This window comes from Calypte anna, chromosome 4A, assembly GCF_003957555.1.
Source record: "Calypte anna isolate BGI_N300 chromosome 4A, bCalAnn1_v1.p, whole genome shotgun sequence".
Classification (NCBI taxonomy): domain Eukaryota; kingdom Metazoa; phylum Chordata; class Aves; order Apodiformes; family Trochilidae; genus Calypte; species Calypte anna.
The window spans coordinates 9,441,704-9,513,792 of NC_044248.1; the positions used below are offsets into that span (position 1 = coordinate 9,441,704).

Consider the following 72,089-nt stretch of genomic DNA (forward strand, 5'->3'; position numbering starts at 1 on the left):
GAGCAATTCCATAGCATTATCATGTCACAAGTGTGGATTTCCTCAGCTCAGAGACTGCCAGTGAATGAACTTGGGGAAGGGCTGCAAAGCAGGTAGCATTAGGGCTGAGGGGTTGGGCAATCCTGACCCTGTCTTAAATGTTCAGCTTCCACTGGAAGGTTCCCACAGGCAAAGTAAGCTGAGCACCTCACAAATACCCTGAAGAAAAGCAATACTAATTGCTCTAATTCACAGATTAGGAGCTGCAGCACAGGGATAAAGTCACAGGTTCAATATCCCAATATCCCCAGCAGAAGTTAACTCTGTATTTACAGTCCTTGGCTCATGATGCAAGCAGTGGACACCCCTGTAGCTCTACTCTCCTTGATGCAGAAAGAAAAATCAGGTCCCAGGTAACTGAGTATCTCAGATCTGATGTAGAATATCTTAACTGTAGGATTAACACACACAGTTTTGCCACTCCAGAAGCTGCCAGTCACATTCCTCACCCAGCTGGCAGTAGACATGAATTGGGGAAAAAAGATTTTCTTAGCAATATTTTTGTGTTGAGAATTGTTCTGGAGTAATAAAAGCCCCTTATTTCTCCCTACAGAAATCTCAGGCTGTTAAATTGCTCTTGTGAGGGCTGAATCCACATTTCAAGCTACAACAGTGGAAGTGTTGCAGGCAGGGCAATGCCCCCAGGAGCAGAGCATTTCTCAGTTCACACAATGATGAAACACACGTGAACTCTCCATGCTCCAGACACCTTCTGGGGAACAACTTCTCTGTGCTTCAGTCTGATGTTGCACTGCCTCAGTACCGCTCACTTCTCTTTGGAAAGAAATCACCGCTGTCTCAAAAGAAGACAAAAAAATTACTTCAGTGAAGCAGGTAAATTGGCAACTGAAGTAGCAGACAGCAGCCCAAATACAGAGAAGCATCGCTGCAATGTAACTCAGTATCTGCCAGTTTGGATTGTGCCCTCAGGTTTTAAAACCACAGAAACTCTGATAGACGTCCATGTGAAACAGTTTGTGTTGCTCAAGCACCAGTTTCAATTTGGGCTAATAAAGAAATAAAAATGTAAAACAACTCCATGACAATCAGCACAGGAGTGAGTGAACTGCCCATCTGTGCCTCGATAAAGCTCCTTCCTCTCCCCTCACTGCACGCTGAAGGTCACTTGTTTTAGATAAGCACATGAAGTCATCAAAAGGAAGATGAATTTAAGAGCCTGATGGCTTTTTTTCCTTTCCTTTGGAATGTCAGCGAGGACTCAGAGCCAAACAAACTAACCGAAAAAGGACAAAGTGTTCACCCTGCCCAAAATTAAAATGCCTGAAACTTTTCCCTCCCCCCCCTCTTTCCTTCCCCTCCCACGGTTCTCCCGGCGACGCCTCCCCTGAGCAGTTACCTAACTTTAACACAAACACACAGTTCCTGTAAGCACCAACTTCAAACAGCCCTGGCTTTCTGGCTTACCACATCTCACTTTAGGGGAGCAGAGGCAAAGAGCTACTCCTGAGGGGTTCTGCAGCAACTCTGCAAGGTAATCAACTTGCTGGATTTTTGCTTTTCCTTTGCAATGCCTAACTAGTGGTTATGTAGATGGGCCAAAACTGGCCTGCTGGTGAACTGTCTTGCTGGAATTTCTAGTTAGGAAAAAAGTCTCAATACAAACTCCAAAAAGAGATTAAACAAGACTCTGGCTTTCTTGCTTCCTGCAGGGAAAAAGAGGTAGTTTATAAGATGAAGATCTAGTATAAAATATAGAATCACTAGGATTTCTTTTAGTCATGGGGGTCAGTTGTACGTGTTTCCAGATGCTTATGCATTCTGATTTACTTTCATTTCATCATGTTACACAGATTTAGAAAGCAGCAATCCCACAATACTGTGCTCCAGCTGTTTTGCTCAGCCATGTCACAGCCTGCATGCCTTTCTCTCCAGCCATGCCGCTGCCAAACACCCTTAATTCCTTGTAGCTTCTTGTACCTTTGCAGGCTCTGAACTACCAAGATGCTGCTTCTTTCCCTGGTCACTGGGGTTGCCCTGTTTGCCTCTGGTGTCATGACAGACAAAGAACCTGATGCAAGCCAAGAGTCATTTCATGACGTACAGAAGAAAGTGAACGATCTCTGGCAGAGTTTGCTCTATCCAGTACTGCCTGGTAATGAGACTGATGGGATGATTTATGCTACTTGTGAAATGAAGCCCAGCTCCAAAATAGATGCTGACAAGCCACAAGTGACTGGACAAGTCTTATTCAGACAGTATTACTCATATGGAAGATTAGAAGCCATTTTTTACTTGGATGGGTTTCCATTGGATAACAATCAATCTGGTAGAGCTATACACATCCATGAGCTTGGGGATCTCAGCAATGGCTGTGATTCTACAGGAGGACACTATAACCCTTTCAGAGTGAATCACCCCCGTCACCCAGGAGATTTTGGCAACTTTTCTCCTAAGGAAGGCAAAATCAGAAAATACAAAACAAATCTCTCTGCCACTATGTTTGGTCCGTATTCCATCATGGGCAGATCAGTTGTGATCCATGAGCAGGAGGATGACATGGGCAAGGGCAACAATAAAGCCAGTTTGGAAAATGGAAATGCTGGGAAACGTCTGGCTTGCTGTGTCATTGGGATGTGCAACAAGAACCTGTGGGAGGAAAAAGTAACTGAGGTTACAGACAAGAAGAAGAGAGGGCTCAACAAACGAATGCAGAACCAGGCTTAAGTGAAGACCAACAAGGTGGCCATGGCCTTGGCAGCACAGAGTACCTTAAGCTGTGCCACAGGCCACGAAGATACACACCTGAAGAATTGTAATTTCCATTTGCTTTCTCTTCTAATAAATGCATATCACAATGTAGAGCCTTCTTTCTGTAAGCCCATCAATAAAAAGCAGCATCAACTCAACACTGTGATCTATTTTCTTGAAGATAAAGGATTCCCTTTTATGCAGTTTGGGAGTTGAATACATTTCAATATGAGTGCCAATGGATATGGCTGATGGCCTGTAAAGGGTCTGTGTACTGTAGAGGGCTCTTAAAAATTTACAAGTTAGATACCTAAGGAAAATAAAGTTAATATGAATAGGTAATAAACTGTTTCCCCTTAGATGCTATCTTGCATTTAGCTGCAAAACTGAAAGGTGAAAGGATCTCTGTGCTTTCAACAGTGTTGGGTGTTGTGCTGAAAGCTCTGGATAATGGACTTCCCCTAAGGATAAGGGAAAGTACAGACATTTCTGTTCTTAACTTTAGATCCATTACATTATTCTGCTTGTATTTTCAGGTTTTACTCTCAAAAATGCATAAGCTTCTTAACGATGTTAAATTGACCACATGGCTGTAGCTGACTCACACTGTTTACACATCAAAGAAGATTTGAAAGAAATATTCCAGTTTACCATTACTCCCCAGCAAAAGTTCCCTGAAGTCTCTAGATAGTGCCTGTTAGTAATGAGGTTGTATACAAAAGTTTTAATGCTGCTTAGACCATGGTGATAAAGTAAGCAGATCAGAGATAAATATTCTTTTCAAAGCCAAAAAACCCCTAAGTGTTTCTTCATATAAAAACATAGGAAGTAAATCAGTCAATTTAGACTGAGAGAAGTGACAGGGAAAAGATATAAATCAGATCATTTCCAAACCTATAACTCTGGCTCAATAAAGCTTTACCTTTTTAATTCAACACAACTCACTGAAAATACTACAATACTGCCTTCATGACTATCATTCATCTGATACTGAGAAAAGGAAACAAACAGAACAAGCGTATCAGGAAATGTTTTTATTAAAGATGTGTATTAATATAGTTGAACCATGTTGTGCAGTTAATCCAGGTGGCAATAAAAGAGAGGTTTGCAAATAAACTAAACTGCATAATTTATGAAGTGAAACTACAAAACAGAAGCTGATAAACAAAATCCTATCTTTTAGAAATGTAGCAGACTTTCAACTTAATCTCCGTTAAGATTTTGAAATACATTCCTGAGCTCATATGGATTTAAGAAATTCCACTGTCTTGATTAAATAAATTTCCATATCCTTAAAAATAGTCTCGCTTAGAAAAGAAGCAGCATTCTAAAAGATGAATCTTAATGTCATTTTCACACACACTTATTTTACAAAGTCATTGAACATTGTTTTTTCAACTAATCACTGCATTGTATTTTCAAATGAAACCCTTCCCAAAAACAACACGTTTTAGGTGAGACATCCTCCCTAAAAATCAGCTGTGAAATGCATCTTCTCCACACCTCTGCCAAAAATCCCCTTCCCAGTTTGCTTCCCCAGAGCCCACTACCAAAAAGGTTCACATGTCTGGATGTGGTATCTGCATTTCTAAAGTCCTAGAAAGAGGGAACACAAGTCTAAAGAAAAAAAAAAGAAACATCCAAATTATCCCTAGCCCCTCTAAAAAAAAAATCCCCACAGTAGTTTTGACTCCACAACAAAACACTAATTTACTGGGGGGAGAGGGGGAAATGATCATTCTAATAGCACAATGTCAACTAAAGCAATATCCAAGGAAGATACTGACAAGCATATTCAATTAGCTATCACATAGTGCAGCAAAGATGTCTTACTTTTGCAAGTCTCAAGCCTTGTGTGCCTGGGAGAAGACTGAAAACATAGCTAGAACACACATTCACGAGGGCAGAAGGAAGAGGGGCAGTGCTGCAGCAGTGATAGAGCACTAAAAATTAGCCTCCCAGAGATCTAGGTACCTCACTGCAATTTAATAATTACAAATATATAAAAATGACATCTAAAAAGCAGAATAGTCTGAGAATAATTAGCAACATTTCCTTGTTGGGTCGTACATCACTATGTTCTCACAGAAAAACAAATATTAAAAATAATAACCAATGAGGCACTAAAAAGCTGTTGGTACTGGTCCTACAGCACATCTTCTACTTGCCTGATTTTTTCACCAAGCTCTTCATTAATTAATAGCATTAGGTGACTATTTAGGGATGAAGAGCAATATGCTAACTCATACAACTGTGGGTCAGGAAAGATACAGGGCAGGGAAAGAATATAAACACCCTCAATATTTCAGAGCTCAGCTATGTGAAATCCTGACCTTATTCACTTGCCTCAGTTCTGACTGCATTGATATTTAGCTCTGTGCAGGATTAGCCTGTGAAAGATGGAAAAGAATACATCTTGAATAAAATGCAACTTCATGTGACATTCAAGCATTAAAGGAAAAAATCCTGCCACAATCTTCCAGAGATATCAGTTTCTGTAGCTATTTCTCTTCTGACTTGTCAGTACTTTCATATAAACTAGTCAATAATGCAGTCAGTTACAATTAATGGGAACAGCATAACAATCATTCAAATACTTAAAACTCTTCCTGGTTTTTCAGGTGATGGGGAACTTCACTGTGGATCAGCATCATCAAAGAGAACTTTTTACTGCTTCATGTCCTGATATGCTTAAATTTACAGATGGCTTTTGTTTCTAAGGGCTGCTGCTTAATATCAGTAAAATGCTGCAATGTCAAATTACCTTTAGAGAGCAAGGAAATCTGTTTGAGGAGCAGTGCATGGCTTTCTTGCCTTCAGGCAGACACTGAAAGGGTTACATGAATGCACCTGCTAGGGAAAACACATGAGGACAGAGACAGGCCTTATTTTTCACCTTCCCTCTATCACTCCTTGTATTTATATGTAATAATTTATATCCAGGCTTTCTTCTGCTGAATGCAAACTGTTCATGGACTCTGACACCTTGATTACGGCAGCACCTGCTAGCTCATCTTCCATATACAGAAGAGTTTGTCAGTATTGCTAATATAAACTCTGTTTATTCAGTAGCTGACAAGTGGGCTGTAAAAATTTGCAGCTGGCAGTTATTTGTCAAAGAAGGACTCAATCTGGGAGGGATTTTCCTTTTTATTAGTAGTATTTTATTAAATTTGGTTTAATTCTCTCTGATTGGTTTCAAGTTCTAGGAGTGAGAAATGAACATTTACAGACAATTAGGTCCCAGGCCAGCAGAAAAATTGCCTTGATGGCTGCTAGCCCATAGAAGCTCCACAGCTGCAGAGACTATTCCTTATGCCACAAACAGGAGAGGAAGGACGTGCATTCCTTTCTCCAACAGCTGCTAACTTAACATTGAAGTATTCCCTTGTTGCTGCCTTCCTAGGAGCAGAGTGGCACAGCTCCAGCATCAGGAGCGAGCTAGGGAATGACACAGCAGCCTTCCTTTCCCCCAGATACTGTAGGAATGTTTTCCTATGACTAAACATAAACGAGGGCAGAAGTTTAAGAAAGAAGCAGCAATGCAAATAAACCTACAGATGGGTGACATGAGGAGGAAAGGAAGTGTTACCCTTAGTGCCAAAACATAAGAAAATAAAAGACAGATTCCTTTAAAAATGAGGTCACAGATGGATTAGGCTGCAATCTACCACCAGTTATTCAGCCTGAGGGCTGTTCCAGCTCCTGCAGGTTGAGGAATGCAATTCCAGTAACTGAGAGTGCCAAGAGGGTGGACAGGGCATCACTGGTTCTCCTCTTGCTCTTCTCCTTGCTTTGGAGCAGCATTGCCACTTCTGGTTTCTTTGAGGATGTTTCCTTCATTAAGCTTCATTAAATTTTGTTCTCAGTATCTGGTGAAATAACTCCCTTCATTTTAATGAGATGAGCTGGAAGAAGAAAGGAAAAATTCCATACAGGTGAAAAGATACAAAGGTTTGTAAGAAGGAGAACTATATACAGGCAGGCATGTTTTTCAGGAAGTTCTTACAAGGAAATAGGGGTTTTCTTCTAAGGATGTACTTGCAGTCACTATATGTAAAAAGAAATAAAATGCAGTCTGAGAAACAATAAAAAGCTTGCAGATGCTTCTCAATTTATCACTCCAAATTTTTCATCCTTGGAAGACATGTCTACCCATTTAAATACAGTCTGGCACTGGGACCAGACATGTTACAAAGCCTAGTGATAATCATTATCACTGGTCTCTTTGCTACACTAATGTAAGTTACAGCAATCTATGTAGAAACTTCAAATCAATGTGATTAAACCTCATCACTAATACCTCTCCTTAGGTAATTTACATTTGGTATACTGTAGCCAAAACAGAGAAACCCCTTTCCTAGACAAATGCTAGCAGATCAACATAAAAATCAACCCTATAGCATACTGTTTTATCACTCATATTTGTAGCAGAAATATTGCTGCAAAATTAGACACTGCAATGAGATTAGAATGAGATGCTTGAGGGCCTGGATTTCATACCTCAAGCCAAACTGTTATCCAAATATTCACAGCTTTCAGCAGGATCAGATGGTTTCTTGGTTTCAGATACAGGGAGCTCCTCAAAGCTGTTACTTTTGTGTGCAGTTGTAACACAAAGCCCTCTGTGCCTTCCAGAGTCCTCAGTATGCACCACATCTACAATGCTGCTGTTTTGATCCTCTCTTTTGCTTGTAATTTCACAGTCACTCTCTGAGGTTTGGTCATTGTCTTTCAGGGCCTCAGTTTCAGCTGTTTGTTCATTCTCTGAGTTTGAGGGATCTGTGGGGTCAGACGGGTCAGGGCTGGAAAGTGGGAACTCTCCCTCAGATGAACCATTAAGGTCTGCTGCAGCCACTGTGTTCTGCTCCTCTGTGGAAGTGCCTGTTCTTTTCCCTTCCAGTTCTGCAACTGCTTGCTCTGTCAGTTTAATTATCTGACTTCCAAGCTTGTTTATTTCCTCTTTCTCGGAAGGCAACGGGGGTAATGAAGAATAAAAATGTTTATTTTGGTTTTGGTTTTTTAAGTTTGTTCCCTCTGGAGCCAGGAATTCACTTGCAACAGCACAAGTTTCATCACATTCTCCCTTCTGTTCAGCTGGAAGAGAAATGGAACAGCAAGATGCTCTGGTCAGTCACAAGTGTTTATTATGCATCTGATCTGAAGGACATCACTACCAGTGCTAAACCAGAGATGTTTACCTCAGTAAGGAATTTCTAAGAGTGATTCCCTGTCCCATCCCAGGTCCATTTCTTAGAGGATAAGCAATCAACACTAAGTTTCTTGCTGGATCTGGCCCTGGCTGTGAGTCTGTCTTTCCCTAATATGGACAACTCTGAAAGAGTCACAGTTGATTCCATGCTGTAGAACAGCAGGGTCAGGCAAACTTTCAAAGGAGTAACAACTCTAAGCCAGGCACTCAGCTACAGTTTAGCATTAATCCCCACATCACTACACTTTCAGGGGCTAACACGAACTCCAATTTTTTTGAGCTTTTCTCAGGCCTTCATCCAACAATGAAGTTTCATTATTGGTCCTGCAACATTTCTCCTAACATAAAAGATTATTCTAATTTGTGTAACAGCATAAAACAAAGCGGTGGAAAAATTTTAAATATACCATTATACCAAATGCAAACACTGAACAAAGTGTCAGAAGAGAGAAAACAGCAATGTGTAAACAAACAGCTTTATGAAAGAGAGAATTTGTCCTCATTTCAGCTAAGGACAAAAAGCCCCATTGAAAATAAGCTTGCAAAGACAAGAAAAAATAGGAAACGCCAGATGTATGGCTGCACTGACAGCTTAAAATTACTCTTGTTGTGCATATGCATCACCTCTTAGTGGATGGGCATTTCCTCAACTTCTCCCACAGGAATCCTGCCTCACTCACTCCCAGGACAGCCTGGCTGCAGGGAGCAGAGCTGCACAATACAGGAGGCTACTGTTTCTATCAGACCTGTCTCATTTATCATTTGGGAGCTGCCGAGTGAGTGAGAGAAGGGCTGGCAAGAAGGGAACACTCAATGCCATTATGGGTACAAGGAATGCTGCTCTGAAGAGCTGGAATTCAAGTCTGTGGAAAAGGCAGGGATAATTTAATTTTCAAGAGGTAATCACCCACTGGATGTTATCCTCATTATCTGAGCACTCAGCTGGAATCCCAGGAGCTTGACTCACAGTGCTGTGTATCTGAACATACACACTCCAAGTGCTCCAAAAAGAGCCAAAACCTATGAACCTCAAACTGGCACTTAAAATGAGGGGCTCTACCCTCATTCACTGTGTGCCTCAGTTTCCTCCCTCTACAGTGGGCTAACACCATCCCATCACCTTGCTGCAGTTTTCTGAAGATTAAATGTTTCTCAGCACTAGACTACCAGAGGAAAGCTCACAAAAAACAGTGCTTTTGTCTTTTTTTTTGTAAAATAGTGCACAGGCCAAACAGCAGGAACAATGCATTCAACAATGAAGAGGGAAAAACCTGAATAGTTGTTCCTTATGCTCAAGTACAAACTCTCCCATGACACTATCCATCCTGTGGACTGGATAAAGAGAGATCTGGTGGCACAAGACAGTCTTTAATTCATAAGACTGTTCTGTCTCACGTATTTTCACACAGGAACTGCACAGTGTATCCTACAGACTTCTAGCATGCAGCTTAGCTGAAACAATGATAAAAAGTGCAAACTAAATCAGGACTTGATGAGATCAGCGTGAGCAGATAGATCAGATTTAATAAGCCAAAAAAAGCCCTTTGATTATCTGTAGATCTGGCTACACCAACATTCAATGTATTACAGAAAGTTCTGATAAAGAATGTATGATAGTGAAAAGCTAAAAATGTTTCCCTGGCCAAACAGGCACTAAATATTAGTGGTATTATTTAAAGAACCATAGCTGACAGACATGACACCAGGCCTAGTATTTAAAAACATGTAAGAATTTCATTGCTATTCTGTTTATGAACTGTTTTCATTCAACTAATCATTCAACTATGATGAAAATAGAAGTGTTTTTGCATTTATTTCTAGAAATCTTTTAAACTTGGTTGGTAAATGAAAGCAGATGAATAAGTTCCTACGTCCCCCTGAATTTGGAGGCACATTGTATAGATGGAACACTGCAATATGTTCCAAGCTCCTAAAACTCACCAGCAGAAAGTCATTCTCTATGCAGAGGTGACTCCATGTATCACTCCCATAGAGCTGCTGACTGCAGAGGAGCTGTGTGACCCCAAGCACAGGGACAGCCCTGCAGCTGAAATCACTCTGCTTCCTCCTTTCCAGGCTTCAAAAGGAAGATGGCAGCCTCAAACTGCCCATCACTTGAGAGTCCTGATCTCTGCCTTCCTTTCCTCCCTTGTCCAGTTTTTTTTCTATCTGGTTTTACATCATTTTGAAGGAGTGGGACATGCAGAGTTTTACCAGTGTTGGTGGCATGGTTTGTTTATTTGTTGTTTTTAGCTCATGAGATCTAAAAGTGAATGGGGTGGAAACTCCAGCATGTTTTCTCGGGGTGGAAATCTTTTCCTTAAGTTTCAAATTCCTTTCAATTATAGATATAGTAAATGTTTGTATGTTAAAAAAACAAAAAACAACTACCAAAAAAAAAAAGCAACCCCAAACCACAACAAACTAGACAAAGAAAAAACCCACCAAAACCAGTGGTCATCAGAATTTAACATAAAAGAGTGATTTGGCTGACATTTTAAAAATCAGCTGAACTAGAAAACAGCATGGAAAACTTCAGCCCAGAGCTCAAGTTTGGCAGTGTGACAAAGTAACAGAAACAGGGTCTGATGAGCTGTGACAGGCAGCTTTAATCAAAACTGTAATACCAACCTCACCTAGGACAAATATGTAAAGGAAAGTGCATAATGCCACCAAGTAAATACTTTTAGTAGCTGCAGATTTAATTAAAAGTCAATGATTAAGCAGGCACAAAATGAATATTTATGAGTTGTTATTACTCACTGGAGAACTATTCACTATAGTTTAACTTCTTATTTTTAGCAAAAATACCAGCTGATCAAGATTATAAAAATGATCAGTCTGGCTGTCAGGTTTTATCAGATGATGACATGATGACATGGATAATAAAGTCAAAATTAAGCCACAATCTATTTAGTTTCAAGACTAACAAATAAACTCTTTATGATGCTTCATGGTTAGCTGAGTAAGATCAGGGCATACCAAAATGTTACACCCTTAAAGAGCTTATCCAAATGCAGATAGGCAAGCATAATAATCCATCTCCCATCCATTATGAAAAACTAACAAAAAAAAAAAAAAAAAAAAAGAAAAAAAATCAAGGTTATCAGCAAAACACTATCTTCTGCTACTGTCAAATAAAGTTAAACTTGACTTTGGAGAGATGTTAAAGCTCGCTGTTGGGGATTTCTAACAAAACACATGCAAGACAGTCACTTTCGAGTCAGGTATTTCAATTCACTGAGTGCAATCAGGAACCCTTTCATCTAGATATCAGCTATAATGCAGGAATCTGCTAAGCCAGATCCACAGACTGCTTTCCTACTGTGCATTTTAACCCAGGAAGAAAGAGCAGGAGGCAGTTAAGGGTAACATAGCCTGAATAACTTCTTACAGTATCAAGTTACCTGGCAGGAAAATTCTCTGAGGTGTAAGGCCTGATCCCCAGCCCTCTTCAACACCCATTTCTCAGTTGTTTCTTTGCTAGGTGGGACCATCTACCCATTTTACTTGCAGATGATTTATTACATCTCTGCGATCAAAGAAACTTTTGCCTTCTGCTATTCCAGCATGGAAATTCATTACTTTTTATTTGGAAAGAAATGAGTGCTCAGCTCTCACCATGTTCCTTACGTTCCAGGTACTCACCTTGTACTTCAGTTTTCTGTGCCTTATCACTGAGTGGTGACAGCGGTGACCTGGACTGCTGTGTAACAGGCAAGGTTGGGTCACTGAAAGTTATGGTATCCTTTCCACCTGAAACAATCAAAGTGTTAGAACTGTTAATTCACTAATTACATCTACTGCATACTAATGATATTTAAACACTTTTTTTTTTTTTTTTTAAATGCAATTTTATAGAATAGAACAGGAAAAGCATCTCAAATGATCATTCTCCAGCATGGAAAAAATACTCTGTACTGCAGCTGGAAGTTATAAGTAAAATAAAGGTGTATGCTTTTACCTGCAGTATTGAGTGAAGGACAAATTTTGATGGAAGACCATGTGCTGTATACAGCAAACTCTATTAGCAATTAGCTTTCAATTAAGAGTTTTAGTAATCAGATCATACCAAAAGATTTCCAAAGAGTAATGGATCCTTTGGATGCTATTTCCAGCAAGTGTTCAGCAATGACTCTTTATGCTCTATTACTCTGCTTCGGTGATGTACCTGCTCATATCACATGTGTAGTTTCACACTACAGACACACACATACTATCCTACAATGCTACCTTTAAAAATAGGAAAAGCATAGCATAACTAAGAACTGTGGGAGGAAACAAGCACACAACCCCTTCTGGGAAACAGGAAAGATTTTAATCAGAAAATTCCCAAAACATTTCTGAGCATTTACATTTTAAACCAAATGAGAAAGTGCAATTTTCTAGCTCTTCTGCAGACATAATGGTGCAAGAAACTCTCCAATTGAGGACTCTGCTGTAGATGGCCTCGTCTTTACAAATTTTAGTAATGCAGAAAGCAACACCTGCAGGTCGTTTAGGAAGTCCTCCACTATTCAGGATGCTCATGTTTTTAGTGACCGACCTACCTTAAACCTAGAGGGGAAGTGGCAGGAAATGTGCAGGATCAGCTAAGTGTGGTGTTTCTGTGGCCTCCAGAACAACTGCCAGCTCTAAGTAATGGCTGGGGAGGCAGCTCACTGCTGCTCTATTTATCTCCATAAGAAGGGACATTTATGTAACAACCACTTCTCCCCTCTAAATCTGTTTGTACGTTTCACCTTAAGGCAACATCCTAAATCTAATCACCCATCCAAGACAAAGACTTTCAAAAGAGCACCAGGTCAGAAGATACCCAGAATAAATCCAGCTCTGAGAAAGTTCTGGTACCTACTAAGAAATAATAAAAGGCAAGCTGTTCCCACGTAATCTAACTGGACTATCCCAATCCCTAATTCCTTTTGAAAAGTACTGTCTGGAAGCAACTTGATCCTGAAAGTATTAGTGACAGTTTTAAATCCTTTGCATGTTGGGGTATTTACTGCAGCAACACAAATGCAATTAATGCTTGTGATACATGGATGTTGTCAAGCTTTGCTCTCCCTGCCAGAATTCTGTCTTTGCCATGGCAAGTAATAATATATTATTAACTAACAGGAAAGTGGAGGACTCCCTCATTGTAAGGCAAAATTAATTAAAATGGAAAAAAAAAAAAAAGGAAAAAAAAAAACCCAAAAAACCAAAACAAACCAAATCCAAGGGCTGTTTCAAATGCAAAAGCCCCCTTTCCTGTAGCAATGAAGGATTTCTTTTGCTGGTAGAAGAACCACATCATAGAGGGAACTAGTGGTATGAAAACATCCAATAGATATTCATACAGTCAAAAGTAGTCACATATCAAAAAAAATACAAAAGAACCCAACAGAGGAAGTAAAACTCAAATAGATTATGAATAAAGAAGGGGGGGGGAGAGGTTTTAACAGTAAAAAGCAGTCTTTTCTTTTTTTTTTTTTTTTTTTTTTTTAATAGAAAAAGTAAACCCTGAGCTGAAGTCCCTGAAGATTGCAAGACAAGCTTCAAAAAAGAAACTTCTTGACTTCCTCACAGCATTTACACAGTAAACACATTCACTTTGACATTTTTCTCTGAAAACCAACTCGGTTACAGAAAATAGAGCTAAGCTCAGTATCCACACGTCTGAGCAACAGATGTGGCCCAAAGAGTCTGATGCATATTTATTATACAGTGACTCACATTCACTCATGAAGGAGGGACTTGGGGTACTGCTGCACTATATTCTATGAATCATGATCTGAAGTTGGATTACACAGAGGGAATTTCAATTAGTTGCTGTGTAAGTTCAGTTTCATTACTCAAATAGCTTTGCATTCCTCTATTCAATGATTTTTTTCAAGGACACCAGGGACAAGTAGGCAGATCTCAAAATAAGCAGAGAAATAAGTTTTCAATAGGAGTAAACTTCATTTTCTTCTCCAGGGTTGGGCATTGTCTTACAACCCTGTATCCCCCCCCCCCAAGCTGTTGCTGGCTACACCCCCAGCAGCTGCTGAGCCCATTAATTCTGCCTCTGCTCCACACTGATTACTGCAGAGCAAGAAGCAGCCCAGAAACTTTCTCACCATCCCAGAGAGAAAAAAGCTGAGTCATGGTTAGCTCACGTTGTTTTTTTCACTGGAAATTTTCAGGAATTTGCAGATTTAAAACCCCACAAAATTACTTAATCTGAATGTTTAGTGACATCAGATTGTGAGAGGAATAAGGTGGTGTTTAGTGTGGACTATTACTGAATACACTTAACATATTATGCATGCATATTTGAACAACAATGTGCCTAAAACAAACGAAAGAACTAAATGCTTCTGTGAATATCACATTCTCTGCTGCCTTCTCAAGGCAAACAGGCTCACAGAAAGAAAATCAAGAGCCAAGTCTATGGCCAGGCTTGCTTTTTTTTTTTTCTAGCAGTGAACCTTGCAAGAGATTAGTTTCATTAAAGCACATTACTAATAGGGGAAGCTAAAGTTTGTGGTAGACAAACTTCTACAGAAAATGAACTATTTTCCCCTTTTCAAAAACTAAATATACATTTCCTCTTGATTTAGCTTCCCCCCACTTCATTCAAGCATTGCTCAAAAAGCACGTGACAAATATGACACCTAACTAAAAATGAGAAACTCTTTTTTTCAATAGAGTAAAGTTTATTAACATAATTTATTAACACCACTTGGAAGATATTAATATCATGGTCACAGTGGATGTTATAAACATTACATGGACAATGATGCCTAAGTAGGAACATTAACTTCAGATTAAAACCCTGCAATTTATAATGTGTGTTTCTTTCAGTGCTACAGTGAACATCAGCTTTCATCTGTGTATTTTTTCCAAATAATAATTTTTCTCTCTGCATTTAAGACTGACTAGATGAGATACTCTCCATATTCTGCCCTTTCATCCAAGCCAACATTCAGCTGCAGAGGCCACTGTGGTAGCTCCCACAATATTTGTTACACTCTGATCTTTTATGGAGTAGAAGCTTTCTACACTCTGAAAAGAAAATTGGAGACCCACCAGGTGTTGCAAGGCTCCTTCTGACCACCTTGGGAGTAGAGTGCACTTAAAACCAGAAGTGTACTCTTGATTTAAAAAGCAAGCAGCAAATCAACAAACCTTGTGGCTCAAGACTTCAAAATCCTGTAAATTCCTTGAATTCCTTTACAACTATTTAAGACCATCCTCTCCTACTATTTTCCTCAATTTAAAGGAATTGTCCTGTAGAGCAACCTCTATTTCTCTTGTGGTCATCTAGCTCACTTGACTGAACACCTCAATCTGTTGGATATAAAAAAGGTTAAATAACAATTCCATTTATTTTCATGCAGTGACAATATTTAACATACTGCTAAAATCGGTTACTAAAAATATAGGTCAAGCAGAACCTACTCCCAAATCCCACTGAGACATTGTAGCTCAGGCCTTCAGGCAGCAAAAGAAAGGAAGGAAAGAGACAGTTGTTATTGTATAAACATTAATTTGATGTCTTACCTACATAGACCAACCATGGTGCAAGAAGTACCCACTGTTCCATTTTTTTAAAATACATTTTGCAACGATGAGAAATGCTGCATTTATTAATGTATGAGTTTCACAGAACACTCTTTTTGGGAAAAAACCAAAACCCATGCCTTTAAACTGGCCAGTTTATGATATGCACTTGACAAAAAGGCAATGGTGTCTTCCACAAATATTTCCTCAGCATCTTTTGGAGAATGTGGGGAGGAACAAATGCACTAAGTATACTGTGTCTGTTAGGTGACCAGCTGAAGAGTAATACATGGAAAAAAAAATCGGGACCTTCAGTTCTCAGTGAGAGAGCCAGTTCCAAAAAGCTGACTGAGAATGCCTCAAACAGGAGAGCTGAAGTGGAAATACACCACGTCAGGCCCAAGGGTTGAACAGCATCTGTTTGTCAGGTGGTCCCATCACCTTTGACACATTTTCTTCTAGGAAGAAAGGTTAGGTAGGAAAAAAACCACCCAAAAACTAGAAGCCCGAAGCACACTATCTCCCACCCCCAGCAGCACTGATAGGAAGCTGTAAACAACAAAGCCTAATGATGCAAATACCAGCAGTGGAGCAGCATAATTTACAGTGGTTAAAGAAGGCACAATTAGGTGTAATGGGAAGAAAAGAAGCAAAAAGCAAATGTAAATTAAATATTGCATATTTTCCTAACAGTGAGGTCTATTAGGAAGCAGATTAGTTCTCCCATTACTTGAGTAATTCAAACCCAAATACAATACTTAAGATGCTACAGGGAATAAACCTGTTTTGGAGAGATGGACTAGAAAATTTAAGATAATTTATATTTCCAATTTCTAGGAGTTTATGGTTCTACAGAAAAACATTAAAAATACAGCTATAAAATCAATGGAAGTTACAAGTACAAAACTAATAAATAAAATTTCTTGAAAAACAGAATGGCCAATATTTTCTACAACAGTTTAAATAAAATATTTCCCTTTTTTGCCTCCAGACTATGGAGACAATTTGATTATTTCCAGTACTTAAAACTTTTTTTTAATATACATATCTGACTTAAGAGTTTAAAGACTCCACTGATTTTTGTTTTCAACTTACATTTATCAGAAGTTTTTAATTTTGTAAATGTGCTAAACAGCAGTTGTGAAATTACTGTCATTAGAAAAATTATACCCATATAAACTTATATATATTTTTCTAAAATGCAAATACGCCCTTGAAAACTAAAAAATGCAAACTGTTCTCTTGAATTTTTACTAACCTGGAAGACTCCACAAGCCAGCAATTTCCAAAGTTCTTAATTTCTTTTCTAGTTCTGCTACTCGGTTTCCTAGAATTCTTGGGAAAAAGAAAAGAAAAATAAAAGCCTAGGGCGGTCAGCTGAGCTGAGATTCCTTGTTACAGTAAGGTTACCAAAGCCCACTACAGCTTGATTTTTAACTTGTTACTTAACTAGTGCAGTAAACATGTATACAATTAGATCTTCTCACTAATGGCAATGGACAACATCCCCCAGAGTTAAAAGAAAATTAAACAGATCTGTCCAATCTATCCTATGGTTTAAAAAAGAAAAAAAATGGTCTGTGATATATTGGATATTCAACCTTTGCCCTTTGGAATAGAAGAAGAGTAGCAACTCACTATATTTTTATTTCTTTCTATGCAAATATCTCTTCCTTACTTTCTGTACAACTAAAACCACAAGGCAGACAAAAAATGGAAAACTCAAGACAAGATCTAGGTTGATTTTGAAGTTCTAAGAGACAATTTTGGCCTAGTCCTTTATTCACAGAGGTTTCTCTATCACCAATATTGCTTAAAATGGCAAGGAATATCTTTTTCACTACTTCTTTTCTTCTAGTGCTGAGCTCTGTTTTCTACTTTGCTAAAATGCTTCAAGCTCTTTAGTGCCTTTATCACCTACCCTTAGTTTTCATTGAATTTCTTGGGTCATCTCTTCTGTTGTATCTGATTTCTACACAAATACAGTTTGCAGTGAGCTTTCCTGCAGGATTAAGCTTTTAGTCTTAATTCTCTCCCCAGATCAAATGAGAGATTTCTGTCTTGCAAAGAAAGCTCTATTTTCCAATGAATTTTTGAGTGTGTTTGTCTCACAGGCACAGCAAGGCTCCTAGAGTCAGACGTCTTTAAATAAATCCCAAACAATACCCAAGAGACTGAGAAACCCAGAGGAGGCAGCAATTCTAAACATGACAGCAGAGATAACAGACAGCAAATTTTACTCATCAAATTACAGCAACAGGCTAAATCAGTTAAATTTGAACTGAATGCTGAGAAGCAGTGTACTCCAACCCAGCAAGGCAATAGGATCTTCCCATGCTCCTGTGTAATACTGCTCTGCATGCTCTGTAGTGAGGGTTTTATGCTGCAGACATTTGAGGTTACTGGGAATGTCATTACTGACAAGATGGCAGAATCTGGGTAGCACATGAAGAATTGTAAATGCCCCAGCAAATAGCAAAAGGGCTAAAAAAACCTGATTAACAAGGACTGTATTTTTTCATCATCATCTTCATCATCATCACCCCACTGCGAGGGTTCTGCACTGACACAAGAAAAGCCTCTAAGTATTTTAAAGATTACAAAAATATCAAGATGTGAAAGAGAGAGAGAAATCTTACAGTAAATAAGAGAAAGCACTGAGTGGAGCAGGGGTGTGTACCAGCTAGGAAAGCAGTCATTTTGGGAACAGTTATGTTTAGATGCCCATTGAAACTCAGTAACCAAATAGGTTATCAAGTTTATGATGGATCCATTAGTGTCTTCTCCAGTTACAATAAGATTGAGCCTATATTTTGGTTTCAGAATGCTTCTTTCTGGTAGATGATACTCAGCCTTAACTCTTGTCTTCATTTCCCAGTGTACAGCCTGACATCCAGCAATTGTTCTCTGCAGTACAAAGCAAGAGATGACAGAGAAAAGCACAGAGCAAGTTTCAAGAAGCTCTGCCTTGCACACAGGAACCCCACTCCTGTCTCCCTGTCTAAGGCCTCACCAAAGGTTATCTGAAGGACCTGGAATTCCCCTAGAGGGGCAGGGAACAGACAGATGATGCAAGACTTCTTCCAGGTCATGTTAGCTCAATCAGGGAGCCAAACACTGCTGATGTAGCTAATGGTTGTCACCACAAATGAGTCACAAGTTAAGCACTTGTGCCAGGAAAAAAAAAAAAAAAAGTCCTTATTATTTTCAGAAATAGTTCACCAGTAGTTCCAGGGCAGAAAAGGGGGGAAGGATACTGCCCTGCCTCTTGGCCAGCCTTAACACAGAAAGAAAATGCTCTGCATCAAATTCAGTTATTGCTACTGCTCTTGCTACTCAGTCAACAATAGCAGAGTCATTTTCTCTTGCTTCTCTTAAAATGTATAGTTCACTATTTCTAAAGGGTTTGCAGTAAGTATAGCCTGATAATTCCAACTCAATCCTCAGAAGAGGCACTGAGCTATTTTTTAACCTTTGTTGCAGATTCTTAAATGGAAGGATCATTCTACAGCTCAGAACAATGGTTGGCAAAAAGAAAGGACAGTCCCTGAACTCTGCTCCTTTCATTCAGGAAGAGTGCAAAATACATTCAGTAAGGAGTCTCATTCTAGTTTGCTCCAAACCACATTATCTGAAGACAGGTGTGGAAGAAATGAACCCTACATAAAGCTGCAAATTCTTATATAAACATTTTTTTAAAAAATAAATGTACAAGCAATTATGAACACAATTATTATCCCATTCCTTCCTTCTCCCTGTGGCCTCCAGATATTTTCCAACCTCTGTATGTACTGTGGGAAGACTGAGCTTTGGTGACCTGGAACAGTAAGTATTATTAAAGGGGATGCATAGGTTCATGGCATCAAATTCCCTAATCTATTTTTTTTTTATCTCTAGCCATAATGGGTCAGATTTTTTGACTAAAAAAGAAGGATCATGGACAAAGGTGCTGAGAGCTGTTTCTGTTCTCCTCTGGTCATGTGCCTAATGCAACAAAAGCATCACTTTAAACCTCCCCCCAGGATAAGTCCTTACAGAAATCTGTTGTTCAGGTAACAGCATCAATGCTCCCATCTGAATTTAGAAGCTCCTTTTTAGCTCTCCCATGCTCCCCAACAGACATGGCCACAAACTCAAGGGTGCTGGACTGATTTACAGCACCTGAGCTCCATTCATCTCATTTTCAATTTAGGGCAAACACCCTCATAGAGATGCAATCACCCAAATGTCTGGAGACAAGGTCTGCCAGGGTCACATATCTAGTTCTATACATCACATGAACACATTTGCTCAGGTACAGACTGACACAATCATTTCTGTGATTTTGGTCATGACTGAGCTTGCCCAAGTTAGAAAAATTAAAATTAGTGCAACAAGTCTAAGCAGCAGAGCAGCTTCTACACTGATGTGGCTTGCATGGATGCTTTCAATTTCAGAACAAATTGCACTAAAAAGAACATCTAATATACAGTTTATTGCTGGTAGAAAAAAAAAAAAAGACTTGTATCCAGTTGCTAGGCAGGGTTAGGACTGTTTATTTTAGTATTTATGTAACTAATCTTGCAACACATTACTGTATACAGAATTAATTTACAACTGCCTTTTCAAATTAAGCTAGAATGCTTGTGAGGAAAAATACAGGATGTTACTTAAACTTAGCAGTAGTAGCTATCAATCACCTGGGGAAAATTACCTGTTTTCTTCTCAAGCAACTTTTTTTTCTTAAAAGTGGGACTAAAAATACTAAAGGCTGAATTTAGCCCACTCGTTCCTAGGCACATACTCCCACAGGTAATTTTATCATGCCACAGCTAGAAAAGTGGCAATAATAATAGTGTGTCTGTTCCAAGAGCAAGTGGCAATGGATGTTTTTAACAACACTGTAACAGCAGAGTTGACTTCAACAGCACATCCGAATTCTCTTCTATGTAAAAAAATCTACTGCCAACCATTCTGCTATTGTAAACTTTTATAGCCATATCTCACCTTGCAAGCAACAAAAGAGATTTTGACTTTAGAGTATTTTAACCATTTGAAGGTAACTAAGTTCATATGTTCTGAAAAGTCTAACTTACCTATAATAGAATCACTAATAGGTCAAGCACCTATCAAAACCAAAAGCAGAACTTCTTCCCCGAATGAAACATCAACCCCAAAAATCTCATGTTCTTTACCTCACAGAATCTCACCTTCTGCATGAAACAATCTGAAAGAGTAACTGTGTCCTCCAAACATGCTCTTTGCACAGGGAAAGCCAGGTGAACAGGATGGAGGGCTGAAGGAGAAGACTTCTACCTTCTGGTTTATGTAAAACCTTTTCTTTACAATTTTCTCTAGTCCCACATACTTTTCAGTTTATGTACCTGTCCATTTTACTTGTGCACTGACCTCACTCTCACCTCTAACATTCTCCAGCAGATAGGCAGTTTCTTCCCTGTTTTCTGAAGTAAGCAGTCCTGTAACTTTTTGATGGCACGTGTCCTCAATGACCACCTAATGCATCTCAAATAAAGGTTTTTTCCTGATGTCCTACCTGCAGCTCCCTTTTTCACTTTAACCCTTTGTCTCTTAGGTGATTCTATCTGAAGTAGTTCCCATTCTTCCTAGATCCCTAAGAGCTTCTTTAATTCAACTAAAGGCAAAGGTGACAAAAAGAATGGGCATACCACACGAGTGTTGCTGAGGCTCTTCACTTAACTTGCCCATGATTTTGGTTTTTGGTTTTTTTTCCACCCTGAAACATTCTGAACTGAACACCACATTACAGCTCTGTGACCTGGGAAAGATGTGGACTGTCACCTCCCTTTCAGATCTGATCTTCTATGGGGCACAGAATATTAGTTTTTGCACAGAGCCCATCTCTACTCCCATGGCCATGTAAAACAAGTTGGGCATGCAGCTAAAAGAATCCTATCTCCTTGTGAAGGCAGCAGTTGAAAGCAGAGACAGTGGTATCACAGAATAAATACATCATTACAATGAGACATTTGAGAGATGCAAGAGACTGCATCTGATCAAAGAGAAATACACAACTAAGAAAGATGTTTGCTGTGGTTATAGACAAGAGTATGCATATTAGAACAGGAGGTAATGACAAAAGTACCAGGATGTAAAGAGCAAAAATTGATTATACCTGAAATAACAGAAGTTATTCTATTTTCCTTCTGATGTTACCTTAGCAGTAAGAAGGGAATAAGCAAGGAGTTAGTCCTTCATTAGCACTGCTCAGTGCAGGAACTCATCTTGCATGGCATGACACACTTGAAGGCAGGAATTGACTCAGCTGCCATCAGTTAGAGTTAGGCTACATTTTCCCTGCTTCAGTCTTCCTTTAGCTGACGAGGCATTTGCTTTCTCAAGAGTATTAAACATGGCTATAAACTGCTCCTCCAGTTCTGTGGCGACATCACTAAGAATTATGCAATGGAGTCTGCCTGGTGCCAGAGTTATCCATTTCCAAAATGAAACATTTATTCTAGTGCAATACAGTTTACTTCAGTACTACTCCTTCCTTTCATGAAAGATGTCTGCATGTTTCTGGCATCTGCTCCTGATGTGCTTTTGAGAAGCCTGAATAACCTCTGATTACCAGTAGTGACTCACTGTTAGGAAAAAAATAAAAGGCAAAAAAAATCCGAGCACAGAATTAAGGAACAGTTCCTAGCTTTGATTTTCAGATGCTGTATAAGGACAATAATACCAGAATGTCAGAAAATGTGTCAAAAATTATTATATTCTGCAGTAACAGGAGCTGTGCAAGACACAAAGAATTCTACTGATGAGCAGAACAGCTAAGAGTAAACAAATTTGCCTTGAAAGTTCAGTTCAGATTTTTTTAAAAAAATCATGTAGTAGCAATCCAACTGTGTTTTATCTCCTACAACTTTTGGGAAAGTAACTACAGGAGCAACAGCTATCATTTGTATGACACACAAGCTCCTAGCCTGTGACAAATGTTAGATAGGATCTGAAAAGATTTATTCTTAGGTGCCACATTTACTATTCCCACCCATGCTGATTACCAAACTTCTACACTAACAACCAATTATCATGTATCTTCTCCACCAGTTCCTTTCTCATGGCAGCTTTTCTTTACCCTCCCTACAGACTACCTGCAAGAAGTCCCCTCTGTGTTACTATGGTTTGTCTTAAACCTGAGCAGCAAACCAACCCTTGCCTAGCAGAGGCAGACAGGTGTCTGTCAACCCAAATTTACTATGAAAATGTAATTTTTATCTAAACACATATCAGATCTTAAAAACTAATGAACCCACCAAAACTAAAGAACCCAAATGACTCCAGATTTGCTGTGAAAATGGACCTTCCTTGCCATTTTCCCAAAGTCCCCCCAAAATATGACTTTTTCCATAGCTCAGTTCTGTTTTACTCAGAAGTCATGCTACCTACTTGTTGGTTTGCCGTTGGTGCTGTATGATCATGTTTTTTTCATGGATAGTCTCCAACAATGCAGTGGCCAGTGATTTGAGGTCTGAAATGGACTTTGGTGTGGCTGGCAGGCTACATCCATGATCCTCTGACAACAACTCTTGAACTATAATGTTAAAAATACAACAGTTTTGATTTCTCATGCACAAAGATATGAAACAAACATTTATTTAGCCTTAAAGAACTATTCTCATTACTTAAAAGAATACAAATCTTTTTTCTTCAATTAACAAATACAGCCAGAAGACCAGAAATATAATTGGTAGTGGGCATAAAGATGGTGGCTGTCTAAGCTGATCGTTATTTTACAGCAATTGTCAGAAGGCAGAAACATCTGCTAACTTAATTCTTATTTTGGAAAATTATTCCTTTTCTCAGAAGGAGAAAACCCCATTCTTCTCCCTGGTTACAGATAAATCTATAACTATACACAAGTACATGGAGAAGAAGGCAAAAGACAAGTTATAAACAGAAGAGTTTCAGCCTACCATGACAAATGATCTTGTTTGTGTGTATGAATGTAACAACACCTAACAGTAGGGTTACAAGTATCCTGTTTGGGTCAAAGAATTTTATTTTCTCCTTTCTTTCCTCATCTTGTTATTTTCCTTGAAGAGGGAAAAAGGTTACTCCATTTTGCAATCCCATGAAGAAGCATGGAAGAGGAGCAGAAAACCTGACTTAGGGACCACTTTTCTACCACCCAGTATATTTTTCATTGGAATATGAATTGTGATTGTCATCATCAGAAGAGCAAAGGGATGAATAAAGAAGTGATTCATCTGGGTCAAAGTTGCAGAGACATTTAGAGATTAAAAAAATAAATTTGATAAAAACTGACAGGGACGAGAATGAATGGTAAAAGAGTAACAGAAGGAAAAGCAGTACTCAAGAGGCACAAGTCAACTAAGAAAAGGCCAAACGTAGCACATAATAAAAGGAAAGATTTTGGTTTGGTTGGTGAGGGAAAGGTTACTGAAATTAAAAGGTAAGATGGAAGGAATTCAATGAAATATGCAACAGCACATTACATTTATGTAATACCTTGCTTTGCAGACAGGACTCCAGTCAGAGCACTGCTGCTGGATCTACCATGAGGCTTGGAATTTTTTCGTCTTTCCAGTGCATTCTATAGAAACAACAAATCTCACTTAGAAAAATGGCAGCAAACAGATCCTTTCAATAGGAGTAAAGAATTTGGAGATCTGGATTTTGACCTCACCACATTTCTTCAGTGCTTGGAGCTTATACCCATAGTAACTTATGGATCTGTGACTCTTCTGACTTTTTCTCCAACCCAGTCTTTCCAATGTTACAGACTCATTTTGTCCCATTGCAGTCACTTCACTGGAGTCTCTCCCACCCACTCACTCCAATGAATTTTTAATAATATGCTGAGTGCCACTGAAGATACTGCAGTATCCTGTAAAGAATACCAGCTGGGAACAAAATCAGACTTTCTCCAGCATGTACTTGGATAGGCTTCAAAGCAAAAGCTCAAACTCCTCTGTCAGAGTTTCCAGAAGCCCTTTTAGTAGCAAATAATGACTTCCAGGAATTAGCAGTAGAATAAGCCTGATACAGAAGTCCAGATTTTCCAAAACAACTACAGCTCTGCAAAACCCCCCAGATCACCAAGATTCTCAGTTCTCACTGAAAAACTAACTTGGTCTCTGAGAGACTCAAGTCCTAAGTGTGAACAGACACTGAAATGCACCCAGTACTTTCAGGAGCTTTGCTCATGCACAAAAAATAATTAATGCTGTAACTCCTTCATAGTGATCAAAGTCTGTTCTAAGACAACCCTTCCTGTGGCCTGACAAGCAGCTCTTCCCCTCTCATGGCCCAAAATCAGTTGCAAAAGAAAACAGGGTGCTTGACTTCAGGGAAGAGCAAAAATATTTTGCCCTCAGAGTTCAGTCCTGAAGGTTTCATACAAAACAACATATATTTTAACCCAGGAATGGAAAAACAATAATGACCTAGCAGTCATTATAACAGTTTGGCTACTAGTGAAAAGGGAGACAAGTTCTGCTTGTGACAGCAAAACCATTGCAGTCATTCACAACACACTGAGTAACCTGTACTTTTCACCTAACTGCATGCTGAAAGGCTGAACTCCCTTTCCCAGCAGGAGGAGGGGTCTCCCACAAAACTTAAAAAAGGTATTTAATTCATTTTTCAAATTGCTCTTAATGCTTCAAAATGCTCTTTGTACTAAATCAGCTAAGAAGCCTGCAAGTCAGACTGAGCATGTGAGATGTATACATAGTAATACTGTCAGAATGCTAATGGCAGATCTTGATTTGGAGGAACTTTGTTCTTTAAATGCATATGAACATGAGAATTACAATAACCTCCATTAATAATGAAGCAATATTCAGATGATACACTGAGAGGATCCTACCTTATACTTAGTAATATTAGACTTAAGAAGGTTGACTTCCTCTTGAAGTTGTTTCAATCTCTCTTGAAGATACCTGAAAAAGAAATGTAATCCATGTTACCAAGTCATGTTACCTTCAAGTACTGCCTCAAGCACTCCTCTTTACTGTTTGCAATGTCCTCTCTTTGAACTACTGAGAGTTCTTTTCCCTCTGCAGTTTTGTGAGGGATAAAGTAGCAAAATCTTACTGCTCTTGACCCCATAAAACTTTAAGTAGGGAAGCAAATTGCATTGGAAAAAGAGGCTGCCCTTCTGTTGTATTTGTCAAGCATGTTCCACAACCATTTTATATTGGTTCTCAGGTTTTTGGGAAGGGAAGCTAAAAGGATATATTTATGTCTAAATGAAACAGTCAGGAAGCATTTACTGGTGTCCTCTATACTTGAAAGTTTGTGAAATGAACACATGAAGATTTGTAAATATGTCAATGCAAGCCTCAACTATGCCAAACTTGTGCATTGCAATTATGTGGCACTTCTCATTAGCAATCACAAAGTAGAAATTTTAACAGTATAGTTGAAAAATGGTATACCATTAACTGAAACAGAACAGTTCCTCCAAATAGAGTTTATGCACTTGAATTAGATGGCTATTTCCACATAGGAAAAAATATTTTTCATGTATAAAGGGTTTATAAAATATCTTCTTTCATGTAGTGCATCTGCAACTGTATTAGGGTTTGTGACAATTTAACTATCTTAGAGAAAAAAAAAATCCTATCAGTGTCAGGGAAGGAGGAGGCTTAAATTGATAAAGAACTCAGTAGGCCACACAAAACAGAAAAACCCTGGAGCTGCTGGAAGGAAGTAATGCCTTTGGCATTACACTTTCCTACCCAATGCATAAGACTCAGTAAATAGGAAGTGTCTTACAGGATCTATTTCACCCTAAGCTAATTGTTGACATTAAGGGAGGTACCTGCTATGGCTTTGCAAGTGACTCCTTGCTACTGGCCTTAGCAGAGACCATCAAACACACTGGTTTCCAGAGGAAGCAGCAAGAATATCTACATGGGTGATTTCACCAGCAATTTTTGGGGGGAAATCACTCCATGTTGACAACCTCTCCCTGTGGTGAGAATTATATCTGAAACTATTAACTCAGGGTACTCTAAGTCTCTGTTTCCAATCCAAGATTAGCCCACCACAGCTCACTGTGAGTTTCTTAAGACATTAATTTTTAATATTCTTGCTTTTGGTATCATACAGTGATGGGAATCAGAAGGTCTACACTTCTCCTTTTTCTTGTTTAGCTCTATTTGAGAATATCACTGACATCTCTGCAGCCAAATAAAACATTGGTAATTTCCTGCAGCTTAACTTTCTCAATATTATTTGATGGTTAGCAACAGTATAAAGAAAACAAACTATCACAAGCTCTTAAGTTTTATTCTTGGATATATTTTGTTTAAAGTTTTGTTGTGACTGACTTCCTGATGTTCCTGTTGAAGCAATACACTGCTTGTTCTGGGGAATGGCTTGCAATGCACTCACCTGTTCTCCATACACAGAGCATCCACGTCAATGATACGGTTTTCATTCCCTCCTAAGACATGATTAAGTTCTTGGTTTAGTCTGTCAGACTTATCTTGGTAAAAAGAACGTTCCCCTTTCACATCCTGTAACTCATCCAGAGCGGCCTGAAGATCGTATCTCAGAGACTCAATCTGAGAAGAGAGGAGAGCTGTATGACTGCTCTGAAGTTTCAACAAAAGATTATATAGCACCCAAACTGGAAACAGCGACAAGTTCCCCATGTCTAAGCAGGACTGATTTGGGACAGCCAAAAGTCTTTCCAAAGTTCATAACACCTGGTACTTTTACTGTATTTTGAAATTATTTAATTAATTTTAAATGAAGTCACTTCAGCAGTTAAGACTTGTTTTACAAAATTTCTAGAAAACACCTCAAGCATAACAGCAAAAGAAACCTTGATGTACACTATAATTCTGCTGCAAATATGCTTAGCTGGATTTAACCTACAGGACTCCAGGAATGAATGCAACTGAATAAGAATTTGGCAGATTTGGAGGATGAAGAAAAAGTCTGCAAGAGGGAACTTACACTAATTACAGGACTTAGAGCAATTAAGTTTCACAGAATAGGAAGAACTGAGAAAAGTACAAAACAAGACAGCATAGAATTGACAAGGTGAGCTTTGATATTAGGTAAAAGGGTAAAGGAGTCCAATATGAAAACTACTCCAGGACAAAAAGCTTCAAACTTCCAAGGAGAGGAAATGGAGAGTGTGAGAAAAGTCTGTGATGTGTTGTGAAGTCTCCACTGGCACCTCAGAGAACACTGATATGTCAGGAAGGACATCAGAAGACTATGTGAAAAAAGGCCAGGTGATAAATAGAGAAAGTGTAAGCTTGGGAACAGACACCAGATAGAATCAGATTGGAAGAAGACCAAGTTCAGTCATCAGTCCTTCTGGTAAGTCAAAGTAGTGCTATGCTTGAGTTGAGACTGAAAAACAAGAAAAAAACACCTCCACCCTCTGGATCACAGAATGACTCATTCAGGGTGGATCTGACATTTGTAGGAATGAGTGTGGGAACAACAGAGAACACAAACACCCAAAACTGTCCAGAAAGCTATGCATCAATACTAGAGGAAGAGTCTGATGAACTGGATGGTACATGGTTAATAGCGCTGATGCAGTTGAGGTGGAACTTGAGAAATACAAGAATTTCTCAAAAGAGGTGAACAAATAGCCAAGAATCAGAAGGAAGAGGAGACTGTTGCAAGTAGCGGAAGAAATAAAAATTTAGAAGTAGTTATGCTAAGGTTTGGACTGGTCAAGCAGGCCGGAAAAACAGGCCCTGAGAACGGGTCTTGGGAAACTAGCAAGGAATGTGCTGAGAAGAGGGGATCGATAATCAGAGGAATTAGCATATAGAACATGTAGGAAGAGTAAACTGACACTTTGTACTGAAGATAAGGATTGGTGGTGGGAGTCAGTTAAAACAATAGCTTAAGTTAAACAAGTAGAAGATTTGTGGATTGGGGATGTCTGTCTATTGTTATCTACATGATGTATTTAACTGTTTTGTAACTGAAGCCTCGTTGTAAAATAGTATAAAAGCTGAACCAAAAATGAGGGTCTTTGGAATCCTGACTTGGGATGCTAGTCCTCAGGTTTCCCGGGCCCCGAATAAAGCACTGCATAAACTGACTCTGTTGGTTTGTGTCCTGATTACGGGCAACAAGACTAACAATACTTCTACAAAAGATTTGATTCAGAAAGTATCTGTAGATGCATCAGCCACCACATACTTTGTTACATACTTTTAACAGCTTTCACTACGGAGTCCCTCTCCTTGACATTCACTGAAAATATTAAATTGCCACAACTTGTAGCTGCACCTTACAAAAAGAGAAGAACCAATAATCTAGAGAAGGAATTGCTGAGATTAGGAAACTCACTATAATCATTATTTAAATTAGTGCTCAGTAAGAAATACTTAGGTAAAAATCCCAACAACTTCACAGCTATCTGCAACAGTAATCAGCTACTACCAGCCTCCCAAACATAATCACAGCATTCACTTGGCACTGGGCTAGCTAGACATGACAGTAAATGCCCACTTAGTTATTACTTGTTCTCGAGCCTTCTCCAGTTGTTGAACAAGGTCTTCTCGTTCATGAGCTGCAAAGTGTCGAGCCCCAACTTCATCATCTCCAAGTCTCTGCTTTGCTATTGTCATTCGAAGGAGCTGCAATGGCAAAAGTAACTCGGTCAGCCAGAGAACACAAGGCTGTAGCACAAGAGTACATCTGCATTAGAAAGAGTAAAGCTGTCACAGATTTTATCTTTTCCAGGCCAAACAGCTGGTATTATTTTAAACCAAAGGGTATTTTCTTAGCTGAGGGGTCAATCCTCTTCTGAGTCAAAAATTCCAGGCTAACACTCAAAGCATCAAGAGGAGCTGAATTGGACCCTGCAACAAGCCACCACAATATACCAATGATGTACAAATATGCAAGTTTTTTAGGCGTGACAGTAAATAATTCTGGTCAGACTCAAAGGAGAGAATGCTCTGAAATCCAGTTGCATATGTAAAACTTAGAATTCTCTGCAGCAGAGAACTCTTTCTAGATAAGAATAAAAAGGCATGAAGTGTCTTGCCTAGCTGCATTTTATTGAAACCACTTTATTTAAAGCTGCATTTTATTTAAACCCCACTGCATTACAGTGCAGAATTTGCACTAACAGAGTAGAATTTGCATTAACAGCTGCTAATACATTTGCTTGTGCATTATTTTTCTTCATCTACTCACCAAAGTTAGTTCATGTTAAAAAAATTAAAAAATGAGGCAACAAAGACTTCACCAAAATGCTCAAACAGTTAACAAACTCACGAGTGTTGTAGCTGCTGGAGACGATCTGACTTCAATTAGCACACACTTATACTCAATATCCAAAAAGCAACTACTTTTCAAAAATCATGGAGTATTAAAATAACACTCTAAAAGGCATTCAGCATTTACAGTTGTTTATAATGAGTACAACTAGGCAAAAGTGTTGCCTCCCTGTGGCCTCATTTGTAGGAGCTCCCCAGAGGCTCCAGGCACCCATGGCAATAACCAGGCTGACTCACCATATCTTTGACTGCACCAAGGAATTAATGTACATCATTATATTGCAGAGTTAGAAAAAAAAAATCAATCTTCTGAAGCAGAAGATTGTACATTAAAATGTATCTTTGGTATTTATGGGATGCCAGTCACTATAGCTGCAATGTGCCAGTTAAAATCCTGCTGATGTAAGACAGACTACCAAAATCATCCTCCCCATTTATTTCAGATCTAGTTCAGTGCAAATCACTGGAGCTAACACAACGTGTTCTGATAAGCAGTTCACTAGTTCAGGGAAAGCTGTGTCCCCCAAAGTAACTGGTTTTAGCAAACCACATTTCTCCATCCCTGCAGGGAACGTACAAACCACTGCACAGTTAGTAAGGCTGAATGGATCCTAGGAGATATAATTCCTATTAATTTCTTTATCCAAACAAATAAGTCAAAAAGGCAACTAGCAATTCCCAGCATGGCTTCATAGCTATGGGGCTTTAAAAAAAAATGCTAAAAGGCTAATGAACAAAAGACATGGTAATGTGATTTAATTCACTTAGATTAATTTCATTTCTAGACTCTTGCTAGTGAGAAGGCAGTAAGAAACAAATGTAATAACGTTTTGAGGATGCAATTTTGCTCAAACTGGAAACTGGGAAGGGAAAAATCACTCTTTACCAGTGTCTTCAATGCCTGCAGCAGAGCAGAACTGCATAATGCTCAGCACCAGACTGGGAACTGGATCAGAGCTGTGACTCATGCACTCTGACCAACCCTTCTCCAGCCCAAGAGGGGGGAGGCATAATTATAACTGCAAGCAATTATTACTGCAAGGTCAAACAATCTGATGACACAAGTAGAACTCTTTATTTACTATTAATTTTGAGGTTAAAAACCCCAACCAACCAACCAAAAAACCAAAAAATGAAACAAACAAATAATAATAATAAAAAACCCAAACAGAAATCCAAATTCAACTCATAAAAGCAGCACTATAAACATATATAAAATAAAGTAAAATGCCAATCCATAAAACAACAGAGTGCTTCTTCCAGACAGTTGGCCAATCAGAGAGTTGACAGGGCAGAACAGGCCAAGTCCTTTAATTCTGCATTACAAATGTCTCATGAGGCAGCACCACCTGCTATAAAATTCTTCCTTGAAAATGCTGTGACCCAAAGAGACTCTAAGTGTTATGCCAGAGGGTCAGGAGTTTACTTCATATATTAGTGCTTTGTTATAAACTTTATACACGTGCCCTCTGGGTGCTGTAATTTTATTTCTGTCATTCGGAAACTGTTGAGGAAAGGACTGATCAACTTCATTCTGCAGACAGAGAATAGGTTAATGCTGCCCCTCAGGATTCTGTAAACAGCATCCACAGCAGAGAGGATTTAAATTAACAGAGCCTTACCAGAGATAGCTCCTGTTTGTCAAGAACCAATACACTGTTAACCAATAAAATTCAGTGTTGCAAGCCACTGGCCTGTATCAATGTAATATCACAGGTTTTTCTTAATAAGGGCCAGCTAAAATAATTATTCATAAAGTAGCAACTCCCTAGCAGCTTCACAATGCCCCCGTCAGTCTTCACTGCGGTGGCTGCTGCCCAGGATAGGAGTCCACAGACAATGCCTGTGCCAAAGCTGCACACTCCTGAACACTGATAAAACATGGAGAAGGAAAAGAGAAACAAACACAACCAGTACATTCTTCATGGAAGGCGGAAACCATCATGGTTAGCTACAATCACTGACAGTCTCCACCATGTTGCCTACAAAATACTAAAAAGTGAACCAGAGCTGTGCACATTTGCTACCTGAAGTCCCAGTTCTACCTTTAAGTGTTTGCACTGCTGCTGCATGAATGATTGTCTGCCCTGTAATAATGAACTGTCAGTCATACTGCAGCCAGTGTTTGCCATGCATCTTCCTCTCACTTGGCACTGCCTTCAATAGCTTACAAAACCATTTCTTTGTGTGGGTAGGAATTCAAGTGAACACAAGTAAGTCATCTCATCTTCCAGAAGCCTCCAGTTTTTCTTACGCTTTACATTTTCACCCTTTTACAAAAGAGAATTGTTAATTCCTAACTATCCTCCTCTAAGTTTCAGCAATTGTTCAGCACTGCTGACGGAACACTAGGAAGGAAAAACATTAACAAATAACTATCATAAACATACAATAGTTCTCTTGTGTCAGAGCTGATAAGAGATTGTGATCAATCAAAAAAATAAATAGCCTTAGATATCTGTTGCTGGAGTGCTGCAGTCTAACTATTGCTGTATTTCTGGAACTGCAGCAACAAATCCTCCCAGAGACTGCCTGGAGACGTTTTATTATTTGTGCCAGAAGAATTCTAGCTGAGATTAAAGGAAAAAATTAGTCCAGTTAAACCAAATGCAAGTGATTTGTTATTGCCTAGCTAATGACATACTGAACATGATTTCAGCAACAAGTAAAATGTCACCAGTTTAAGGTCTTCTTGCTAATCCAAGTGACTGTATCCGACCAGCAGCAAACATCAAAGCAGAGACAAACAAGTCAGGCCATGAAGACATTTCTTTATCAACAGAGCTAATGTGCGATATTTAAAGAGGGGTTTCTTTTGTTTTTTTTTTTTTCTTTTTCAGTCCTACAAAACTCTTGTCACTCAGTGACAAAGCCTGCATGATTCACCCCTGCAGAACACAGTCAGAATTGTTCACCCACAAACAGCTTCACTTGCTGCAAAAGCAGCTGTTTGTTCATCCCTTGCCAGAAGCAAGGGTGACGTAGCCCAGCTGGGCAGGATGCCCTCCCTCACTTTGGAAAAAGCAGAGAGAAGAATGCAAGGGGAAAATGTAAGAACAAGCAAATTATTATAGTTCTTTGTTTTTGTATGTGCCATGCATTATCTGGACTCCAGTGCCTGAAGTAACCCAGCTGCCAGTCAGGAGAACTGATGAGCTGAACAGAATGGCTTTGGGAACAAGCCTAGAATTTTATCACCAAAGCTGGAAGGGAGCAAAATCTGACACAGGAGAAGAGACTTAAATCCCTCAGAGACAGGGTAATGCTTTTTTAGGCACTTCAAAAACAGCAACCTGACTCTAAAATAAGCTCTGTTTCTCATTTACTAGGAAAGTGAAGAATGTGTTCCAAAAATGAAAATCCTAGTCTAAATTAATCCCTGTCTGATGCAGTTCTTTCCTCCCCCTCTTTTATTTAGTGATGCACTACTTTGCACCTTTTGGAGAGGAGCACCGTGGGCAGAATAACTATTTTTGTGTTTTTCCATTCGTTATGAGGATCCTGAATTTAAATTCCTGATGAGAATACAGATGACTAACTAATATGAGGTTAACCCACAAAGGCAAATCTATACAAAGTCAAATTTATACACAGCCAGCCCATGCATAAAGAAGTAAGCTTGGTGTTTCTAAAATCATATTGTTATAATTAATTAAAATAGGTACATAACCTTCATACTGAAATATGTTGCAGCTGTACTACCTTTGTGCTCAGTTTGTACTAACAAATCCTTGTTACCTGTTCAGGACTGGCTTGAGAAGGGCTGTATGGCATAATATTGGTACTGGAGAACTGCAAGGCACTGCCTTCCACACTGTAATGTAGTTCCAACAATAACATGCAAATGAAAAGAAACACTGAGGAAGCTGATCTTTGAAGACATGAGGAAGTTACACTGAACACATACTTCAAATTCAGGTCTCACTTGACCTTTTCCAAGTTCCCTGCACAACTTCAGAGAAGTCCTTTGTTATAAACAAAGAAAAGAACTTCATTTTCAGAATATACTTATGTTAAAAATAAAACATAAAATTATATGAAATTGAATGGAAAGAAAGAAACCATCTGAATCATTAAAAGACACATCATTTCTCTTCACATTTTCAAACCTTTAAGCTGTAGTTGAGGAAGGGAAGTTATCACTCATTATTTCTTTCATTTCATACTTTGTTGACCACCCTGACTCAGATTCAACCTCTCACTAGTTTGATCTCTGAATGTACTTCTGCATACAGCTCCAACTGTGAATGTTACACACATTTGGCTTGAGTTTAAATATTTCAATTAACAGAGACAACAGGAGTTTGATTAATGCCAAATGGCAGATTTTGAGCAATGTTCCATATAACTTGCTAAATTTAGCAATAAAATAAATCAGTTATGTAAGAGTAGAAGGATGACAGCTTAATACAAAATTCATTATATATACTTGTGATCAACTGCTTCCTATTTTTAAGGGAAAATTATGCCTTCCCTCCTTTTACCATCTACTAAAATTTTGAATTTTCATTGCAAAAAAATTTGAAAATTATTACATGGTGAAGAAGACACGCTTAACCATACCTATTTTTAAGGGAAAATACCACTAATAATATATATATTTTTAAAAATTTAAAAAGGCTAGCTTAACATCATTAAAGCAAGGCTAGATGCAAACTAAACAGCTAAGGACAATAGATCAAATGCAGCATCCAAAAACCATACAATAAACTGCACTTACTGGTATCCTGCACAAACTTCTTTTATTCTGCTGTTCTGAGCATTTAGTGTAATCCAAGTATTCTTGAAGTTCTGTAACCCATTGTTTTATTTGTTTTCCTAAGAGGTACATGCAAAACTCTAGCCCAGCTTCCACAGTCCATGCCATTTACTGATAAAAAATGTGTAATACCTTATTGTCCCCTTGTACTTCTCCCAGTCTCTGCTGAAGCTCTCTTATCTCTTCTCCAAGATGTTTATTTCGATCTTGAGCCTCACTCAGTAGCTGAGCAAGATTTGCCTAGAAAAGGAGCAAATAGCAGGCAAAAGTTAGTGCTTATGGAAGTGTAAGTGGTTATTGAAAAGACACCCTTAGACTTACTCTCTATCTGCCACCAATCTTTACTTTTTTTTTTTGTGGGTACTCAAACTTCATGCCTCATTAGAGAGATAACAACAGAAGTTCACTGGGGTTCTTTTATCTTTAATAGCAGAAAATACATAGAGCATGTGTGCACACAGTCCCAGAACAGCACACAAACCCCAAACAAAACAAAATTAAAACATCCACCTTAGTTCTGGTATCTTGGCTGGTGGAAAGAGCAAAACACAGAGTACCTTGACAGTATTTATATAAAGTTGCCAAAATGATAGTTTTAAAGTTGCATATAATTAGACAAAAGGCAGAGCTGAGAGGTAACTATGATCTAATATTCCCTAATAGCATTTAAAGCAGACTCCTAGCCAGGAAGGATGATGCCAGAGTCGTGGTCTCTATGTGGAATGGTACCATGGATATCTACTAGCACAAACTTCAAATGTGGCCTGACTTGTGTTATTAGCTCGTGTGTAGACTTCTAGGAAAATGGAGGTGAAAGCTAGAGCTCAAAAACAAGCATGCACAAACCTCTGCCCAAATAATCCAGGGTAAAAGTTACAATTCACTTTATTCCAGTTAATCAGCTGGGTGAGCAGTCTGGTCTAGAATTTTATAATTAAATTCCATCAGCCTCATCACTAATAAAAAAAATAATGCAATCTACTCCTTTTCCTATCTATGATACCTGAAAACGAGCAAATTCTACATATAAATTTATTAGATTTTTTTCCACTATCAGTATCTTGCACAGAAAATAGACCCAGCACAGGAAAAGCCCACCAGTGGCAGCTCTTCTAAGAGAGTTATAACCAGAGTGGATAATGTTCAGCCTTTCAAGATACTGTCTATGGACAGCCAGGTTTGTCATCCATTGCCAAACCTGAATGGTATCAACAGAAATGGGAAAAGTATTTTCAGATGTTCTAAGCATGACTTGGTAAAGCTCCAAGAGTCCCTATTACTAAGCTACCCTTACATGTATTTGCTGGGCTCGAGGCCAGCTGACTGGTCCCAGTTCACTCTTGGTATTTTAGGTTTAGCTTTAGTTTCCCTACTTGCTGTGGTTCCCTTTCAGATCCTCAATTACTCTGTTTTGATGTCTTCCAGTCCTGCTTTTTTCATTTGTCTTTCTCAGTACCACTTGACATCCCACAAGATGTTTTTATGAATTTTATCTTTAAAACTCATACATTATGGAACCAACAAGGCATCTGATACACATTCCTGCAATCTTTCCCCTTGTTTACTAAAAAATACTACTACCAAAAATCCTATTTAATATTTAAGAGAACTATTAACATGAATATAGCTATGCATGCATCTGAGCACCTGCATGATTAGACTACTAAAGGACAATCATATATAACTTTTGTACACTACTGTGTGCAAAGCTGTCTCCAAATACAAATTGGTCTAAAGCAGCAACAGCTTCAAAGTTTTAAACAGGAAAGATAATTTGACAAAGTGTTATATCCTCCTTGATGAACAACAAGCCTCAGTTACTACTACAGCTTCTGTACTTCTGGTGCTCTGAGGTTATAGGTTCAGAAGAAAGTAAGGTAAGTTTCTCACAGTCTTGGAAGATACTAAAGCATTTTTGAACTACTGATAAACCTGAAAACTGCAGACGAATACTTTGAGAAAAAGAGTGTAATAGCAAAAAACAGACAATTGTAGGACCACAATTAAGCTGCCTCTAATTATTGATATTCTTTGTATATGGTATGAATCAAAGAGCTTCAGAACACATTCAGTCAATGGGTGTGAGAGGCTGCTTAAAGGAAAGAAAACAACTCATATTTGCAGGAAACTGTATTTAAAATGAAGTATCTATGGCTACTGCTCGGATGCTCTTTATGCTTTTTTTTTTTTTTTTTAAGAAAGCTGACTTTCAGTAAAGGCCATCCAAACACCAGACTGGGTTAGGCAATAGGAACATGATTTGCACAAACCTCTCTGAAACACTTCTCCTTATAAAGTCCCTTTTTAATGATGAATTTGAACAACTTGTAACAGTGTAATAGCACATGTCATTTCAACACCTGGGAAGAACTCAATCTCACTAATCAGTGTTTCAGTGTTTACAACCACACCACCAGGATTCTAGCAGTCTGCAGTTAAAAGCCAGCTCCCAGTAACTGCAGGGAAGGCATTACCATTCCTATACTAAATCTTTCTGCTCAGATTTATTTCCCTTAAAACCATTTCTCTGGGATTGCAATTCTATGCTGAATTTTATTTGTCAGTCATATAAACGACTTAACGTGACAAAATCCTTTATACTTGAGGCAGAGATTTTTGAAGAAACTTTAAACAAATAATATTAGACACCAAAATAAAACAGCCTCATTTAAGCATGCTAAGAGCATTACAATGAGCTAACTACAGACCTGCTCCTTAATGCAAACCTTCTATTATACTTAAAAAAACTAAAACAACCAAGCTATGTCAAAGAAGTAGTCTCCAGCAATTATTCAGGTCCCTGGCTGAGAGGTTTCATACAACATGTAATTTGAATTGTTCCCATTTTTAAAGGTTTTGGCAAGACTTCATTAAAGCTCTTGGTTAAATGTGGACAGAAGGAGCAATACTTGATTTTACAAAGTGCTCTGCTGGGCTTAAAGAGAGCCAGCCAAGAGGATAGTTTGAATGACATCTGGACTTGGTACCACTTCTTTGGCATATATTAGAAAACATACCATATGGTTGAAATATGATAAAACTAACAATGGAGGACTGGCTTCATGAACCTCTTGTGGCTTAAGAAAGGGGGAAAATCTATGCAAGGGAAAAGGTGATTTATATTTCCACCTGGCGACTTCTTTTCTGTGTTCATAGAACAAACACAGAATTCACTTAGAAATTCAAGAGAAGTTACTTCAGCAGACAATAAAGCTCATATAATTTACCTGTGCAACACAAAACCTCCCTGAAAAATTGCCAAAATCAGCTTCTCTAGACTCCAATTTCTTCAACAGTTAAACGAAACTGGTGAAGCTTTAAAAAGGCTCCTGTAACTGCCAGGGACTTTACTTCCTTTGCTGACACTATTCAAAATTGACTCCAAAGTGCTGATAAAGAGATATTTCTGAGCCACAGCTCAGAAAGGGAGAGAAAGATGTGGGGGTCTGGACCTTCCTGATACTCATAGTGTCCTCTGCAGCAACCCACAGCAATGCAAACTGGTTCTCCTACTAAATAATGCAATTATTTGTAACACTAAACAACAGGCAGTCCTTCATTCAAGTCTCTAAATGACTGCCCAGTATCAGACCATCTTTCTGGAGCTCTGTCCACCTCTGGTGATGTTTGGTTTCTGGTTGGTATTCACGAACCTCTGCAGCACAAAATGTTATTTGGTTTATGTCCATCTGTCACAGGGAAGTGCTCGTGTATGATCTGAGATTAATCCAAACCCGCATAAGCATATGGAACCATTCTCATATTCTTCTTTCCTCTGACCAGAAGCAAGCATGACTACTGACAATGATCCCACCAGAACACAGGATGGAAGGTGAAAAAGACTCATGTGAGAGCACCAAGTTCTAGGTGTAGCACCTTTGCTACACAGGGGGAAAAAAGCAACATAAATCAGAACAGGTCATGGAGTGAAAGATTCAATGGGATGGGATGCCAGACCTCACCCTTTTCCACTTGATAAAATTTGCAAGAATGGCTTTGGGGCAGAAGGTGCCCCAAAGCACCTGGGAATACTGACAAAAACGCTTATATTTATTAACATAAGCCAGTGAATACCTGTCAAGACAGTGACAGATCTTCACTCACATACTGACCAATAACCCAAGGAGAAGGGAAAAGACCAAGGAAACTTAAAATAGTCATGCCTGACATTATGCACTACACTTGAATTTTGCTCCCTTAAAAATTCTGTAAATCTAGCCACACATACACAGAATGTTATTTTTCTTCACACCACTTAAAAAATGATGTATAGTAACATAGTCTTTAATATACCTCTCAATTCTCTTGCACATAAATCTTATCCAACACTTAAGAAAAAGAATTTTTTTTTAAACAGGACTTTCTGCCTTTAGATACTGCCTAAAAAAGTAATTTGGCAAGTGGGAAGAGAGGAAAACTTCCAATATACCTTTGCAGTTAAAAATATTTTTAAATAAAAAGAGGCACTTCTATACTGCTGTTAACAATCTTTTATGTTTCAGCAACACCTTTAAACAGAGAACACTGAATTATAGAGCTGACATAAAAAACAAAGTTTGATGAAACTTGACTGTTGTGACTGATAGCAGGTTTAATTGCAGCTTCTCCTCCAATACATTCATATGATTGCAATGACTTAATTAATACAGAAAATCCTGCTTTGCTTACCAGCTACTACTGTTAACTACAAAGTAGAACTGATGACCTCCCCTAGTATTACCTTCCTTACAATAAAAAGCAAAAAGAATTGCAGATGATACTGTCTCACTGGCTTGTTTTATTCAGAAATATTTTAGCTGCTTTGAGATCTTAACAACTTAAACTTTGAAATAATACAGAAAAAGAAAGAATCAAAATCCCTTAAACATTTTGAGTATTGTAACTAATTAACAGAATATTTATCAAGAATATTCAGGTGCAGCTGTGTGGACAAGTGGCTCCTCTCACGGTGAAGACACAGCAACCAGAGCAGAGGATGTTGTACACATCATGTCTGAACAGCACTCTGAATTTTTAAAAAGAGACAGTCACACCTATTAGGTTCAGCATTTCATCTCTCCTAGCTTCATGTTTACTGCAGAACCTTAGTGTTGAAGAAACAACATTGTCACTTCACAAGGCACAATTCATAGTGTGGCTAAGAAGTCCTACATCTTGCATACTGTCACCTGCTCCTGCCAAAGGAATAGCAAATTTCAGGGTAGAGAACCCAAAATCTCTCCACTGGTTACACTCTCTGAACAGACACATTTTGAAATCCATGGGAATATTGTTTTCTGATGCTTTGGAAGGGCAAACGATCTGACTGTTTTCTACCTGCTGCCACACACCACCTCACACCACATGAACCTACAAACCAGAGTAGGGTGCACAGGTCTCAGTTTGGCACATACATCATGTTTTTCATCTTCAGGCACTCTGAAGAGAGGAAGAAATCACATTAGTCTTCATTGCACCTTTGTGAGATAAATACAAAATGACTGCTGACCCTGTAGTGTACTTTATCTGAAGATTTTATCTCGCAGGACTCTGAATGCAGCTTTTGCAGAAGACTGGCAAAACTCACCCAGTTCATTATTTAACATGAAGCAGTCACACCACGGTCACACCAGCCATTTTTTCTGATGATGTAAAAATCAGTCATAAGGTAACCCCTGAAGTATGATTCAAAAGTAAATTGTGACAGCTTGACAGCTGAGTACATTTAGATAGAAGCTGAAAGTGAAAGGGATAAAAATGGGTCTGTTTGTATTATGTCATGACATACTGGAACCTCTGGAACCTCCACTTCTTAGGATGTTCTGCTTGCCCCTAATTGCTATGTTCATTAATTTATTCATTAGCAGAAGACAAGCTGCCTGACCAGTGTCTCAGTGAGTGGGTAGCACGCTGCTGTGATGTCAGTGATCACTGAAGCAGAGTTTTGGTTTGAATGAATCACCTTGGGACACCCACAGATACCCATCACAGATTTAAGGAGCAGGACCTTCAGGAAAGATGCACACAGGTTCTCTGATGAGTTTTTTTTGCCTGGCAAAAAGAGTAACTATCAACTTGTGCTCTATATTTGGATTATGTCATCATTACGTTACAGGGCTCACTAATAGGAGCCCCAAAGAGGGTTCTGTGACCATGGGATCCTCTCTTAGGCTCAACAGCTGCTGGGAAGACACAGGATGTGCTGGACTATGTGAGGCAGAAGTATCTTTGTCAGTTGGCTGACCAGCCTTGTAAGGACAGCTTCAAACTAAAAATTATGGAAGAAGGAACAAAGAGGTTTGGGATAAGGTAGGCAAGCCAAGAGCCTGGGATGTTGGGAAGATAAGGGATGTAACAATTCACAAAACAACTGGGCTGAAGTGTACTGCCTTTGAGCAGAGGCATGTAAAGAAGGAAGTTCCCCAAGAACAGTAGGAACATTTTGTGGGGAAAGCTCTCAAGTCCGTACTGTGGAACTGGCAAACCTGAATGTCCCTCAGAGGCCTCTATCGCACCCAGCATGGGAAAAAGTTTGAAGTCTGTGTCTAGTTACAGGACTACAGCCTCACTGGGATCCTGCAGAAGTGGTGGGATAGCTCACACAACTGGAGTCCTCTGGTGGAGGGATGCAGGCTCTTTGGGAAGGACAGCTGGGAAGGGGAGGAGGAGGTGTTGCCACTTATTTGAGAGAGCAGCAGGAATGCATGGAGCCCAGCCTTGGGATAGGTCAAGAATCAACTCAGAGCTTCTGGGTCAAGATTAGTGAGCATAAAATATGGATGCCCTTGTATCAGATCTGCTATAGACCTCCTAATCAAGAAGAAAAAGTAGAAGAGGCTTTCTTGACACAACTTCATGTTCACAGGAAATGATCTGCATAAAGAATTTAAGACACCACAATACCAGCAGGCATCTGAACATCAACAGGCTGAGCAGAGAGGCTGTGGAGTCTCCCTCCTTGCAGATGTTCAAAATTTGACAGGACACAGTCCTGAGCAACCTGCTCTAGGTGGCCCTGCTTGAGCAGTGGCGTAGGACTAGTTGATCTCAAGAGCTCCCTTAAGAATTCTGTGATCCTGTGATGTTTAGCTCCATTTAATTTGGTTCCTCATACATTTAAAATACAAATGTAAGCTCTCACCAATGAACATACGCATTGCAGCTATATTCTTGACACACAGCCCCACTGCAAACCCATTATCTCCAACTGAGTGGTCTCACTGAGATCAAATTAAGCAAAACATATTTAGGACTGTGGCCCAGCACAGTCATTTTCTTATCCATGCCTTTTACTTCACCTTTATTTACTCAAAAGATCTCATTTGTATTAAGAGCTTCCATTTCATATAAAAGGTCAAAGAATTCACCAATCTATTATTTCAGTGACAAAGATTCTCCTAAACTAAAACTATAATGAAAATTTCAGCCATATAGATGAAACTAATAGTCAGTATAAATCAAGCTAGAAATCCCATCTTTAATTTTCCCAGCATGGCAACATTGTGCAACAGCTCTACAGTATTTGTTTGCCCATGTCATAAAAATGTTCTGTATCACAACAAATGCATATAAATGCATACCACTACAGGATGGTAGAATTCCTATTTTATAGGATGCACAACAGAGGCTCTAAGGGCAAAGCACCATTTTAACATGCCTTTCAAAATGGAGAGTGTCTACTCTTTACCACCTTCAGTGAATTTTGACATCAAAATCAACTCTTCATTATTCCTATTCTCCTGAAACATTTCACCCCTCCATTACTTATCAAAAAATTACCCTCCTGACACCACATGACATTATAAAACTACCTTATTCAACCACAGAACCTAATTGTAAATGTTTGATAAGAGGGGCCAGGAAAGCACTAACAGCTCACAGGCTGTGATAACAACACTGACATTAAAACACGTACTGCAGGAAAACAGATTTCAGTAGCACAGTTTCTCATTTTCTGCTTTTGTTGGCTGTCAGAAGGTGGTACACATGAAACAATCTTTGGATTATGTCAGAGACGTGTACCACTGCACACACAGCTTTAAGAGAGAAAACACTGCAGACAACTATACGTTACGGTACCTTTAGCTAACATCAGTTTTAGAGAAATGTATTCCAAGTTAACTGCTTGATAAGAATTGTCAGGTTATGTGATATTTCCACACAAAACATGAAAATTCTGTGTTTTAGAACAGAGAGAAAAAGCATGGTGTGGACAATATGGTATTTTAGAAGTCACAAAGTGTAATTGGCAATGAAGGTGAAAAACTATGAGAGGAAGGAAAAGAAAGCAGCAATTCCAACCCACCCAATTAAACTTAAGGTTCCAGATTGAAATTTCAAAAACAAACTCTCAGTTGTGGTAAAGAATCTAACAGCAAATTTTTCAGCATATCAGATTTTGATCTCATTTCTGGGCACAAGAACAGCATAGGCTTTTGTGTCACATAAAATCCATTACAGAGTCAGAGTCTCTGTTTATATAAAGTGACTGAGGTCACAAATTTCCCCCATTACAGGCAACTAGGCTTCTGGGCAAAAAGAGCACGGGAAAAGTCCAGAAAAGCACACAGAACTTAAATCTTTCTTCAATAAGAAAATGCTAAGAAAGGTACGTGCAGTAATCATGGAAAAAATATTCATAACTTTATTTTATTATTCTTTGGTGCACCTCTCAGAACAAAACCACACAACTGCTCAGAAAGATTGCCCTAACTACTTGAGTTTGTCCACCTCGTATGCTACAGACACACTTCTCAGAGAAATGAGAAGTCAAGAAGTGCACTAACAGCCTATTACTGTACAACCTAGAGTATATATTGTCCTTGGGGGAGACCTATAAATGATGCCAACAAGATTTTCTTTCTTTTACTGCTACCTAGCACAAAGACATAACTTCCTCAGAGAAAGACTCCTAGCTAGATTATTAAATGGCATTGCAGGCACCTACAGTGGTTAAGATGTGCCAAAAATATAATTGCATTTAATATAATTGCAGCTTCTGAATTTAGACTAAATATTGCTAGTATTTTAGAAATAAGTGTCAAATTTACTTGTTTTGAAGATGGTAGAGGAACTAGAACAATATCCACAGAATGGCAAATCTTTCCTACTTTTTTCTGTACCACATATACTGCATTGGGGTTTTTCCTTTTAATTATATAATCTTCAGCTCCAGTTTTAGTAGTAAGAATGCACAAACCATAAGGTTAGAAACTTGTAGCAGAACTCTGTTGAAATAACAAAATTTAAAATAAATTATGCTAAATAATGAGGAATTAATCTATACTGAGCCACTGACATCTTGGCAGGTATTTGCTTAAGTGCCTTAAAGAGTAATTATATTGTTTCATAAAGTTTAAAACAACTAAAATCACCCCTAAAATTTCAGGAAAATAGCAAGAACTACATGCAGACTCCCAGGGAAAAGATGACAAGTAAAACTTCTGACCCATTTAGAGACTGCAATAACCATGTTTCAAACAGTTTGAGTATGAGACTTTCAGGACTAGCAATTACAGCAACAATTTTTGTTCTTTTGGGTTCTCCTCTTCTCTCTACTTGCACATTTTGGCTTGGGTGACATTTTTCTTTCAAAATTAAGATAATTTTAAGATGTAACAACCACCACTCCACAACAGGGACAAAATATGTTGATCTCTGGGGAGAAAAGGAAGGAAAGTGAACAGGCAAGAAGTTCTTCAGGAGAACCATAAAATGCAATTACCTGTCTTCTTACTAACTCAAACTCATAGAGCCCAAGTGACCTGGGAGAGTACCTGATGGAAAACACTACTCACTACAATAAATTAACAATTACGAGATGCAGACAATGAACTCCCAAATTGCTGTTAAGTATGAGAAATCCTGTCACAAACCCATTTTATGACTGAATACTAAACAGATAAACAACAGGGAGAACAATCTCAAATCTCTGTACACTGACCAATTTTAGTCTCAAGTGAATATAAAAGCAATAGCTATATATTCTAATTAATGATAGTTCAGATACTTTAGAGTGAGACATCTTCAGACAAAAGCAAAAGAAGCCAGAGTTTAAAAACTAAGCTTTTCAATATACAGAAATGGTCCATTTTTACCACATTTTTAGTATTTTCACACTTTTGCAAAGTACTTTTATAGCAGATAAAGATATAAACTGAAAAATAAATCTTACCTGTTTTCTCTTCTCAGGTGGAAGGGATGGATCCCCATCCTACAAATAAATAAACATTATTTATTGACAACTTATTTTTGAAGCCAGCAACTAAATTAACTTTGTGGTTCAAATTTTAAAACACGTATTTTAACTAAATCACAATTGTTTCTAAAATATTACATCTTGATTAATACCAGCAGTGCTAATTTAATCCCCCAAAATTGTCAAAGGCTGAAGATTTGTTTACATTTCTAGAGCAGCAGGTCATTACAAATTTATGCTGCATTATTTTTCATAACGGTACATTAAGTTGCTGTGGAATACTAATACTGCAGTCAGTTTTTAAATGGAATTATGACTGAAACTAATTTCCTCAGAGCATGCACTGTCTGTGTCTTATATAACAGGCACTACCTCATCAATGTAGAACAAATGAGTAATAATATAATAAAGGCTGTACAACTGCAGGACTACTGTAAATAGGAACCTAAATATTTTTACAGCACTCATTATAGACTAATTTCCTTTCTTCCTTTTTTTTTTTTTTTTTTTTTTTTTTTTTTGGTTTTTTTTTTTTTTTTTTAATTTTTGTTTGGTATTTTTTGTTTAGTTTGTTTTGGGGTTTGTTTGGTTTGGTTTGGTTTTTTTGAGGTTGTTTCTTGTCCCCCAGTTATAAACTATGCACAACAAAGCACCTACAATCAGCTCTCGGTATTTCTTTTTCAGCGACTGGTGTCGTTCTCGCAGCTGGTTGGCCATCAGCTTGTACTGGTCTCTTTCTTGTTGACAAGTGTCCAGCTCTTTGGAAAGGATTAGCAATGCCTCCTTTTTACTTTCAAGCTTCCTTTTGCACACCAGATACTGCAGAAAAAAAAAAAAAAAAAAAAAAAAAAGCATAATTGTCAAAAGCCATTTCTGCCCCAGCCAGTACTGTATTCAAGAGGCTGAAGTTTTTCTCTGGAAAGGAGGAAGAAGAGTCTGCACAAGATCAAAGTCAACCACAAGTAATCTTAGCTTATTAGGAACAGCAACAAGAAATAAATCTCTTGCATCAGAGCCTGAAATCCATTTGTAAGACCACATGCTCACCTGACCACAGCGAGTTAGAAAAATTTGGCAATTTAAGTTTCTCCTCCTTTTCCTCAAATGCACTAATATGAGGAACCTCACAATTTGACCTGCAGCCCTTGCAAGGCTGCTGGAAGGAAGAAGCCTTTGCAGACTCTGTTTTCTGCTTCTGTCCCCAGCTCACAGTTAGCAACCAGCATTTCCCACCCCTTGCCTCCTTCTCCTCCCTGCTACCAGCAATGTCCTCTGGGCTCAACCAACAGTGAAACAGGACCATGTTACAGCAGCAGGGGTGACAGAGCACAGGTGGCAACCAAAATTTACCTTGACTCTGTAACAATTCCAGTGTGATACCCTATCAGCACACACAGAGGAAAGTAATTCAGCTGTGATACTAGATAGAATTATAGAATCATAGAATTGGCTGGGTTGGAAGGGACCTCAGAGATCATTGAGTCCAACCCTTGAACCACCGTTGCGGTTGCTAGACCATGGCACTGAGTGCCACATCCAGTCTCTTTTTAAGTATCTCCAGGGATGGAGAATCCACTACTTCCCTGGGCAGCCCATTCCAGTATCTGATCACTCTCTCCGTAAAGATATTCTTTCTAATATCCAACCTAAACTTCCCCTGGCACAACCTAAGACCATGCCCTCTTGTCTTGTTGAAAGTCGTCTGGCAAAAGAGACCAACCCCCCCCTGGCTACAACCTCCTTTCAGGTAGTTGCAGAGAGTGATGAGGTCTCCCCTGAGCCTCCTCTTCTTTAGGCTGAACACCTCCAGCTCCCTCAGCCTCTCCTCATACGGTCTGTGCTCGAGTCCCTTCACCAGATGTGGGCTCTTGTTGAGTCAAAGACTGGGAATGCAAGAATATTGCAACCACTGCCTCTTATGTGTAGGGCTCATGCCCACAGCATCAGCCAGTTCTGCACCATTGCCTTTCCCAATGAGAGAGGAGAGAGTAAGGTGTATGTCATCCTTTCCTGCAGTGGCTGTCACTCATCAGAAGTTTCAGGCAACTTTTTCTCTTTAACTTGATGTTCACTCAGAAGATTCTCTTTACCCATCACTTGACACTGCTCATGCTAAAGCATGTATTTCTAGTTCTGATGTAACTCACACAAGACCTGACACTAAATACTTTCTGAATGTGCTCTGCAAGAGACCAAATATCACAGCAGTCATGAAAACAATTTATAGTTTCATTATATACTCTGACAAGAATAGTTTGTCATTATGGGCTCTTGCACAAAGCAGGAACATCAGCACTTCCAAAGTGTTCAAATCAGTGCTGTTCTTTGGGACAAAAATCATTACTTGCATGTACTACTTGTGAGGTTAACTTTGTTAACCTCAATTTCAAGTCAATGAGAAAGGGAAAAGTGAGTTTAGTGTATTAGTACAGCTACCATTTTCCTAACATGGTAAATGCTTAGTTGCAAAAAAAGTGGGAAGGGAATGAGAAAAGCAATTCCAAGGATTTGAACTCTCAAAAAGGACACTTCCACCTTGGATTAATTTTATTTCTGGCTATATTGCAGTTGAAATCCTGCCATAAATTTTCTGGATTATGATGCCTTGGCATCAACACAGGTAACTGTACCTATGTACTTACGTCCTTACTGATACCTTACACAAATGTCAACTCCCCTGATAAAGCACTGAAAGGTTTCAGAAGCTAAACTTCAATATTGTCAGCAAGTGACATAGTAAATTGCTTCAAACTCGATAAAATAATTCATTCCCTTGCAGTGAAATATTTGCCTCTGACAATCTCTTTCTTTTTTTTCAGTTTCATCTCATGTCTCAGTCAATTCTAGAATATGCTTTCACTAAATTGCTTTTAAATATTAACAGTCTGATACAGTAATTGCAAATAAAAACAAGTATAAGGAAACGTTATAATCTCTTTTTTTAAAAAAAGACAAAAAAACCCCAACAGCAGCACAAAACCGTGAATCAAGAAGCCTGTCCTGTTTCTTTAGCCACCAGAAAGAATGAAGCTGGCCCATCCAGCCCAGCCCTGCATGGAGCAGAGCAGCCTATGCAGCAAACACAGTGGGAGGGGAGCAAAGATAAACATCTCCCCTAAAGATACCCACACCACCAGCAGGTCCCTCCAAACCTTGCCACTAGCGCTGGTGTATGAAACAGTGTACAAGAGTTGGAAGCTAACTGGAGGATGTGGATAATACTATGACAAAATAAACTTTTTAAGCAGGATATGCAGATCTAGTGCTAACCTGGTCTTGTTTCCCTCATGAGCCTTCCACAAAGGACAAACTCAAAACATAAAGAAGGCTCCACCTTTCAGAGCAGCACTGGTAGGGGCAAGGGGCAACTCTTCTTACCTATTAGGCTGAGGATAATGAGCCATAAACAGATTGTGAGAACAGTTGTTCAAGGTCTAACTTAAAAGGAATAATGACCCCCTCCTTGTTTAAAGCATATTTTAGGTTGATGAATTATATGCTGATTATAGACTTCTGTAAAGAAGGAATGGGCTTGGCATCTCTCACCAATGTACTGTTTCGATTTTACTGTAAGAATGACCACCTAGAAGACTTTCAAAAGCCATTCTGCATTTTGCATATATTGAACTTTTTCAGATAAATGGGACAAAAATAGTAATAATGTATAGTAATTGTTTTCCATGGGCGTATGGTACAAGAAAAAATAAAGCGACTGCATTTCTGTGGAATTTGATTATTTGACAGAGCTAGGCTTCCAATTCCCATTACCATTTTTGAAGGAAAAATAAATTATACAATGACAGACCTCAGAGAGGTTATTCAAAATATTTGCATCTCACTGTTAAAAAAAAAAGAGCATGAATAATGGCCACAAACTGACCTAACAACTGTACACCAGAAATGGATTCTACTTAGGGAAACGACCGAGCCCCACCAACAATTTCCCCTACATGGACAAATAAGTGCTGCCAAATTGCTATGCTGTCAAAAGGAACACTGGAGTTTAAGAGGCTTTTTGGAGCAATGCAAGCTGTATGGAAAATTTTCTGTTATAGTCTGAGAAGCAGCATTCAATATATGCTTCTGGCATTGACACACAGATTTGTTCCTCTGCAGCTGAAGGAAAGCCTCCATCTCACAGTTGTGTCTATCAGTGTCACAAACAAGTGAATTGTGTCCTGCACTATAGTTACAACAAAATAGTTTTATTGTCTTTTGTTTCTTTTCAATTTATGTTCCAAAATAATCAAAGCTAACCAAGAATCCGCTGCTATACTTTCAATCTAAAAAGCTACAGTGTACAACTTTTCATATCTGTCTGGTGACTTTTATCTACCAATTCCCTGTTATCTACAACAGAGCCAATTATAATTGCTACAAGGAAGATCATAATAATTAAAGGAATATATATGACATCCTACATTACTGCCTGAACTGCTTTACAGCCAGATAACTACTTTAGTGAAATTGAGTAAAAAGAGACTGACATTACAGGAGAGTATAACTGCTCCAAGGTGACCCTCCACACTGAACACTTACTATTTGTCCATTGCTATTTTTAGTGACAAATCTGGATAGATCTCATTAGCGATGCCGTAGACATGGCCTAATAATCTGATGAAGCTGGGACACTGTCAAGGTTTTAGACTTTTTTTTTTTAAACCAACAACACACCTAATTTCTATTTCAAAATAATTTCTTTTAAATTTGTAAAAATTACTGGCCTATATTTGGGTACTTCGTTGCAGTTAGTGCCAAGAAGGAAAGCACCTCGCTTTCTGAGAGTAAAAGGAGAGATACTATATCCAAGCTGTGCTTTGAAATCAGTGTAGATCATATTCTGTGTTCTCTCAACACTCCAGGACCTAGTGTCCTCCCATAATACCAATGAGCCACAACCTTGTATGTGGGCCTGAAAACCTTTTGTCCACCATGCTCTCAGAAAAAACCTGAACTGGGTGCTTACTGTTTCAGTAATGTTGCTCCCCTTGAGTTCAGATTAAACTGTCCATTTTATCTGAGAGTCCAGCAATCAAACACAGAGAAATACACAATTACTGGCCATTTGCCTGCCATCTTCTTTCATGTCCTCATCTTGATAAAACCTGAGACAATGCAGTGTCCTTGGTTTTATCCCACAATATCTACTCTGGTTTTCCTCCTGCCCAGCACTTGCTATCTCCTGGCTGCCTGAACACAAAGCAGACTGGTGTCATTCACTGATCACACAAGTGACACAAACAGCTCCCCAGAACACCAAATCTTGTCTTGATGACAATATTAGACCACAACATCTTCAGTGATTGTTTAGGAATTACAATGATTTTACCTAATTAGTCAAAATAACTCTATTGTGTGATGCAGCCCAGCCCTTCTAGGTTTTGTATGCTGGGCATCAGATTACATTATCAGTCTCTCTCAGTTTGTTCCTCAACATCCCTGTGGGCACCTTAATCCAACCTGTAACATGGAAACATAAGAAACAAACACTTGTTTTGTTGCCTCAAAGCCCAGCATGCAAGTGTCCATGGCACCTCTCCCACAAATCCTGAGAACTATGGAGAGCAGCAAGTCATGGCAGCTCCTTTAGTGGTCCCACTTCCTTCTCCAAATGACAAAGCTGTAACCATGCCAACCCAGTCACCTAGGGACCTCAGAACATCTGCCTGCATATAAAAACCCTCTGAATTAGCAGCTCCAAAGTTTGATGGCTCCCCTTATACAGGTTTGGTGAACTGCATTTCATGCTCTGTTTGAAAAGACAATGTGACAGAAAGTTAGAGTGATACTGTAAACATGAAAATCTAACTAATTTTCCTTCCTCTTCTCTCATGTCCACAGTAAAAAAAATAAATAAATTGTGTGTTTGATAAATAATTCCCCAAAACTCTTTCTTGAAGTTTTAACTTGGCAATTACTAGTCAAGGGAGCTCAAGAGCACAAGCCTATCAGTTATCTCTGTGGTGGGAAGAAGACAGTAAAGAAACAGCCTCTTGAGAATGAGAAATGATATGGAGAGTGTATTTCTTTTATTTCTTTTAACTAATTTCAGGAGTCACAGTCACATATGAGTAGCTATAAGTAGCACGAAGCAAATCCTCTCATGTGTGGGAAGTGACAAGGAAAAGAGAAGCATTTTGACATTGGATTTAATTCTAGATATTGGCAAATCCGGGGGAGAAGTTAGCAGAAAGGACAGAGGACACCACTCCAGTCTTACAGGTTTCCCAGGAAACCTTTCTTGCTTCAAGTGGAAAACACTGCCAAAAGCACACGTTCTCCAAAGAGTATTAAATTAGGACTTGTGCCAACTCTCAATGAAGTGAATGGAAACACACTCACTGACTTCAGCAGAAAGAAGACTGTACTTGTAGAAGTCAGCTCTCTACAGCAAGGACAGAAGTGGTCTTGCAGATTATATAGAAGTGCTTTTTCCCCACCACACATGATCTCATCTCACCACCCCAGGATCATGCTACCACCTACTCCTTTCTCCATCACTGATTCCACCATCTGATCTCCCAGAGAGATTACATGGAATTCAGGCAAAAACTGAAATCACAGAGCTCTCCGCTGCAGAACAGAGGCAGAAGCTTCTACAGCCTTTCAAAAAGCCCCCAACTACCCTCAGACAAAGCTCACATGTCATGTTTTTCATTCCTATTAATGGGATTTACTTATGTTTCATCTTCTTTATTGAAACAGCAAAACTGAGCCACTAAGGAGTTGACTCCCTCAAGTTTGTGTAAGTCAGCAGCTTAGCATCTCCATAAACATGACCTGTCAGGCTGAGAAGTAAGTATCAACATGGAAAAACACTTAAAAGGAAGCAAACCAAGATTTTGGTGACCAAAATTATTTTAAAGAATTCTGTTGACTTCAGGGAAGAGTACAGTTCTGTGATTGCTTTCTAGCAGAGCACTTAGCAAAGCAAGTAGCACTTCCTTCTTTTTTTCCCTACTCTTCTTGGTGGGAAAGTTAATTTGTTTACATCAAGGATTTTTAAATTTTTAAATAAGATATTTAAAGGCATGTTCAAAGGAATGGGCTGTACTCCTGAGATAGCACATGGAGATCTATGAAGATCACTTGTTTCTGGAGGATTTAGGCCACCATCTCAGTCCAGCCAGCAAGAAAGTTCTTGCTATGGCTTTCACTGGTGCCAAACAAGCAGTTACTGATTGGGACTTCATACTACACCTTTACATAGACTTTTAAATATCCTAAACATAGGTCATTCAGTGAGGTAAATATTAGATAAAAACCCAGATTCTAAAAAAAAAAAAAAAAGCAACTATGTGGCAACCTAGCAGAGTACTTTACCTTTTACATATATTCATCCCATTACCTATACTTGCATTCATTTAAAGAACAGACAAAACTACTGTGGAATCTCACACCTGAACCTTGTTCTTTTGCATTCAGTTTTCAAGATTATCAATGGAAAGAATGACTCTTTCTGCTCCTTCAGTATTTGCTAAGTTGGCTTTGTCCCAGTATTCCTTTCTATGTCATCCTATTCAGAGTTAGTTGAAAGAACATTCAAGGTACATGTGGTACAAAGATCTCCAGAGTACCAGGTGCACACGAGGCCCAAAATGCATGTAGCTGTACATTAAGTGGGAAAATATGTAAATAGAAAGGCAAAGAATATGCAAGAAGGTGGTGGTGAGCATAATGAAAGCAGAGGAAGATACGTGAAAGGGTGCAGAGCAAAAGGGACTGAAATGGAACTAAAGTCAAATGGAAAAAAAGCGTAAACACAGGAAGAGACTGCAACACATTAAAACTCAAGCTTTTTTTTTTGTCTCCTGAAGAATGAAACGCCAAACTACAAAAATATACAGCTGTGTCTACAAGTGTTTGCATATATACATATAAGGACCAAAAATATATTCTACCACTTTTCTTATTGTCTGCAACACCAGATTTAAAAAAAATAAAAAATAAAAATCCCAGTTGTTTTGATGAGTATTTCAGGTACTCCTAGCTTTGAAATTTGGAGGACTGACCTTGTGGGAATGAAAATGAATGTGACCACAGATCTGAACCCACCAGCTTCTAGTCTTTCATACCAAGGTTTTGAATTCCATTCAATGTTTTAACTGTCCAGCATCAGCAATGTGAAAGTATTCATTCAGTACTACCATGTCTACCTATGTTATACAGTATTTAGATAGGCCTTTAGAAAGTTTACAAAATGTGTAGAGAACAAAACTTGAACTACCTAAAACTAAGAGGCCTGGAGAAGCTCCGTAGCACCAAAGGACAGAGTAAACTGGAAAAACTTATTACACATTACTTCAGAAGTGAGAGAAACTTTGTTACAGACCCTTTAGGATCTTGGAGTTAATGGGTAAATTGCACAGAGTTAATCACAACTACCGAAGGGAGAGGAAGGCAAAAGAAGGAAGCCTGTACCCTGACAATATGTGCTACAGACTTCACACAGAAAAATAGGCTGTAAGCTTGCTGTGGGAACAGAGAGGAAGGAAAAATGTAACATAAATCACTAGGCCTCTAATCGTTCCTGAAAATAAAATTATAGGTATTCTTAAGTATTTGCAAATACTTAAGCACATAGCTTAGCACATTCATTAAACTTTGCTACAATCAAGAAGACCCTAAATAAAAAATAACTGTTTCAATTTCAGGACTCAGTTTTTATAATTTACTTCTAAAAGCCAAGAATAGGGACATTTACCTTGAACACATCACATGAATTGCCTCTATCTCTTACCCTCCCCTGCCCCGTATGAAATTCCACTTGAGAAAGAAGATGTCAGATGTAACACTGCACGATCAAAGTACTAATAAATGTACACTTTTCACTTTCTTCTGGATTTGTGTGTGCTTGCAAGCACTGTGTGCACAGGGAGACTCCAGTTCTGGACATCCTGTACTAACTCAGATCTGGGCCCACACAAACTACTGAAATCATAGGGAGAAGTGACAGGTTCAGGATCCTGGACTCATGCACCTTTTTCACAGGTCAGGGCCTTAAGCCATGCTCACATAATTAATACAACAGAGGCAAAGCCCTCCCAAAATCAGAGGAAATCACCTTTCTTGCACCATACTCTAGAGTGTAAGACTCACTCATGTTGATCTAGGCCCATGCCATTTGCAGAGAAGGATTGTTTGCTCGCTGTAAATATAAAAATACTATTTATACAGTGACACAAACTTAATGCAATGCAAAATGCAAAGCATAAATGGGCACACCAAGCTACTTAGAACTTAATGGTTCTGCCTACTGAAGAGCAGTGAGTTTGGTAACTGATGCTAAATCAAATGTAAACACTGTGGACCTTTTAATAGGGACGTAGTAGAAAGTAAAACATTCAGAATTTTGCATGCTGCAAACCCTTCACCTGTTGCACCTTGTGGCCACTGTGCTGTTACAGATTTCCTTCCCATTTTACAAGTGACACCATGGGGCTCCAAACCCTTTCAAGCCACGCAAGAGGAACAAACCCTGCCCCGGGAGGGAGCGGGGAGGTGCAGCCCCATCCCCCAGGGCCGCACCAGGGGCTGCCGGGCCCCGCTGCCTCCCCGCTCCCAGGCCGCGGCCTCAGCCCCACCGCGGCCATCGCCACAGGTGTATCAATCGCTGCCGCTTCCCGACCACCGGCGCCCGAATCCCGCTTTCCCGGCAGCCGGCACACGCCACGGCTTCCCAGGCCCTCGCCCATCCTAGGGGGTCGGTCCCGGCGGACTGAGGGCGGTCCGTGGCAGGGCTGAGCCACACGGCAGACGTGGCCCCAACAGCCCAGCCTGCCCGAGCGGCATTTCCCCGCCTCCCGCCGACACAGCCGCGGGGGTCGGGATCTGCCTCAGCCCCGGGCCGGTGTCCCCTCCCACGGCTGTGCCCCTCGCCCCGGGGGAATCTCCCCGAGGAGCCGTGGCAGAGCCGAGCGCGGCGGCGGGGCCGGCCCGTCATCCGCTCTCCCCCGGCGGCCCCCGGAGGGCCGGTGCTTGGGGTCCAGGCCGCTCTACGGGAGGCAGGGTGCACCGGCCGGCGGCTGCCCCCGCCCCGCCGCCTCACCTCGCTCACCAGCCCCTGCCAGTCGCTCTCGCTGCGCTGGGAGCTCATGGCTCCGGCGGACCGCGGCGGCATGCAGCGCTGAGCGGCTCCACCCGCACCAGCCCTCCGCCGAGGAGCCTGCGGGGAGAGGCGGGGCCTGCGGCCGCCCCTTGCCGGCCGGCCGGGGCCGCCCAGCACCTGCCTGGGCACGGGGGTGGCGGAGCCGGGGTTGCCGCGGTTCCTCACCGCCCGCGGCCTAGTGTGGCTCTGCCCGGGCCCGTGGCTGCCGGGAGCCAGGCCGCCTCCAGACGGGCAGGAACCCCGGCAGAGTCGGGCAGGGCCGCGGTGCCCGGGCAGGAGGGCCCATCCCCGGGATAGAGCTGGGGTCACACCGCAGACGCCCGCCTAGGGCTCTGCAGTAGTGTCTGAGGTGCACTGCTCAGGTTCTCCTCACATCCTCTTCCTGAGTAACCCCAGGGCTCTCCTGCCGTCCCAGGCACTGAGCAGCCCGATGTATCACAGAATTACTCGGGCTGGACAGGACCTCTGGCATCAAGTCCAACCCTTGATCCCCTACCACCGTGGTTACCAGCCCACGGCACTGAGTGCCACATCCAGTCTCTTCTTAAAAACCTCCAGGGACCGAGAATCCACCCCCTCCCTGGGCAGCCCATTCCAATGCCTGATCACCCTCTCTGTAAAGAATTTTTTCCTAATGTCCCTTCCTTGGATCTGCTGGCCACACTGTTCCTGATACAGGCCAGGATGCCATTGGCCTTCTTGGCCACCTGGGCACACTGCTGGCTCATGTTCAGCTTCCTGTCAATCCAGACTCCCAGGTCCCTTTCTGCCTGGCTGCTCTCCAGCCACTCTGTCCCCAGCCTGTAGCGCTGCATGGGGTTGTTGTGGCCAAAGTGCAGGACCCGGCACTTGGCCTTGTTGAACCTCATCCCATTGGAATCAGCCCAACTCTCCAGTCTGTCCAGGTCCCTCTGCAGAGCCCTCCTGCCTTCCAGCTGATCCACACTCCCCCTCAACTTAGTGTCATCTGTGAATTTGCCAATTGTGGACTCAATCCCCTCATCTGAATCATCAGTGAATGTACATCTGCAGGTACATGCAGAGTGGTCAATGAGGAGGCGGGTGTCAAGAGTACTGTGCTGCAACAGAGACTTTAATAAATCCAGAGTGGTTTGGTTTGGAAGGGTCCTTTAAAGACCATCCAGTCCAACCCTTGTGCTGTGGGTAAGGACATCTTTGACCAGACAAGGTTGCTCAAAGCCACAAACTGGCCTTGAGCACTTTCAGGGAGGGGGCAACCTGTTCAGTGCCTCACCAATCCTCATTGTAAAAAGTTTTTTCCTTAACTCCAACCTAAGTCTGTGCTCTGCCAGTTTGAAACTGTTGCCCCTTGTCCTGTCTCTAGAGGCCTTCAGTAAAAGTAATTCTTGTACATCCTCCTTTGTATGTTGAAAAGCTGCAATAAGGTCTCCTCAGAGCCTTGTCTCCTGAACAACCCCACCCCAACTCTCTCAGCCTGTCCTCACAGGACCAGTGCTCCAACTTCCTGATCTTTTTCATGGTCCATCTCTGGACCTGCTCCATCAGGCCTATGTCCTTATGTTGGGGGCTGCAGAACTGGACACAGCACTCTAGGTGGAGTCTTACAAGAGTGGAGAGGAAGAATCACTTGCCTTGACCTGCTTGTTGGTCATGCTCCTTTTGATGCAGCCCAGGGCACCACTGGTTTTCTGGGCTGCAAGTGCACATTGCCAGGTCATGTCCAGTTTTTTATCCACCATAGATATTATCTGTAAACCCCTGTGAATTAGGCACATGCTTGCGTAGTATATGTAATGTAAGACACAGCAGGAGGACAAAGAGGTAGAAATCTTCACAAACTGTGATACTGGAACACTGCCCACTTTGAGCAGAGATCTCTAGTGACACTCACTTCATGGAAGTGTAAAGAAGGTAACAATCCAGGATTTGTGTTCTTTTTTCTCTGCTTGTGCAGAATCCTCTCCATCAACACTGAAACCCAAGCAAACTACTCACACAGCACTCCACACCCTGCTAGGTGCATCTGCTCCCCCTGTACCATCCTTAGCCCTGTGGGCAGAGCCACTGCATGGTACATCCCCATGGACCAGGTGTACCCTGAGGCATATCACATGCAATCTCTGCTGTTACTACCCCTAACACAGCCAGTGCTCTGGGGACTTTGTCTTCCAGGCAGAATCTCAGTGTAATTGCTTGGGGTATCCCAGCAGCTGAACCCACAGTAACTCTTTGTTGTAAAGAGCACAACAAACAGTACAAAACAACACGATCAAACATGCACATCTCATTCCTCACCACAATTTGCCCACTGTTAAAATTTGTTTATGGTTTGGCCTCTAGGCACAGTGTCCTTTTGTTGTCTAAAATGGCTGAGATCCTCCTATGACAACTTCACATCCCTTTGAGTGTGTTCCCCTCAACCTTGCCACTGTTCCAGCTGCTTAATTAATGGCTTATATAAGAAGAAACATAGGCCACATCTAAACCCAGCAGGAGCTCTCTTTGAATGTAAGATTATTAAGTTTAATAAATGCCTTTGGTTATCTCCCTACAAAAAAAAAAAAAAAAAAAAAAAAAAAAAAAAAAAAGTCCAGGAGAGCAGCTAGCTTTATCTTGGAACTTGGAGTTTGAGAAATACAGAATATTTATACATTTTAACTGCGAATTATAAATCAAACTTACACATTTTCTACAAATTACAGCCCGTTTTCTCCTAAATTAGCTGTTCCTCATCTTCCGCATACTGTAGCTTTAGTGCTGTAGAGGGTACATTCATCTTTCTTCTTTGTTCATATTTTTCTCTGGTTTACATTGTCATGTGTGTGATATATCACAATCCTGCATGTCCTTGCAGGCTTCTCAGCAAACCATTGCTGAAAACAGCATCTTGTTTGCACAAGCAAATAGCAAATAATGAAAATCAAATTAACAAGTACCATAATTTAAATCCACTGATTAAAGGAGTCATTAACGATATTACAAACTCCATCATTTTCACAGCATTGTTAATAGTTAAAGCTATACAACTGCTAGTGTAGATGAACCAAACAGATTCTTTTTGCCAGTTCTGCTTCTAATTTGCAGAATTTCTCACCTCTCTCATCTTGTTCTCGAGGTTCTCCAGCCTCAGAATGCTCTTGCAAAAAGAGCTCCTCTTGTAAGAGAGATTACCCTTTAATAGCCCTCATTTTTGAGGGATGTCACTCATTTTAATCCCAAAGCTGCTTGCGGTCCCCACAAACATAAGGTCTTTATTTTTATTGATGATAAATACCCACATAAGAAGCAAACATTCATGAAAGGGAGGTTATTAAAACAAAAGGAACCTCAGCGTTTCCAGCTCTTTTGATTTTATCAAAAGTCTGAAGTGAGCTGGTGTTTTTCAGAATGCTCAAGCTCTTGGATGAGAAAAAACACTTTCTTTTGAAGTGAAAGAAAGATTCCAGAGAATAAATAAAAAATAAGCTGAAATGTGCCTTTAGTACACTCGATAGGATCAGAAACGGAAAAAACCCCCAAATATGTACTTTAAGTAATCACTTTTAATGCCTTATTTCAAGCCTTTGGCAGCTTCTTCAGCTTTTCTGATCCTCTTGGTCTTACTTACCTGTGGTTAGTGTGACACTCCTGTGCTATGGCCCTTTTTGGGACCAGGTTACTCTGCTTGTCTCCAGACAGACATTTACTGAGATATGGCTCCTGCCTTGGCTCAGACAAACAAGTCAAAAAGAAGGTGATAGTAAAGGAACTGTCACCCCTGGCTTATAAATAGGAAACTAAAGAGAGAAGTAATTGCCTTGTCCAAGAAAACTGAAGTTTCTAACATAGCCAGGAAGTGAAACTGCAGGTTTCAGGGGTACCAGTTTGCTGTTTTAATTGCAAAACTACCAAGGTGTCTCAATCATTCTCTTCCCTGCTGCAGTAACTGCTTTTGCACCATCACCTTGCCAACATTAGAAGAATACAGTGTCTGAGAAAAAAAAATCATCTCTCAACCTTCCTCTTCAACTACCATGCTATTGTCTTTGTCTCTAGATCCGTTATCTTTTTTTCTTTCTTCTTCTATACATTCACTAGATAAACTTATCTGCTTCTAGTGTTTCATCTCCCTTCTCTGCAATTCTGCTTTGTGATCAATCTTTCCCTCCATATCTTGAGTTTATCAGTCTTTTCACCAGATTACCCTCCATTTCTCTAAGCGTTTTCTACATCTCATTAAGAAGGCTCCAGATTTTCTAAAAAAAAAAAAAAAAACAAACCTGTTTTGTTATGGTTTTTTTCCTGGACAAATTACATATTCAGAGTAAGAGCCAAGTTACCTTGTCTCTTTGATGCACCTCTTCAGGTAAACATATGTAGGAGATTTAACCAACAGTTCTAAAGCATAACTTTCCGAAATCAGAGTCCTTGTCAGACATTAGGAATGAAAACAACTCATTTTTTAATCCATAGGTAAACCAATTTATGGATTTCTTCAAATTTTGCTGCTTATTTTTTTCAACATTTACCTACTGCAATAACATCCTCATTACATCCATGTCCAACTCTAAAGAAATATATGGTTAAAAAACAGTGTAAATCCTTAAGATGTGGACAAGCTACATAATTGAAATGTAATGAAAACATGTAGTGCTTGTCCCCTGAAGGATGATTCAATCTGACTCTTCACAGATGCTTCATGTTGCCATTTAATCAGGGTTTAAATACCTCTGAATGAGGATATAACATATCACAGATAAAACATCCATTTTAGTACCTTTGGTAATTTATATTAGCATAATTCTCTTTCATGTTCTTGCTTTTCTGATGATAAATACATGCTCAAACCCTCACGTACACATTTTGGAAGCAGCAGCCTATGTTTGTGGGGTCACTATGACTTTTAACATTTTTGTGTTCCCCTGTTTGTTTTGTTTCCTCTGCCTTCCTTTATTAAGGCTGCTTTTTGTCCATTTATATTCTAGCTGCGCCTTCTCAATTTTCTCAGGTTCATTGCTGGTTTCGCTGTCCTGTATCAGCTCCTCTACTTCACATGCATGATCTGTCAGCAGGACAATATGATCTGCAGATCAGAAGCAGTTTAGCAGTTATTCATTTATGTTGAATCCTTTTGTGCCCAGTCAAGACCGTGAAGGACACATCTTAAGCAAACAACAAAGATCTTTAAAGTGCTGGTGTTTCTTTTTCCCTCTTCAACAGTTCTGAACCTTCAGCATATTGTAGTCCTTTGTGTATTAGGTGCTGCCTGTAGCATTGAAATTGGAGACAGTCTTTATTTAATTTTAGTTTTCTTAAGGTATTATATGACTGTTTTCTGGTGTGACTGGAGTTCAGAGCACAGTAGCTCTCTGATCTAGAGTGTAAAAAAGGTCATTTGGAGGAGTAGACAGGGATAGACTGATCTGCACACACTAGCTCTGGGAAGGAGTTCGCTGTTGGAGGAAAGGGAAGGGAAAAAATTACTCAAAGCAGCAGCCAAGAGGAAGGAGTGCAGGTAGTGGGTGGGATGCATATGGAAAGAACTGAGGAGAAAGATGTAAGGTGATGGGGCAGAGGAGATACTGAAACCTGGAAAGCAAACTGATTTAAAAAATGAATGAACACTTAAGCAACTATGTGTAATTGCTCTTATGTATAAGAGAATTATCCTAATTCTGAGATTTTCTCAAAAATTTAAAATCAAAGTTAAGAGCATTCTGTAGGATAGATTTTGTAGGAGTTGTATATTATGTATAACTTCATACGCAAGTACTTGGAACAATTTTGTTTTAAAGGCCGTTTTTTTGGAGGCCAAGATGTTGCAGCACCTAACTCTAAGGCATTCTTAGGGATTCTGTGCCCTTTTTAGTTTGATGGCATCAGGGTGCATTGTGCACAGGCATCCACTAGAACCTCATACACCTGTAGTTTTCATGTGCCAGCCCACTGAATCCATATAGTCCAATAATTTGGACACAGTTAATCTGTTTCCTCCACTTGGCTGGAGGCAGGGCCCCTGTAGTTTTGTGCAGAGTGCCTGCCATCGACATATGGGTTTGAGTGGCTCATGTGGATTAGACCCCCATCCCCATTACATCCCCTTGTAAATAGGGATCTGAAGCCCATCTACACCACCTGGGGATATGCCCTCTGGAAACTAGAGACAGAATTTTACTGAAAGAACCACATTTTGTGATTGTTTTACTTTGCAAATCACATATGCGTGCGTGTAAAACCAAGGTGGGTTTTCCATCCCATTTTCTCCAAGGTCATGCAGGTAAAACCACAGTGTGCCTTGTGATGCATACAGTGTCTCTGTGAGAGCCTCTTCATGAGGCTCTGTGAAGATGCAGTCCAACCCAAACAAGCAAGCTCTAAATTCTTCAAAAGCATCTGTAAAATAAATTAGTTTGATCTAGGCTGCATGGGAAAAGTTTGGCAGCGTTATCTGTGCTAGTGACAGTGTTATCTGTGCTAGTGACAGCAGATAACTGTGTAGGGATTATTAATACAAGCTATTTTATGTTCACCAGCAGAATTGTTTTCTGCTTTTCTTTCCCTTACCCTAAGAATAAAGACACCTCAGTAAGAACTAGAAGATGGCAGTAAAAAGAAAAACAGTCCAAAATCTCAGAGCCTGTTTTAAGGCCCTGTCATTACAGTTGAATATAAAGTTAGCATAAATGAATTCTGTTTTCCCAGAGGCATCAAACTCCTCCTGTCAAGACAGTCTCTCAAGAGAGACTGGAAAGTCTTTCAGTGCCCTCCTTCTGCATTATTATTGTTTCCCTTAAAATTCCTCTCTATTGATGTAACTAAAAATGCAATATAAGATCAGAGAAAATATTTTGTCAAGTGACTTAGACAGGCACAACTGATGGGTACTAAGGAAACGTGCACTGCATTTTATGTTCCTCCAACTGTGCTAGAAAAATATAAGAAATAGTTCATTTTACTAAGAAATCCAGGTGGGGAGTTCAGGCTGCTTTCTGCTACCATAAAATTGAAGAGTGACCTAGTACTGTCATTAGATCTGACATATGAGTGGCTTTTCAGACTTGTAAGTTCATTTTTTGCCTGGTGGGGTATATCAAATCCCTGAAAGCTGCCTGACCATCACAAAGACATTTATTGCCATGACCACACCAGATTCCTGGCACGAAGGCCATTTCTTTACATGTGTGGTCAATACTTGGCAGACTGTAACCTCTTGGGAAACCTAAGGGACATCCAGCCTGATCCTGTGCTTTCTAATAAATTCAGAGAGAATTAAGAAAGAAGGCTCACTGACAAAGAGCACAAAAACCTAAATGAAACAGAACTGGTTGAGAATATCACAGCAAAATAATTTTCCATTTGAAAACATCTCTCTGGAAAAAACCAAAATACATGAGCTTTGGTGTAAAATTTTTCAGGGTTCGTAAGGAAATTTCTCATCAAACCCCAACTGCTGGCCTTAGAATGGAAAGTGGATCCACACAGAGACACTGAGCTGAAGTTTGCTTGTTCTATGTTCAAATTATGTAGACCTCTGGAGCTTCATCCTGAGTCTTTTCCAAGTGAAATTTCTTGAGCATACTTTTGTCTCCCTAGAAGCTTCTCCACTTAGTAAAAGCAGTAGGATCAAGGAGATGAAGCATAGGTTGCTACATCCCAGATAAAGCCATAACTGGAAGAATATAATCTCCCTCTCTTCTCATAAATATTTAATTATCAAAATGCAACAATTTGAACAGAAGAGATGAAGAGATCCATTTCTATGCTTCAGGTTTGAATCAGATGGAAAAAAATTGAATCCTGTAATTATAATGGGAATCACTGGGGTAAATGCTGCTCTTCAGTGACCATCTCTTTTCTTCCCTCCTGCAGCTTTCTTGTACTGGTGACAATGTGTGTTCCATCTCCTCTATGACTTCTGAATGCTCAATGTTAACTTCTAAGTGCTTAATGTATAACTTGATCCTATAGCTAGTATTACCAGGGTGCTTAGGAGCTATGTGCCTATATGGATATGCCTCCCTTAAACTACATGTTGATATTATATAAAAGTTGTAAAGTTATTCCAGTGGTTCCCTTGTTTTATACATGATGAGATTATGAGCCTACTAAATTATTATTCCAGTGAAAGCACCTTCAATTTATTGTTTCTTGTTTGCCTTTGCATTTCGTACCTTTTTCTTTTATTCTTTGTTCCTAACTTTTTATTTTAAAAGTAAACTCTTTCCATTCACCAAGAAAGTTGGGGTTTTTTTTTTCCTTCATGTTCACTGGTAACTGAATCAATTTAAAATATAATCTCCTGGTCCCAGTGAGAGGTCATATGTGGATGGTATGTTGAAAATGGTGGAGGCACCAAACAGTCAGTACCAAGCAGAATCTCATAAAAATAAGTAAGGTAAGGGCTGAGTGCTGAGCTGTACTCACCAGTGAGCAGAAATTAGAGGCTGGAGTTGGTACTCTCCCTGGCTGTTGTCCTCCAGAGGCAGCTTTTAGGGACAAGCAAATACATCTTTTGAAACAGCTTATAAATCACATCTTTAAGCCAAGTCTACTGAAATGAATGAAACTGGATTTTGATTAATTTGTATATGCCATGTGTATCTATGGTACTTTCTTTAGCCATCTGGTTTACATCTGCATTCTTTTGCAAGGGGGATTTCTGAAACCTGCTAACATCTTCTGAGGGTATGCCCTGGCAATTTGGTGTGGTTACCTGTATCAAGAGATAAGAAGCCAAAGATACTCAGACTTCAGCTGACTAGCTCATACTCTACATGTTTTTTGCCAGAACTATTCCCTCTACAAAGGGACTTAAAAGTTTCATATCAAGATTCTTGTTAAGTAGCAGTATCTTTGCTTTACAGAGAGATGTAGATTTAAAGGCTGGAATAAACAAACCTGACTAATGCTTTCACCCCTGGAGATGAGGTCAGAGAGGACTTTGGGACTAGGAGCTCTGAAGAGAGCCATGGTGGAACTTCAAATGCTATGAAGAGCCTAATTCCCATGATTCCCATGATAAATCCTTAATTCCCATTCCTTTCTGCTTTAAAAGAAGCAATAACACTATCCTCTAAGAGAGCACTGAGTAATGCAGCCCCTGGTTGATTGACTCCATGTCTGAGTAGGATGGGAGCCAATTTCTGTATGCAAAGAATGAGGCTTTGGTGGAATGTTGCTCATTCTTTGGGCCCTCCAATGACCTTGTTTTGCTCATAGTTGTGCTCAGTTTTAGACTCTTTCTCAAACTGCTCCTGAAATCAAGAGAAAAAAAAATCCACATAGTGAAGGAAATTAAGACAAAGCCTGGTTAAGGCACCTCCTTGGCCATTTTACTGGTGGAGAGCACACTATGCTCTCCAGCTCAGTGGATTTCACTAACACCACAATGTAATTTTTCTCAGATTTAGTGGTTGGACAGATTCTGACACACCAGGAAAATGTATCTGTTTCAATTTGGTATTTAACAAGGTGCACAGATGGTGTTAAAAAGCAGGTAGAAGTGGTTAATCACCTGTGAATTTTGGGCATTTTTCTGCTGTCCATGGTGGACTTCAGAAGTGCATTTACTGCATGGGTTTCTCCACAATGATTTGCATTTCCATGGCTGTTTTCAATCAATCACCCCAGAGGGGCTTACAAATCTTCTCATTCCAAAGCAGTGAAGTCCTGCCCATGTCCACATTCCAGCACAACAAATGATTTAGGACCTGAATCATGTGGTGCTCAGTACTTGTGTTCAGGCATGCCCATACCTCGTTGCACCCTGAATTGTTTCATTTTACTGACACCATCTGTTTCTGGTGCCTAAATCAATTTGTATTCCATTTCAAGAGTTGTCCCCTGTGCTCAGCTTTCTGACCTTCTAAATCGATCTCCTGTATAGTCTGTAACAAATACTTTCCTGAAATCTGGGTGAATTATGTCAATGTTTTCATCTTTATCAATTCAGCAATGCATTGAAATGACCCTAATACATTTGTCATACGTGATCTTCCTTTAACAGAACCATGAAGCTTTCCCTTTACTAAATCACAGCTCTAACTGAATTCTAATCTTCCCCCTTACAAATGTTTCCATTATCTTGCTCACTAGTACAGTCAGTCTTACAAGTCTGTACTTTGTTGGGCCTTCCCAGTGTCTCTTTTTGACAGCTACTGAAGCCACTCAACTGTGAAGTGCATTTCAGGTAAATATAATTGATGTGCTCTTCAAAAGAAGAAGGAAAAAAAAATTAAAACCTAGTAAAATATAACTCCCGGTGTTCAATAATAGTTTTAGAAATTTGCTGAAATGAATGGAGAATAAAGGAGGATTTCTTTATTGCTAGCAGTTGGTGGCATTGATGGATCATGGCATAGCCATTCTCAGTATGGCCAAACAATTTCACTGTATGGAATTTTATATAGCTACAGCTAAAATTCAATGAACTGATTCAGAAGGTTCAGGATAAACTATAACAATAAGTTAAGGCCTTAAATCAATTTGATATTTTAAAAGGATAGGGAGTAACAAGATGTCATCTTCCTTCACAGATGTAACTTTAACTGGAACTGTAAATCCAAAGCAGAATATTGGAGGATAAGGGTATATAATGTGTGATTTAAGACCAATCCTGGAAATCAGTGAGGATTTGAGTACACCAGCTCTAAAACCTAATCAGAACATTGTAAGAGTCCATCCAGAAAGTTAGGAGGATGTTTTTTGGGAAGAATAAAGATAAGTTTCATATCTTAAAGAGGCTATTTTTGACGAGTCCTGGGCAAGATGAGAAAAGAAAATGACTGTGAAAGAAGCAGAGCAGCAGAGGCATAGATAACCACTCATTCTACTATCCTCTCCAGATGAGCTGGAGGAGATTTCTATCAACAACTTCCAAATATAACATTATCCAGATTTGATTATGTTGTCAATCTAATTTGAATTTAAGTTATTCAGAGCACGTGGCTCTTTTGCCTTTGTGGTTGCCTGTAAAGTGCTGTGCACCTCAAGGCAGGAAAAAAGGAAGAATTCTCAGATTAGAGGAGATAAAGTCTTCACTGAAAGTCCTGTGTGCAAATGTTTGTTTTCTAATCACCTGTGTTAAATCTACCTCTGCTACACCCCACAGCAATTCTCCTTCAACGTAAAGAAGAATTGCAGCTTATTTTGTACTAGCACTGGGACAGCCTCTCCACTATGTGGCAGAAACTCCTGCCAGCTTTAGTTTCTAGTGAAGAAATACCTGAACTCTAAAGATTCAGCTTTAGTGATGACCTGAAGTCCACAGAGCTGTCAGTAATGAACAAAATCCAAGTTTGAGATGAAATCCTGAATTCACAGTGAAGTGAAATAGGGTTTTTTCATTGATGTTAGAAAGGCCAAGGTTTCAGTCCTTCCTTTAGAGACAGGAGTTACTAAAGTTTTTGCATGCTGTGGCATAGTTACATCAGAACTGAGTGCTGGAGAGATAGCACACAAGCAATACACAAAATATTATCCCTAAGGCTGAAATCTCTAAGAGAGAGACCTAAAACAAGAGCTCATTACATGCCAACAAGTCCATCTTCCTTCTATTAACTCTAAATAAAAGTATAAATGTTTAACAGGAGACAGGGGCAGTTAGATCCTGAAAATGTGAAGCTACCTGCCCTTTATCCTACTTTTCTAGCTTTCAGCTTACCTTTCCCTTTTTTTACCTCTTGACAATAAATCTACTCTAAATCCCTGTATTTTTGTTGCATTTCCCCCCTCCTTCTTGTATTTTATTTTTTATTGCTTTCTGCCCTTTGGCTCTAGATGTGCCCCTTTCCCCTCTGACTTTGTTTGGTGCATCTGTCTTAGAGCATCTTCCCATTCCCTCCACCCAGGGCTGGACTGAAGGAGGAGTTCGCAGTTCCAGAAGTCCAAACCAGAAAGGTTGTCTTCTCCTGAACCCTCAGATTTCTCATTGGCCCATCCAGGGCTCCCATCTTGTTCTCAAACAGGGCCAGAGCCAGGACTGCTGTAACTTCTCAGCATAAAAGTTGTGATCAGAAGCCAGGGCAGGGCACCATGAACAAAGCACTGGTGAGGTCCTACAGCACATCCTAGCCCAGCCTCCAGCTGTGTGTGCCAAGCATGACTCTGTCAGTGTCCTGCTGGAACATCTCCTTTCCCAGGAGGACTCCAAGTGATACACAAGACCTGGGCCCAGCAGATCAGGCCACAGCTCCCACAGAATTCAGAGCCAGCACAGAGGAATGAGCTGCACACTGTACAAACTACACAGGAAATCAGCAGTGTTCTGTGATCCTACATGCAAGTAAAAATGATTTGGTGATTTTTGGGTCTGACTTGTGATTTTTTTTCTCTTTTTGGGTGAGCAGCAGTAGTATAAGCAGCTCCATAATACATTCTCTGCTCAAGGATCCATTAGACACATCCCATACTTTTACTGAGTTTTATAGTAAAGAAGCATAATTACCAAATGATACTGAAAAAAGTGATCAGTGGTAAAAGGTGGAAAAAACTTCAGCCCACAGGATAGTGGTGACCCTGAAACTCATCTACAGAGGAGGCAAAGAGCTGTCCCATGCAGGCTGGACCAGGGGGGTTTCCCCACAGCCCCCTTGTTGCTAATAGGGCTGTGGAGCCTCTTCTGCCACCTGGATCTCATGTATCATGACAGCAAGAACCAATGTGGGAGTAAACACCCCCACTGCATTGCCTGTTGGGTTCATTCCTGCCACTACAGCTACTATTTATTTTTTTAAGGGAAGGATTTAAATCAGCTCCTAAGTTTTACACTGGTGTAATGTTCAGATGAAAGCAGCTCGTAATAATTGGAGAAAAAAAACCACCAGCACAAAAAATAAATGGAAATTAAGAAATAAGAGCCAAAAGTCTTAAAACCCCAGATGATGTCAAATACATACATACAAATCAGATCCCAATGTAGATTTCAGGAGTATGCTCTCGATCAGAGGGAATTTTGCTTCTGTAAATAAAGTTGTTAAAGACAAACCCACATTAGGATGACAGTTTTGTACTTGCTTCCCAAAACATCCAAGTTGTGTGGAGAATGGTTTTTCTTTTAGATTGTGCCCACCTAAAGCTGAAAGGTCTGCAAATATATTTTGTTTGGAGAGCATGTGAAGGTCTGATTGATCCCAGAGCTCTATTGGCACAGTGTGCTTTCAGGAAACCAGAGCTGACTGTTCAATGTTACCACCGTAAAGGGTACCATCATTCCCCACAAAAACTAACAGCATTTCTTCTGCTCAGCTAGGACCCTAAACAACGTGTGAAGTTGAACTGCAAGAGGGAACACTTCCCATAAGTCAATTCAGAAAATGTATGAATCACAATACACTGAAAAAACCCCCGAAATTTAGCCTAGTACGTAAGTAAACCCAAAATAAATAAATAAATAATCAAAGCATCAATTATATAAGAAGTGATCACAATAAAAAGAAATCACTCTTGATAGCAACATATCCAAGTATCTGGAATTTACATTCTGTCTTGTCATCTGTTCATGGAGTTATTTTTAGTCTCTTTGTCTCTGAGTTTCCATGAGTTTCTCACACTTTCAAACTGTTTAGAGTCATTACAAAAGGAATACGATGAAAAGAATAATATTTTTCCTTGGTCACTTTGAACCTTGGATTCAGAGACCTGATTTACCTATGCAATGAGAGTAAGTTTCAATGTGTAGTCTGGCTCAGAATGGCTTTCAGTGTGTGAGAGGCAGGCTTTGCATCTCCCAGGGGATGTGTGGTTCTATAGCAGAGGAATTCAGATTCAGCCCCTACCTGCAGTAGCCACAGTGGTACCCAGGTACCCTCCCTTGCTTATCTGTCTTTAGAGGCCCTTGTTCAGCAAAAGAGCATCCATTCAGTCTTTCTGTATCTTGTTAAGTTGCTCACCATCCTACTCAAGCTGCTGTTGAACTTTTTTTTCCTCTTCCCAGAGTGAAGGCACAGCATGCTGTTACTCTTTACAGCCCATAGGCTGGCATGGCTGGGCATGCATGCTCTGTATTTTTTCCAATATTTTCACAGAAACTCAAATATATACAATTTTAAACTAGTCCTAGAGGCAAAAGGGGGAATTTTGTAAAGGATAAGGAAAAAAAAAAGTCTCAACATCAATTTGTGGAAAATATAGTGAAAGAAATAATTTGAAAGTGTGACCTGCTGGTAGTAGCCTGTTACCTCATTTTGTGACCTCTTAGAGGAACACAATACTACTTTGTCTGTTCAGAGTAATATAATTACAGGAGGAAAAAAACCTCCAGACTGCTGCAAGTAGAAAGCCTGCAAATGGCATTCTGGACAAATTACTTCAAATTTCACTTGTACTTACTGTGAGCCAACATACAAGGATCTGGTCCAACCTCTAAGGGACAGACTGAGAGACCTCAAAATCCATCCTTGAGACACAGAGCAGGAGGTTGCTCTCTGAAGTCATGAAGTTACATATAGATAAAGCCTATATGGTGCTTTTTGTCATGCCTTTAGAACTCATCTTGCCCAATTTCAGCATATGTCTGCATATGTGTGCATGAGTTAAAACATGTTGCCCTCTCTTGGCAATATATAAAAAAAACCAACTTGTCAATTAATGCATCTGAAAGACTTTGGTATCTGTCATAAAATCATAGAATAATTAAGGCTAAAGGGACCTCTGGAGGTCATTTGGTCCAATATCTTTCTCAAAAAAGGGCAAACATCTAAGTTAGGTCAGGTCACTAAAGCTCTGTGCAGTCAAATTCTGAGCATCTCCAAGGATGGAGATCCCACAACATCCCTGGGCAACATGGTGCAGTGTTTGACCACACTGACTGAGATGAATATAAGCAAAATGTCCATTACAGCAAATTGTATCTGTTGCCTCTTGTCCCTTTGCTGTGCAATACTTAGAAGAAAAACTCTTCTCTTTTCCATCTAACTCTGTACAGTCCTACCCATGTATTACATAGCAGGAAGAATGAAGCTATTTTCTGGCTATCAGAGTTTCTTTTTGCAGGCTGTCCTAAGTTAAATTATAAAGTCATTTCTACATTATCAGAAGGTAATGTCTGAAATCAATGTTTTTTTATTGATGCATTGCATTGGTTTTCAGATATGGGATTTCCCATGCCTCAAGGCTGCCTTTACAGGGATTAACAAAGCTTCAATTCTGTGGTGAAGTACTCTGGATTTTTCATGTTTATGGGAAATTTGAGGAACAAGTGGTGTTCACTCACTCTTCTACTTTGTCCTTAAAAGATTTGTGGCAGACTTGTAACCACTGAAGTAGCTGGTTCATAGTTATAAATGTGCTTATATCAGTGAGTATATGGATAGACTGTGTAGGAGATTATTGTACATCTTTAATCTAGACTGCTTTGCTTAGCTTTTTTTCACTCAGTTAAAAAGACAGTCCGACTTATAATCTTTAGTTTAAAAACTAGGAATTCTACTCATTGTAATGGTTTTTATACCCATAGGTAAATAACAAATTAGGCAGCTACCTCTGAGCTTTGATCCAAACATTGTAGACTGAGGTCAAACAGCATCAAAGCAGCAGCTGGCCAGATGTTTCCTTAAGCATCATCCTGACCAGGAGCACACTGGAATGCTGACAGGTTCAGGCATTCTTCTGCACCCTGAAGCTGAGGGTCAAAATCCTATTTACAGCATGGTGCAAGGAGGAGGTGAGCTCCTCCCCAGGCTCCTCTCTCATGCTGGTTAGAGGGGAAGATTTCAGCCCATGAGGGGAGGTAGGATTCATTGTGCAAAACCATTGACCTCAACCAGGGGTGCCACTGGTACCATGCCCAGTGTGAGGGATGAGGGAAGATCTGAGATGCTGCATGGCCTTGTGTCCTTTCTCTCCTTTGTCCCACTGTACTTCTGGTGTCCAAGGAAACACAATAGGAGCTGTTCCAACATAGGATGTCCAAGAAGAGTTGGAGAACCATGGAGTGAGGCATCCTATTAATTAGCAGGAGGGTCAGGGTGTAGGTATCTTAACAGGGATCACAGCTCAGGTGATTGGAACACCATGGGATTCCTCTCCCCAAGGGCAAGGTGTACCCCTGCTGCATGGGTCAAATATGGGAAAACATGACAGATTGGAGGTTCCTTGAGGGCTCAGGCTTGCCAGTGTTGTTTAAACCTCCCATCAGTGCCATTAGCTCTGCGTTTCAGTCGTTTGCTTGGGCTCTTGCTATGCTTCCCTTTCCTGTTTGAAAAGGCTTGTTTAATTTTGCTAACGACTCTGAATGAAGATAAGGCCCGTGTGTGCAATAACAGACTAAAATTAAACTTCAAACAAATTATCTGCTAGGATTTAGGAAAATCTTATCTGGGGAGGAATTAATCCTTACTGCTTGTTTTGGGGCTTTAGAAGCCCACCAGGAGTTTAAAAGAGAACATTTTTCCATCTGGCACATACACAGCAACTGGAGCAATGTGCATAATTCTCTGGTTATGCTAAAGAAAAAAAAAGCCCCACATAAAAACACCAAACAAAAAACAAACATCACAGCGAAATAGAAAAAAAAAACAAGCAAAAAAACAAACAAAAAACCCCCGCAAACCCACCAAACGCCCCACCATGTAGGTATTTGCAGTGTAGGCTGAATTGATTACAAACCAAATGCAGGTGCTGTACATCATCAGCTGTCACTGTCAAAGCCCTGGGCTCCTTGTGACTGCTGTCTCTGCTTCCTCCATCATCCCTTAGCAGGACAATTCTCCAATCCATCTCTTAAGCCCTAGTGCTCCATGCTGCATGGTCTGGACACCAGGCACTGCCCCCCCAGTGATGTGAGGTTGGTCTGAGAAGAAGATGCTGCTCAATCCAGCCTATTCATCAGTTTAAGAGAGGGGGAGGGAAAGTGTCTGTGGGGTTTACTCTGCTGAAAAAGTGCTGCTGTGGCTCAGAGTGATGCTGGGCTTAGGACTACACGTGGGGCTGGCAGGTGCTGGGCAAAGCCAGTCCCATCTGAATGCTACCACTCCAGTAGGGTTTGAGGGATTTAGTCCCAGGAACAATTTCAGATTAACACTTTGGTTTTCGTTCTCTGACCTGCAAGTGATATCAATGGCAGACAATAAAGACAAAGACAGGAAGACCCCTGGAAACACCTCCTTGCCCTCTTACTGCAGAGAAACCTCACATTTCCATCAGCAAGACTCCTGGTGGAGGTCTTTCAACTTCTTCTCTTCTGTCCATTTTTCTTTCTTTCAGCTTAGCTGCCCACACCAGCTGCAGGGTGGAAGAGCAGTAGGAAGAGGGAATAAGAGAGAAAAGAAGTTTAACAGCCAGAAGGAGATAAATGGGTGCTCTTTGGAAGCATTAACTAGACGGATAGTCAGGAAAACCAT

At 39.9% G+C, this 72,089-nt stretch overlaps 2 protein-coding genes across 3 annotated transcripts; one reads left to right on the plus strand and one right to left on the minus strand.

The window, feature by feature from the left end:
• Positions 1-1,414: 1,414 nt before the first annotated feature.
• Positions 1,415-2,906, plus strand: SOD3 (superoxide dismutase 3). Of its 2 annotated transcripts, none has more exons than XM_030449946.1 (2): positions 1,415-1,531; positions 1,968-2,906. In XM_030449946.1, exon 2 carries the CDS (start codon positions 2,002-2,004, stop codon positions 2,722-2,724), a length of 723 nt encoding a protein of 240 aa, XP_030305806.1. In that variant the 5' UTR covers positions 1,415-1,531; positions 1,968-2,001; the 3' UTR covers positions 2,725-2,906. The 2 variants fall into 2 exon arrangements, with proteins under 2 accessions (XP_030305806.1, XP_008488852.1); XM_008490630.2 differs by having other exon boundaries at positions 1,986-2,906.
• Positions 2,907-3,767: 861 nt separating this feature from the next.
• CCDC149 (coiled-coil domain containing 149) lies at positions 3,768-54,860 on the minus strand. Its single transcript, XM_030449945.1, has 13 exons — positions 54,730-54,860; positions 45,339-45,500; positions 44,658-44,696; positions 34,637-34,744; positions 28,981-29,097; positions 26,873-27,045; positions 25,341-25,413; positions 23,978-24,062; positions 22,895-23,039; positions 16,746-16,822; positions 11,609-11,716; positions 7,252-7,845; positions 3,768-6,656 (listed from the first exon to the last, which is right to left on the minus strand). Exons 1-12 carry the CDS (start codon positions 54,799-54,801, stop codon positions 7,253-7,255), a joined length of 1,752 nt encoding a protein of 583 aa, XP_030305805.1. The 5' UTR covers positions 54,802-54,860; the 3' UTR covers positions 3,768-6,656; position 7,252.
• Positions 54,861-72,089: the final 17,229 nt, after the last annotated feature.

Bases quoted from the DNA above. Each gene is read 5' to 3' on its own strand.
- CCDC149 (XM_030449945.1), bottom strand. From the start codon at position 54,801: ATGCCGCCGCGGTCCGCCGGAGCCATGAGCTCCCAGCGCAGCGAGAGC. The intron at 27,046-28,980 runs GTAATAACTAAG...CTCTCTTCTCAG, and splicing joins TGGAGAAGGCTCGAGAACAA to ATTGAGTCTCTGAGATACGA. The intron at 7,846-11,608 runs GTGAGTACCTGG...TTTCTCTTCCAG, and splicing joins ACAGAAAACTGAAGTACAAG to CTGAACAGAAGGGAGAATGT.
- SOD3 (XM_030449946.1), top strand. From the start codon at position 2,002: ATGCTGCTTCTTTCCCTGGTCACTGGGGTTGCCCTGTTTGCCTCTGGT.